At 32.8% G+C, this 72089-nt stretch overlaps 3 non-coding genes across 3 annotated transcripts; all 3 read left to right on the top strand.

The window, feature by feature from the left end:
* The first annotated feature begins 36732 nt into the window (after positions 1-36732).
* LOC149420970 (5S ribosomal RNA) lies at positions 36733-36851 on the top strand. Its single transcript, XR_016302670.1, has one exon. It is a non-coding gene; the product is annotated as a 5S ribosomal RNA (ribosomal RNA).
* A 323-nt stretch (positions 36852-37174) lies between these two features.
* On the top strand, positions 37175-37293 carry LOC149420969 (5S ribosomal RNA). The gene has a single exon (XR_016302669.1). It is a non-coding gene; the product is annotated as a 5S ribosomal RNA (ribosomal RNA).
* A 323-nt stretch (positions 37294-37616) lies between these two features.
* LOC149420968 (5S ribosomal RNA) lies at positions 37617-37735 on the top strand. Its single transcript, XR_016302668.1, has one exon. It is a non-coding gene; the product is annotated as a 5S ribosomal RNA (ribosomal RNA).
* The last annotated feature ends 34354 nt before the right edge of the window (positions 37736-72089 follow it).

Raw genomic sequence — 72089 nt, 5'->3', positions numbered from 1 at the left:
ACATAGCCAATCGAGGAATTGAACTCACGACACTGACCGGTCTATAATATACGAGTATGCATGTGATTTCATTAATCATAACTACTGGTGGTAAAAAGACTTGGTGACTAATACAAAAATCATTGAGAGAATTCTTGTGAGAACATGCATCAATGGAATGAGCAAAAATCATACGTCAATAAAAATGACCATAACATCAAAATAGATATAGGTATATATAGAGTGATATTAAAGTTAGTTTAACTTTTTTAAATAAACAGCGATTTTCTATATTTCTAAGTTATTTATTAATATATCTTTTTTTTAAATACATTCAATCACATCCATCGATTATAACATGATGCTTTTTTATTAAAATAATATAGAGAACAAAAAAAATTCCCAAAAAGTCAAGGCCTGTGCGAGGGTTTACTTGGGATTAGTTAAAGATAATTATTTACTTACTGTGGAATGTGCAATGTACATAAATATATGCATGAAATACATTTTTATTTTATCTAAAAACATACGAGTGTATAATATATTTATTCTATTTATACAAATCTAGTAAGGTTTAACAGTATTTTTAGTAACCTTTTTACGGTGATAAAGTACGTTTTTATTGAAATAAAAAGAGTAAATAATTTTATGGATACAGATATTTGAAAAATAATTTAGAATTTTTACCACGGTATTATTTTTTGTTCTATCTATTATACACCAAAATTTAATTTTATCACGAAAATACTATGAACCTATCTATACTGTTTATTGCATGTATGTATAGTATGTTTATTCACTTCAAAAGTACGTAAGTAATCACTCAGATGGCCCATTGTTTTCCGTTCAATGTTATCTTTGTGAAGGTGTTAGCACACCGTTGGTTACAGAGGGAAATCCAAGCGGGCTTACGCAGGCAAAACAAACGTTTAATTGTTCAGTGTTGTCGTAAACTAGATTGCTCCGTATAAATTTGGCTTCCATTAAGGAATCTTTGTATGCCAAAAAAGGCCCATTTGATTGTGGCCGTACATGTTTTTTAAACAAATCGATTTTAACCCACGCTTAATGTTTTTCTGTTATATAAGCATTAAAGCATATTTCGTTCAAATCTGATCACTTATTTCATTAATTAAAAAGGTCGATAGAAAATAATACAAAAAATTAAAGTCATTTCCTGTTAAATATTTAGAAAGTACTTGTCGCTTTTGAGTCGAGTCAGTTTTGCGCGGTAATTGAGGTGAAAATCTACACAAATCGAGATACAAAACTGTTTCGCTTCGGGGTGATAAATTGAAGTTTCCAGTGGAAACACAATGAACTCATGAAGGCTTTTCATTCCCGCTTCACTTCCACAGTGGAAAATAATAAAACTTGTCAAGTTTTCACTCTAATTGTCTTTTCACAGCTGAGGAAGCTTCGCCAAAGCTCCCTCGGTTCAACACGTCGTCGGGAGTAAGTGATCGACTGCTTAATGTTTGAGTTCTCTATCGATGGTCTTTTAGAACTTGAGCTTTTGTATTCCCATTTGAAAAAAGATGATCCGTGGATTTTCATTATAAAAAATATATAAATATGTTAAGGATTAAGTAAACCCAAATCTTTCATGATCACATTGTACGTATATTAAAACAATGAAAAACATAAATTAAAATAACTTACAAGTCGATTAGTCAGAAAAACCAATTTTGAGAAAATACAACACCTTTTTTAATAAATAAAAGTTACCTTAACAAAAAATCATAAAGTGTATTACATAACACAGTGGTTGTAAGGGTTTTACAAGGGCTTGAAGCTTGCAATGGAGATTTAGGTGCATGCTCGTCACGTTTTATTATATTATGCTATCACAACTAAAACTGTCATCAATGTTTGGATCATTACGAAACAAATTTCAAGAGCTCCTCAATTTTATTTGAGTTCTTATTTTTATCAAAAAAATAGCAACTTTTAACAAATATTATTATAAAATAAACAAAGCGTCAAGCAAAAATGCATTCATGCAATCATTTTCGGGAACAACAAATTAAATCATACCCAAAACATTTTCGTTCTAAAATTAGTTTCATTAGCACGAAATATTTCAAATATTTTTAATTAATAAAAGTGGTTATTAATGCAAAATTGGTGTGTTCGAATCAAATCAAATCGAAAATCAAATTTTAACGTATCAGTAATATAAAAGGTTAATTACAAAAATATTAAATGACCTACGGTTGAGTTATAAAACTCGGCAAGAATAGCGAGAAGAATAAGTCATCATTTTCACTCAACACAAAAGTTGACCAATAATTTCAAATCAACCTCCCGAAATTAAAAAAAATATTTTCTTAGTTTCCTATAATAGACCCGAGGATTGAAAAATCAGTTTAGCAGTTGAATGGATGGAGATCTATCATCGAAGTTACTGACTTTCCCCTTCTAGAACTATTTAGTAACCATGTAAGCTCTTTACATTATAATTTACATTTCCTCAATCAATATTACTTTATTGTTTCTTTCAACATAAATATCATTCAAGACATGTAACCGAGACTTTAGATCTTCAAAAAATATTGAGAAAAAAATCTTAATCAGATTAACAGAATCTCACCAGACAGAATCGTAGATCTAAATTCGAATTAAGTGGCTTGGGTACTTTCCCAGGCTATTATATAAATTTTAATAAAAGTTTTTGATACCTAGTGAAACCACGCGCCCGCTTCAGGATTGTGTATTTCGAATATTCTACCTGGAATTTTTGAACTAGAACTAATTAACTTGTTTGACATATGTAAAAATGACATGTTTGACATATGTCTCCTTGTAAAAAAAATATACTGCGTTTTTCAATTCTATTCCAGAATCACTCCTCTAATACCATAAAATAATACAACAGAGCTCTTGGTTCTTCAGTCTTTTAAGCGAAGTTTAAGTTCATTTTATTTTCGACCCCAAGCGCATTCAATTGCTGTCTATTTTATTACTACGTTAGAATTTTTGTTCGTATTTCCACGATTTCGGATGTAGGAATACACACCCCGCGACATTCGAATAAGGGTTGGATGGATTAGAGATACACTAGATAGATAGGTATAAAATAGCAATGGCGTGCAGGGAAATTTTTAAGCATTTTCTCAGATTTATTCAAAATAATCCACAGTTATTTTAGTATTATTCTCATGTATACTCGAATGTTATTAAACAAAATTGCATTTGTGAACTCAACCATTTTTTTTGCGTAAATCCCTACAGTACATTTTTCTCACTTTTCTTCTCAAACCTTTAGAAATTTTATCAAAGCGTTTTTCATTATTTGAGAATGATTTTTTTTACGGAAAAATCGTGTCTCACGCTATTAATTTTATTTTCTACGGGTACATGCAGTTAGGATTTTTTATAATATTATTCTTATGATGAAAATGCGAGAAAATGAGTATTCCGTAATACTTCGAATAATGGCAATATACGCCTCTGTTAGAAAGGTACTTTATGAAAGGTATGTAGATACCTCCCCGCGGCATATAAATCGGGGTTGAATCGAATATTTAAGATATTACGAAACATGCCTCGGTTTCGCTAGCTTGGGCATCCTCTTTACCACTCATTTAAAGTAATTTATCGGGGATCTGGGCGAGGAAAGGCGAAACCCAATCTACATAATGCCAGGGGTTGCACACAGCCAGCTAAAGGGTAGTACTCTCGTTCCTCCCATCATCCCTCTCCCCTACCCCTCAACCATCCCACAACACATGCTTCGCAGTGTGAGCATACTAGTTCCACAGCAATGAGGAGATCAGTTTAACTTGTTCGGGAAAAGGATTTAAAAGGGAAAGGTTTTAATATTTATCGTGTCTTTACACTGTATAATTTTTTTAGGTTAGAATTTTTAACCTCACTAGGACAAACCTGTGTTGAGGTTAATAATTTTACAAAATAATTAAAAAATAACACAAAGATTATAATATAATCTTTGTGTTATTTTTTAATTATTTTGTAAAATTATTAATATATTATATTAAGATAACAATATTGTTACATTGACGTTTCTACGAAATGGATACCTACATGGTACCTATCAGCCTATTCATTACAGTATAATGTTGTAAACATGTAGGGTGACCATGATATACATTGTTATTTAATTGCAAGAAAAATGTAACAAACTATTATTTTTAAAAACAGAGAAGAAAGAAAGAGAGAAAAAAATAATTAAAATTTTAAAGAGAAAAGGATGAAAAAATAAACGTATTCAAAATATTATGCCACAATTTAAAAGGACACAGATGAAAGAATATGTTGGAAATCCTCGGATGGCAGAAATAATTTAACATTCTTTTTAAATGTACACAAGCAATTTGACCATTTAATGTGATCTAGAAGGCTATTAAATAGAAGTGGAGCCTGGTACAAATAATGTCTCTGCCCAAATGAGGATTTGGGGTGAATTGCCATAAAGTTCAGACCATAGCCAATTCCTGTAGTACGAATTTGTTGCTTTCTTTTCGCAAAACTAATATTGTTAAACAATCTGCATACCGTTTTTATGATTAATAGTTGTTATAAATTCATGATATTACATTCCTTATAAAGTAACTGTGTAGGATATGCAAATTTTTTCTTGTACATAACTTTGAGAATCAGTTTTTGGGCAATATTAAGTGGTTCTATTACAGTCTTCAGGCAGGAACCCCAGCACACTATATCATATGAAAGTAGACACTGAATTATAGCAAAATACACTGTTTTTTATTTTTCCTTGTCTAGTACATATCTGAGATCTTTAAAAATATAGATAAGTCTCCTAATTTTATTTACTAACATTTCGAAATGATCATTTCACCAAAAAGCAAATAGCAATAGCAATAGCAAATATCTTTTCAAATAATTAAAGTCTAAAGAATTGGTTGGTAACCTAAATAGTTTCTTGGGTAAACACAACTGATTTTTATTTATATGAGCTACTCATTGAGTTTTTCTAAAAGTCTAAATGAATATCCATTTTTTTACTAATAATAATTATACTATAATGGTACGTAAACATTTACAAACCGAAACGGAGCCGAACGACAAATTACGGGAAAGGAACGATGCTTCGTTCCTTTTTCATACGTTGAGGTACAACTCAGTAGTTCGGCTCGCGTATGTATACGTAGCATAACATGACAGGGATTTATTTTAATCGGTTTAGTCATTGATTCCAAAACAACGTTGTATGCAAAAATAAATAAAGCTGCCACGTGCAATAAATTTAAATGAACATGATAAAAATTCTAATGGTGTATTTTTAACATGATTTACGAGCTTGAAAATACATCGAAGATCGAATTACCGCATCTACAATATCTACATTCTACATGGCAATCTCATTAATATCGGATCAACCACCGTGATACTTAAACACATAAAACGTCCATAAATCCATACATTGGGGCAATAAATTACTAAATGCATTAAAATATCTGATTTTCTACTTCCCCTCGATGTAATAATAATGCGAATGTAAACAGTGGTGCATTTTCCTCAGACTCTTCGCATCTCACGCATTATTTGTCTATTGTAAGGTTCTAAAATCTATATTTGCTATACAGGATGACGTATACATGATTTGAATAAGGCCTCCGAAGTTTATTTTTTATTTTTTTATTTATTATTTATTTATTAACTTAAAAGAAATTTACATTTCACTTTCTTAACTTAAATATATAACATTAAATAAGTAGTATTCTAATATTATTCTAATAACTTAAGATTAAAGTGTTTTTTTTAAATACATTTATACTCTCCGTTTTAAGTTTATCTGGAAGGAGATTGTATATTTGTACACCCTCGTGGCCAATGCCTCTTTTACCACTTTCAGTCCTTACAGCATGTGTGTACAATTTGTTATGTTGCCTAGTATAATGTTCGTGTACTTGTGACGTTTGTTTAAATGTTGTGTTTGTGTGTATAAGTCCATTTTTTATTTTGTAGATTAGGAGGCATATGTTGTATTCGTAAAATTTTCTTATTTTCAAAAGTTTCATTTCCTGATACAGTTTTTTTTGGGAGTGTCCGAGTTATAATTGAAGAGTTTTTAAATAACTTTGTTCTGTTTTGTTTGTAAATCATTTAGTTGAATAGTTTCAGTCCCCAGACACGAATCCGCAGGTCGCGGTTTGAATTCTCGTCATCGGTAAGTAAATTTTATTTGATTATTTTGTGTTATTTCACAATTTATTCATTCAATATAATATATTATCGTATATTATTTGAGAATCGTTCTAGAGCGGTAAATTCTGACAGAATCCTTGGTGAAAGATCATAAATCAGATTTGAAACGTTGCTTAGCTTTAGTCATTATCTGAATAGTCAAGTACTTTCTCACCTTCCTCTGCCCCATCTTCTCCTCATTTTTATTACCTCCAGGCTAACAACATACCCTAATTGAAGATACCATAGTCTATCTGACTACAGATGGTTTGGCGAACTCACATATAAAAACAAAGACGTCGTGAATTTGGAGTAGGTAGCTAGTCACATCCATTAATAAATAGTACATTTTTAAACCTTTTTCACTGTTTAAGTATACCTACTATTTAAGAACAAACGGTTATGAGAGCTGTATCAACTAATTATATAAACTTTTAAACTGATCATCACTCCATTTAACAACGGGAATAGAATCATTCACATTTAAACAAACTCTACTGCTAATCCTATTCTATTCGTGATATTATAAGTACCTATTTGATTCTATCGATTGTCCATTTTAAATTAAAATTAAAATTTATACAGCTTTGTATGAACATAAAATAATAATTCAGATAAAAAAAAATTGCCGCTGATACTTGAATCCCCCGATCGTCTGCGGTGATCGGATAACTCTTCAAAATGACAATTCAACACACTAATAAAAAGTGTTATAAAGTTATAAAAAGTTATGAGAACGGCGCAACACGTGTTGGTAAAAATTATAATATTTTGTTGCATTTCAACATTATATTTACCAGGAAAAGCACACATGAACACGTGTTCCGATGTATTCTGAATGGACTGATATTTTATCAAGATATCGATTGCAACCACGTAATAACAGGATTTCAAAAAATCAGCCATACTTATTTCTCTCCGTGTACGTAGAGTTTTCACGATTCCAATCTCCTGAGATGTGTGGGAACAACATTTGCGCTGAATTTCCATAAAAGCTTGACTTTGCATAACGGATATTGGAGGAATAATGTGATCTCCTTCTCTCTCCCCTGCCAGCCCCCCATCTTTCCCAATCAATCCATCATCACCATGATAATATGCTTTTATCTTAATTATTACCGACTTAATGTGATTATACAAATATTGCTTTGTGGTTTCAGAATAAGCTATTCGTGTTTAATCTCCTTGAGGTATTTGAACGAATTAAAATTAACTTACTCAAAACTGAACTCAAAAATATTAAGTGTGCAATTCACACACCATTTCTGCAATTTGCGACCTCATTTTTATCTCGTTGAGTCGAGGTGGTGGGTTTTAACTATCCCACAGCCAAGTGGGGAGTAGGTAGTACTTAAAATTACTATGCTCTTTATTTTAGCTTAAATATTTGACATATCATTTTATATTTCTGCGCAAATACATAAGTTACCATTAATAATTGACTTAATTATTGGGATTTCTATAGTTTAAAAGCCCATAAGAAGAAGAACGCATGGGGTCGTCGGAAGACCCACTTGGTTAGAGACGTTTTGTTTGGCATCTTGGCCTGTCAAAACTTAAACCAATTTATTAATTCGCTTCTGCTGTACAATTTTTTACCACACTTTATCCTTAGTGGTCTCACTTTTACTTCATTCCGTCTACTTTTGGTCTTCAATCGACAATTTCTGATCCTTTGACAATTTATGTTCTGTTTTTGAATAACTGTTTTAGTCCTTCATTGAATGGTGACCGGATAACTCACCAAAATGATAAGTCATCACATCTTTAAAAAGTTATATAAAGTCATGGAAAATGAAGAAAAAAAAACTTTGTTAACTGGGTTAAGTAGTTTAGATTAGTTAAGGTTAGGTTAGGTTAAAAAAATCAATTTTCAAAAATGAGTTCTTAATGACTTTATATCACTTTTTTAAAGTGTGTTGAATATTCACTGTGTTGAGTTAGAATGGAACCGGTTCTCACTTCACCTTTCAATATTCTGAGGTGTCAAAGTTTGCAAAGACGAATTACCATAAACCCTTTAACAATTTCTGATTTTGAAGTTCAGTCTTTTGTAAAGTATTTTAGTAAAATATATTTTAAAGGAAAATATTTGAATCGGATGTGGCCCTATCTTGGAATGGCTTTATGAAAATGTGGAACCTTATTTTATGCAGTGAATTATTTTACCCAAGCTGATTGTGGATGATTCTATCTGTATGTTTAGATATGTTTTAAAATGGTAAGTATATGTCATATTTTCCTTTAAAATATTTACTAAAATATATTACACAAGATTCGACCTCAAACTTAGAAATTGGTAAATAGAAATGAGAAATCGTCTTTGCAAACTTTGACACATATCTAAGAACATGGTAAAGTGAAGTTAGAACCCTGTTTAACTGAGCTAACAATAGGTAGTCACTTACTGCTAATAAAACATGGTTTGTAAACATTATTCTATTTCAAAACTTTTTTCGTCGTCCGCTAGATGTCTCTGAACTTCCGAGCTATCGATTTACTTTCACTGTCGATAGATCGCCTGCGCCTTGCAGCGCCGCAACTAGCACGGCAGTTATGCATTCAGGTTGCTTAACAGCAGGCGCAGAAGTACACCAAGCAGGCTTACGATAATATCATTGTCAGGCACCATGTTTCCATTGGTTCGCAGGCGAAAATAGATTAAATATCACGTCGAAATGCGCTAAATTTGATTTATATCTGGCGCCGTTCGGTTTAGTGGCGAATTCTCCGGGGGCGGCGGGAGTTTATCTCGATTTCGGGCGCGTAATGTATTTTTTAACTCGGCTTTCGCAATTTTTTGTGCGGCGGTGTCAAGTAGCGCGGATTTAGTCTTTGTCAAATGTGAAAAATGATTTCCCGCCCAATCTTTGCCCCGCGAAACGTGACACATTGTAAATTAGAAAAAGAAGCCGTCAAAGTAAACATTTCTGGAAACGACAGTTCGAAAATCGCGTGCATATTTTATTCGTCACTTCAACTTTAAATTTTTCTTACGCTCTTCGACATAATAATCATAGTGATCTTAACTAACACATCCGTTAAAAAATAATTTTATTGTGCGCATTCAACTAAAGAAATATTAATATTTTGAGAATACGAAGAATCACAACCAACAAAACAAAAGCGAAAATCATTTAATCAATGTTACCAATGAACGGTGATAGGTACATAATAATAATATTATGTTTTGCGTAACGGCATGAATATTATTTAATTTCAAATGAGGCAAAAGGGAGAGAAAGACATAAAATAACTAATCTCTCTTTGCGAAAGCAAATTAAAAAAAAAGTGTTTCCATAAGAATCAATGCTTTTAATAATGTGAATAAATCTCACCCATTTGACAGTTGATAAATTTTGTAAAACGGGCGCACTGAGGTGCGAAACTGATGCCCCCTACAAACAGTGGAATCGAATGGATTTATACATTTCATTTTAGCCCACGTATCTAATCTAAATTAATCACATAAAACCGCGTTTATATGATCCCGTTGGGCGGAATTAAACGTCGTTTTTGCAAAAATGGGGTACGTTTGGTTTTTGTTTTTTTGTGATTAAGTCCGGATTTATCACTCGACGAAGAGTGACAGTTATGGCACCGATAAATCACCAAATTGTTCATCAGCAGACGACCAACCAAACAACGGGGGCTTTTATTGTCCAAGTACGACAACCTCATAAAGGGGTTTGTTGAGAAATAAATAAAAATTGTTCTTTGTCCGTTTTTTCAAAAATTTTCAAAATGTAAAGTTTAAAATGAATTATAGAAAAAATTTAAAAGAACGCCCACATTTTATTCAGAAGTTCAGTATAAAATAAGTTTAAATAATTGTCCGTCGTGCTGGTCATTTTCCACTCTCGCATTTTCTTCTTAAATAACCGGACGTTTGTAACATTTATACATGTTTTTGGAGAAATACTTTTACCTTTATTATTAATGATCAGAGAAGTTATGGGTTTTCAAATAAATTGCTCAAATTATATATTTTTAATTAATAAGTTTTTTTGCGTACTAAGCAGATTCATAAATAAATTATTAATTTATTTTTTAGCAATAATTATTAGCCTGAAACAGTTACATAAATAGAAAAAAACTTCCAAGAAAAAAATTCATGCCGCCGACGGGAAATGAACCCGCAGACTTCTGACTGCCGGTCAGGTGATCTACCAATTGAGCTACATCGGCTTAATCAAAACCCGCCAAATTATTCAATATGTACTGCTATATTTCATTTAACTTTTTTCAATGAAATTTTTCATTTAACAATTATTGCTTATTAGATTTTTTTATTTTATCTGAAAATATTTTCAATTTATATTGGTGTTTCAGGCATATAATTATTACTTTAAAATAATGTGTTATTAATAATATGAAGTTCCGTTGCATTTCAGTTTTGTTAGATTTTTTAGAAGCATTTATATAAAATTTGCTTTATTGATAGTCCTGTTTGCCACTCTTATACCAACTTTTATGATTTATAATACCACAGTATTAATAATAAAATTAAAATAAAATTGAAAACAGCACTTTGAAATATGCAAATCAAAAGAATTATCGAAATGATTGGACGCATTTTTTTCCATATCCCGTTTATATCCTACGAACTTATTTATAAAAGTATAAATTGTGTATTTATTTATTTGCAACGTAGGTTAAAAATAAATGAACGTAATAATTGATTACAAAGTAAAGTTACATAATTTGGAAATGATTTGCTTTATGTTTGGTTTTGCGCTACCTCTTTATTTAGCCAACCTTTCGGACAGCGTTATAGGTTTCAGTATCGATCACTAATCACGATATTGTAATTTGGTTTTAATGCTCCGGTTAATTTACTTGTATGGCTAGTTAATTTTACGGTATTCTCATTAATATATAGCTATTATTTTATAAGCAATAATTATTAGCCTGAAACACTCATCCACATTGAAAAATCTCCTGATAAAAGATACATGACGCCAACGGGACTTGAACCCGTGTCCTTTTGATTTCCGGTCGACATCTCTGAAATCGAAAGGACACGGGTTCAAGTCCCGTTGGCGTTATGTATCTTTTATCAGGAGATTTTTCAATTTGGATGAGTGTTTTAGGCTAATAATTGCTTATAAAATAATTGTTACCCTTTGTGCTATGCATAAAAAATCTTGTCTTAAAACATTAGTTTACCAAAAAAATAATAATTAATATATAGCTAATCTAGCTGTAAAACTAAATTATTTATGTACCTGAAACCTCAGAATTGTTGCAAAATTATATATTTATGCACTTTTTTTTTTTTTAAATCATTCGTGCATAAGGTGATTCGTTGTGCACAAAAAATAGCTGATTATCACTATTAAACACAATTTTTTTACCCGTACAGGGTGATATTATGATATACCAATGCCCGGTGGCGCGTAGGATTTTATCAACAGAGATACACATTTTCATTCCCTCGTAACAATACCAACCCGTGTTTATGTGCCAACGATATTTTTCGCGTTTCGATATGGCAATATCAGATGATTTACAGAGCATTAACAGCGCAATCAGAGCGCTTGAGGGCAACTGGAAGCGCTTCTGTGCTGTACGAGATGAATTCGAGAATTTTTTGCGTAAATTTTTATCGGAACTTTTGCCATTACCGCTGATTAAATTGGCCCTGTGGCCTGAATACTGGCAATTTATTGTATTTTGTTTCAAGTTTTGGTTGCTCATCGTTGCGTTGTGACTATACTATGGTAAAATGGTTTTAGACAAATGATTTGTCGTAAAGAAGTTATAGTTTTGTAACTCTTCCAGAAGCATTACATGCAATAATTATAATAGATGGTGGATCATTTTTTCAGATACCCCTTTCAGAGAAAAAAATTTCAAGTACTTATCTTTACAAATTTCAATACATTATTTGATAATGTGGGCCTCACTGGGCGCTTTACTGGTGTGCTGAGGCCCCCATTTTACAAATGAATAATATTCATTGAAAAGGTATTACGAAATAATAAATTCAAATTAAATAAAACTGATGCCAAATAAAATAAAAATAATGGGCGATTTAAAAAAAAACGGCTAATATACGTACGGTCCAGTACAAACTTCGTAAACGAAGTACAAAGATAATAACATTTTTAGAAATTCTGTTGTTTTCTTTCCCATACAAAAATATTTTTACATGGTAGAATATTATTTTCTTCAAAGAAATAATTCAACTTTTTTACTTGAAAACTACCTTAAAACGTTGAAAATAATTTCTTATACATAAGATGTACCACGATAATAAAGCTGGGCTTGTGTGTATGGGGGATGTGTCATGGTGTTCGTTATTTATTTTAATTTATATGCATAAGTATTTAGCATACCTAATACATTTTTAGTGTATTGTTTTAACGTTTAAAATCTTTATTGTTATTTATATTTCGGATACTTTCTGATAATGAATTAAAAAAATTTATGCCAGGATATTTATGGTTAAATTGTTAAATGGTTAAGTGTTTTTTTTTTACATTTTGTACTTGAGAATTGATGATATGGTAATCTATTGTTTTTAAATGGTGCCTTTCAAATTATAAAATTACCTTTTTAAATTTGTAATGTTGCATGGTAGTAGTAGTATTTAGTTTTCTGACTTTAAATTTTTTAATAAGAAGTTCTGATTAAAATGTATATTGTTTAAATAGAATTGTTTTTAAAAGTAATTTTGGGCTTTATGTTTATTCTTTTACGTTTTTCCTTTTTTGAATCGAGTGAAAGATTGTTGAATGCTTAATTATTGCCTGGTATTTGTTATGTCTTTGTCCAAAGCTTGTGTTTACCCTCGGAGTTTTTTTATGTTTTTTTGTACGCTTGTCTAACTGGTCCATTAATGATAGTTCGTGTTTGTTTAAATTTGCTTTTTTTGCTAAAAATGTAGTTTGTATTTTTTTATGTATAATTGCTGTATATGTAGTACGTTAAACATGTTGAATTTTTAGTCTTTGTCAGTCATTCTATGTTTTTGTCAATGAAATATAGAACAACGAATACCTATTTTAAACAAACCTAACGCAAAAACATAATTATTAGATTGTACCTATTATTTTTTGTTGTTAACCTTATAAAGTAACATAATTAAAAAAATATACAATTAATAAACAATATCATTACAATACATATATATATATCTACAACCATACCTCATGTACGGTACTATAATTACCTTTTTTATTTTCATTACCGCTTTTTTATTGTATTAATTTCATCTCAGTTTTTTTTCATTAATTTTCAGTTTATTATTTCGTATCATCTTTTCATTGAATATTATCAACTTGTGAAATGGGGGCCTCAGAGCGGGCGAAGCAGTCAGTGAGACCTTAATTATCAAACCATATTTTAAAAACGTAAAGTTATGATATGAAAAATTAATAATAAAAATAAAAAAATTAAGTGTATAATTTTATTACTACAGCATTTTAAGTAATAATGTATTAATTTTTAGAGTTTTTCAAAAATGACATCTGTTGTTAAAATTCATTCAATGATTTTTTTAGCTTGTTTAATTTAATCTTATCATCAAACCACAATGGTTTACTCTTCTCAAGGTTTATTAAATTTATATACTAAATATCCAAATAACCAAACTCTTTGATCCACCGATGACTCGACCAATCAATAATGTCTTTATTCAAACAAGCACCTATCAAGAACATTCCTATCAGCATATTCTTACAATGAATCACATATTGATAAAGGTTTTCACCTCAAAATTGAGACTTATCCTTTTTTGTAAAACATCCCAATTCGACAGACTTTCATAAATTCCGTATCCAAGAAGCGTGAAGAAAAATCTTCAATTTATAAGACCATTCTCGTTCAACATAGCTCATTCCCCTAAAATATGACGTCGGCAATCTGGCATAAAGTGCCTGGTTATTCCCCATTTTTCCCCATACTACCTCCATAACCCAACCTTGCCAGGTCTTATCTTCATAATTCTTTCCAAAATTACTATAATATTATCTCTGAAAGGTCCCTCGATTCATGCCCTAGAAGCCAATAAGAGAGAGGTATCGAATAATTACTATCACGTTCACATAAAAACGATGTTAATATATATTCTGCTAAGAATTGGTGAAGGAAAAAACGTCAGTGATAGTTAAGCGATATTTTATACGATCAAGTTATTCCATTAAACTCAAACATTAAAAGTAGTAATACAATCGATTTTAATTAATATACCGGCGTATAACCAAGTTTAAACAGCCACACATTATCCAACCTTACAATACATATTAATCATACACAATCAGATATAAATATTTGTTTCAGATTGTTCAAACACGACCTGTGATTTTTTATCATCAGAGTGTATTCAAATGCAATCTAAACTTATTTTAATTAAGGTTATGGTTTTCATCCTTAATTACAAAGCTATGCGATAATAAACTATGTTCATGTGATTATTTAACTTGATTTATACACAAATTTTATACCGCTCGTTCTTCTATTCTATTCACAAATTTGTAAATGGTGTATTTAGTAAAATATTTGGTACACACTCAATTTCATCACTCTCCATGACTTTATATAACTTTTTAAAGATGTTATGAATTATCATTTTGATGATTTATCCGGTCACCGCACAATCCACATGAAAAAAACACTGTTTTTTTCTAATAATTTTGTTGACGTTTATTCAAACATTGTGATTATGACTATTTTTTTTATTTCAGCTTACTGCTAGTAAGTTATTATATACGTTTCGTTAATTATTTGTACAAAATTTGAAAAGTATGTAAAACTTTGAATGGTTTATGTATAACGTAATCGGAACAACTTTATTTCAACTGATTTAAGTGAAATCTCAACAATATGGTAGAATACGATGAGTTTAGCGATAAAATGGTCACTAGGAATCATTAATAATTATTATAATTATTGTTGCTTTAAAATATAATACGTACAAAAGTAATTCCATGTTAATAGTTGTAATTTAGGGATCCCACAAAAGACATTGTGACGATTTTCTATGCTTTTCTCGATTCGGAAAAACTTGATACAAAGCCATATAAAACGTTATAAAATTTCGAAGTACCAGAGATCTCATCTCAAGCCACCGATGCGGGGATATTTACCGTGTAGGGCCATAAAGCCAACATGTGTGCAGTTTAAATTAAGTACGTGTTACTGCCGTGTAACTGCAGACTTAAGTCGACGAAATCTCGTTTGGATATAACGTGGAAGAGTACGTATCGTACGTAGGTACTGGCAGTATGTCTTGAGCTTTTTACAACGTAATCCCTCATCTTGTGGTGATGCGTGAGGTATCAGATAAAATCGCAAGTGTGATCTTTGAAGCGGGAAAATTTAATGAAAAATTCCTAGAATTTCTCCTTAAAACTAGGACGGTATGAGTGAGGTATATTTACCTAAGATAATATTAGGTGTTAATGGAAGTCACAACCTGGATTCACCTGAAACAAACAATATTGTGTTCAATCACAGTTTTTAGAAGTTCTAGAATAGCAGAGAAAGATTTGTGATGCAGAAATCTTATCTACATATAGTCTTCCAAACTGGCTTCCAGAAAATTAGATTTCGCGTCTCTCCATTTAGCCCAGGAACGTTATAGATTAGTGAAACCTGAAGTTTTATGGTAACTGGGTTGAGAAATGAAAAACGAGAAAGAATGTGAATTATTTTTTATAAGTCGATATGGAATGCAGTTCTTGCTTGAATACTCGCTTCAGGTACATAATATGAATAGGCCATAATGTATCAAGTATCTATTTATTTATTTGATTTTTTATATATGTGGAGAAAGAAAAAGGGAGGAGTAAGTTTAAGCATAAAAAAGGAAGAATATGGAAAAGACACTACGCGATGCTCCTCAATAACACTAAAATACATTGTAAAAATACGGTCTACTCGAAGCAATTATTTAGTAAATGCATATGTACTCTAAGTGCGATGACTTTGTTATCCAAATCTATTCACAAATATACCTACCAAAGGTACTAAAATTTATCACCCGGAAATTTATCGCTTACTTTTTCTATAGATAGGAACAATAAAGGCCATAAAAATTTCGTCCAAATGATTTCATTATTTTAGGAAGGTACCACGTGTTCCATATATAATACAAATTCTGAATACTGCCTTTGTTCCTAAGAGGAAGCATGTATAAAAGAAGAGGTTATTGCAATATAACAAGCATCTGCTTTGTTCCGTGACCCGAAGGAAACGTGCCAGCATGACTCATTCATTGGAAATTAAATGGGTCAAACTACGACGCATTTCTTTCACGGGTACCAGGGGGGACATGAGTACAAAGATGTACACTGGTTTTCACTCCTCGATAGAGGATTACAGCAAATGCTTTACGCAGCATCCCGAAAAGGGTGGTGTCATTACTAAGGAAACAAAATTCTTCACTGAAACTTTACTAGACTTATTTGTTCGGTGCATCAATTTAGTCTGTTTCGTGACTGTCCGCTTTCGTGATCTGGACAAGCTTTGGTTAAGCAGGAAGTAAATCACCGAAGCGTCTGACACACCCTATCGGTACACTGCCACCCTCTTATGATCCCCTGGTAGTGAGTACTTCAATTGCGCGCATTTACAGGTTAAATGCGTAGTATCTGCAGAGTAGCTAGTACCATAGTAACAACATATTGCCACTCCGGGGGCATACTGCCACTGCCACTGCCGCAGGCGTATGCGTAATATATTGCTGGGCTTATTAGTACTATTGTCAGTGCGATCTCCACTGAAGCCGTGTTTAATTCATGGTGAATATAATATACCTACATATAGGAATGATTAAATTTTACACAACGTTCAACAATGTTTAGTGCCAAAAATACCAAGTCAAATTCAAAACTTCTTTATTACATCACTTGCTTCGTGTTAGTTATTTGCCTCGACTTCTAACAAGACGTATTGTTATTGTTCATTTTAATGAAAGTTAATTTTGTACTTCAATAGTATTTATGTCAACCATTCTCAACTAGCAAATAAATAATCAAGCGGTCAAAAGGGAAAAATAAATGATTTGGAGACCGCATCAGGTAAATTATTCACTCATGTTGGAGAGAGTTCGGAAAAAGTTTCTGAGATTTCTCTATATGAATAATATGATTACTATCCGTGGCTCAATTCTATTGACTTTCTTTAAAGATGCTTGGAATGAACCATCTACGGGTCACAAGGAATGTACTCATTACTATACATTTCTTCATATTGATTCGTGGTTGGTTTGAAAACTCGGCTAACATAGAGAAATTTATTTACATGTTCCCGATGGTTATCTCCGTCCCCGACAGCATAGACTGTTTTCCCCGCCTGGAGGACTAACTTACCAAAGTTATGCCTGTGGGGAGAGCAATCTTGCTGATGAGGAGAATCAATTCGGATCAATGAGTAAAGATCACAAGGAAATTGAAGACTTTATGAAATAGAACTTGATATTCTTTATTCTTTGCTTAAAGTACCAACTGTCTTGCATTATCACTTTATATTAATTGATTTATTTTTTATATTACCTAATTTTCTTCTTACCAACCATATTTTGTCCAAAAATGTACTTTTTTCTTGTTTTTTACACACTTCAATACTACATACTTTATAAATTCTTCTCCGTCAGTATTTATGTAAATTTAACATTTCCTAAATCCGTCAATAAGGTGGAAATAAAATATTTTTATCTGTACATTCACTTACCTCAGAATAGGTCACACCTAGTAAGGAAGTTAATGTAAAGCATACAATAAAATGAACAATTTTGTAATTTCTTTAAAATAATAAGCTAAATTGACTAGAATTTTGACTATAATAACATATTTGAGTCTTCTTATCAATGTCAAAGTTTTTTGTTCAACCATTAAAAAATCAAAGCCCAATGCCTAGTTTCTATATTATTAAGAGTTGCTGTTTTAGTAGCTAATCGTATTTATTTAATTTTTAAATCATTTTATTGAGTTCTTGGAGAGTTTGTTAGTATTTTTCAAGACATTGATTTATTGAGTTATTGACATAGATTTTATTTAAAAAAACTAATTATTTTGAGATTCTTGCACGGGAGATCATTTCAAAAAATTATTTGGGAATTGATTTTATTATGTTAAAAATATCTCAAAAAATGTTACACATATAAATTAATATTTATTTTCATCTTCATTTAGAAATTGAATACAGTGTTACTTCACTTTTCCATTCACCACTTCAGTAATAATTTCATTTTAAAACATGTTTCCAGCACTAGGGTTTTATAATCAAATCAACTTTGTTTCTTTTTGCTATTATGAGGAATAAATTACGAATTTCTATTTAGTAAAATACCAAAGCATTTGGTAATTTTCATCGATATTTCAAATCCTTTGAAGCGAAGGCACCCCACGCAAAACCAAGTACGCAGCTACTAGTTGGTAGGTGGCAAGCTGTGGGATGTGGCGAATGTGTTCTAACTCTATGGCGATAAATTTATCAGGGCTAATCGGAAAATCGCTTACTTTGCATCGGGTTCGCGTGAATACAGATTAATTACCTAATTGCTTCCCAATTCATTATCCCAAACAGGGTGCTCGACTGTTCTACCGCTCGACGAACATGCTTCAATCATTACGAGTCGTCTGTAAATGTTTCCAATACATTTGCGTATTAGAAATTGGAAAATAATTATAAATTAGTTTTTAAAAAATAATTGCAAGAGTTGAAAAATATTAACTTATAATACTTATCAAATTATTAATTGAAGATAGCTTCTAGCAGCAAATGAAAATGTTGCTGAGTTGCCTTTGAACTGACTTGCCATCATCTTATTTTCACGAAGAGGTAGAAATGGGGATGAAATGCTATACGAATCTGTCTAGGGACATATCCTTTGACTCATTCTCATCTGTAGGTACCTCGTCTCTTACTATCATTACGAAAATTGATGGAACCTAAATATTTTATTCAATTCTCAAACATAACTTATTTTGATACCTGGCTTTACATAAATATTTTCTCTCCCAGAGTATTTTATTCAATTCTCCTACTTAACTTATTTTGATACCTGGCAGATTCTTATTTTTGTTGTTTTAAGAATTAATTATACATTTGAAACATCAAAACATCAAACATTCTGAGTATCTCATTTTTTTAAATAACGATATAAATTGACATATCAACCTTCTAAGCTCACCCCTGGCAGCAAAGCATTGAAAATTTTCATGGCTCCAGAGCTCACAGTTCGACAGATTTATGCAAACCTTACCAACTAATGATTCGATTAGATATTATGTATCATAAGTTATTCATTAAAAACAACTTAATAATAAACATTTTTTGGAACAGCCTCTATAAATACTAAATTGAAATTTAGTTGCTTACCTACTTTGCATCGCCGTTCATCTGACTGAGATTATACAGTTCCAAATTGTATGGAATTTAATTCCGCAGTAACATTTTTGGAACAATTCGAGCGATAAATTGCTTTACTCGAGAAATGCCTATTGCCAAAATAGAAATACGGCGATTTTAGAAAAGCCTTAATAATTTACGTTTGAATGTTAGTTAGGTTTTTACAGAAAAATGTTAACAGTTAATAGGTATTATGTCTGGAGAAATATATCAATGAGAAACTTTACATCCAATGGAAACGGGAAAGCACAAGAAAATAAAGGTTGCGGAAAAATATTCAGCAAAGTGCAATTATTTTCATGGTCGAAAAACCTTAGGAATTTTAAGTGATGTTTCCTTTTGAGACAGATGAATTACTTGAAACGTTTTTGTCAACTTTTATAAAAGGGCAGATGTATAAAAAATATTTTTAATTACATCATTTACTATGTGTACTAGGTATAATAACTAGTCACTTTCAAACTTCTCCTAAGTGTTATAACATGATTTTATCGAATTATTGAGAACTAATATCGAATCTACAGTAAATATGTCTTTATTTTTTTTTTATTTTTTTTATTTAGGAAACAAACAGTCATTTATATATTTAGCATAAACAGCAATTATTTACAATATTAGACCAATAATTTTCCATTAATTCTAGTCATTGATTCAATATTTGCAGCTATACAATATATTAAAAAATGAGAAAGAAATATAGAGAATAAAAATTATATGAAATTACAAAATTTTATAAAAACAATTAAAGACAGTTAGTAATAATACAGTTTTCGTTTTTTATAATAAAAACAATAAAATAAACAAAGATGATAGGATTATTTCACAAAATACAAAATTAAGTTATCAGTTTAGTAAGTTGCATTTTATATGTTTTCATGTTAGACTTGAAAATGTCTACATCTCGTAAGGCATTGTGAGTTTTACAGATACGTCCTATTAAAGAGTTTTGCGCATATTTGGCTTTACAATGTAGTGTTCTAAAAAGTCGTTCGATCTGGTGTTGTGTTCAGGGCAATGAAATGTAATATTTTCTAGCAGATATGATGAATCAACAAGACTGTTAACTATTTTGTATAAGAATAGGGCATCAGAAATCTTTCTACGTTTATATAAAGCAGTAGGGTCAAACCAAAGATATTAGAAGAACGAGATGTGCTATGCGCAGTTCGTACTGAGTGGAATTGTTTTGCCGAGTGTCGCCGGTTTTGTTCACCAATACTACTGCACGCCTTCGCTTGCGCTAAGGTATCCGCACTAATACATAGAACAGATTTCTGTGCGTACACGTCCCGATACCGTTCAAAGTACCCTAATTAGGTAGTACTCCGGCTACGGTCCGACGGCCAACATAGCATATCTCGTTCTTCTAATATCTTTGGGTCAAACCGATGATCGCTAAAGCGATACGATAGGTGTTTAATAAATTTGGATTGGATATTTTCATTACGATCAATGTATGTTTGATATTGAGGATTCCAAATGACTGAGGCAAACTCGAGTTGTGACCTTACATATGTCATATATAACAGAATTAGTGTGTGTGCAATAGTGAAAGGCTTTTTAATGCGTATAATAAATCCCAATTATTTAAAAGCTTTTTCTAAAATATGTTCAATATGGTCCTTAAATAACACTTTAGAATCTAGCAGTACTCCAAGATCTCTGATTGATTCTACTCGTTGTATTATCTTATTGCCTTATTTTGTGGCAGTGTAAATTATATTAAAAGTCTCCATAGCTCAGTGTAGCAATTATCTTGAAAGCTAAACATAGTTTCATTTCATTGACATTTTGATATATTACTGTGATTCTGGACATAAAAAAACGCGTATTTCATGTTGTCATTTCTCTTTTTCGAGACTTTACTCAACAATAATAAAGGTGTTGTGCTAATTTTATTGAAAAAAATTCTTGATAATGTTCGTGAAGATTCAGATTTGCCTTTAAAACAATAATTGACGTAAAATTGCGGACTTATAAAGCTTTAAAAATTCAATAACGCCGCATTTCGCCTTTCGAGGCTATTTTGGCTGCTTGAGACAAATATAATTATGGCTTTATAGTTATGTTTACGTACCATTCTTAATGTAGAAAAAGGGAAAGTTTTATTTTTTTGTGTTGAACTGTGATTTGTCCTAGGGCAGATAATGAGATTTACCTACTCACCTCTTTCATGATTTTGTTGTATATTATACTGTTTCTCTTAAGCGCGGTGGATGGCGTGGCGATAGACAATTTGTCATTATTTTGTAGATGTCTGATGAGGAAGACGTGTGTGCTATCATTTTATATGTCAACTGTCAAGGTGAGATTTGACGAGGAAGACGTTCATGCACTTTTAACAATCGAAAAAATTATTGCATCAGGGAAAAAACACCGAACTCGGGTTCGATCGTGCCCTTTGACCTCGAAATTTTAATTTATATAAGGAATTAAAAATGTGAGACAGATTTTTTTCAGGTAATTTCATCCGCGCCTTGGAAATTGTTTTTGAAGAATAATTTTTATTTATTCGGCCAGATATTAAAAAATAAAAAAAATGTGGCGAAGTGACGTAATGTCACCAGAAATATTTTTTTAATTTTTTTATGTGAATGCCGCAAAAGAGTCCCAATTGTATAGAACCAGTGAGACGATGGCATCCCCAATTGGGGTCTTTTGTGAGGCTGAATGTGATGGGGAGTGGAAGGATATTGGGAAGATTAAGGTGAGGAAGTACCTGGCTATTGAGATCTGGTCACCAAACACGGCCAAAGCCATTTCAAAAAACGTTTCAATCCTGAATGGTGGTCTTACACCAGGGCGATACTGGGAGTATATTCCACTCAAATATAATACATATTTATTTAAATGAATAAATTATGACACAACAAATTAATCAAATAAAATTTAGTTGCTCCGGCTTGCTAGTCGAGAGTCTTACTAGCAAGGCTTACTACTAAGAGGCCGTCAAATAACACATAGTGTCAATAACATACGGTGTCACATTACGATTTCTTTCAACTGAGGATTTATATATAAGCCCGATGTACCACTTGAGAATCTCGAAACAGCAGCTGTCAAAAAGTGTTCCGATTGTTTTTGGGCCCTCTACAATAGATCTAAAATACTTTTAAAGATGAGTTCATGATAGAAAAAATCATCAAAAAATTATTTATTTATAGTTTATTAAGCTCATAAATTATCATTATTAAGCTCGTTCTCTGCATATAATCTAAAAAAAATTTACGATTCATGCTCCGTGACAGTCAAAAAATGAAATAATCCCCTCCCCTGCCTTCCCGTTTGAATGCACGGAGAAACGATCGCTAGAGACGCAGCTTTAAGGACACAAAACATAAAGATTTTGCTTTGAAAATCGAAGATCAAAAGGCACTCAATAGACTTAAATAAAAACTTATTGATAAAATACATTATATGGTTCCAATCCAATTGATTGCAAACAATCCATCTTACTTTTCAATCACTACGGTCGTCTCCCACCCGCAACCAAGAATACATCTCCGCCTGCATCTCTTCGGACTCTCAAGTTTTAGTATCTGCCAGTATCGGTCCGTCCCGGCCGGTAAACAAAGGCCACTCTGTCGCCGGTGAACAAATAGCCTGTCCTCGCGGGGAATTTGAAATCATTAATTTTATTTCTCGCTGCAACAAACCGAACTCCCGCTCCTCAATCCAGACACTCCTTATTAGTTCCCCAACCTTCACTTTCGCATTTCGATTTTTAGTCCCACAGCAACAATACTTTCTCCGGTGACGAATTAAAGAAAGTAATAATATTTTCCTATTTGGAATTCTAATAATCCAAGCTAGCGAAATAAAATAATTATAATATTGCAGTCTTCAAATAAATAATTTCACCATATTTGGATACACGCTTTTGAAGATTGCGCTGTATTTATTCCAAGTTTTAGCTTTAGCTCGGAACAAATTTCAATGTTACAATATTTTTGCTGTGCGGGTTTGAGCGGCATATTCTCTACTCATAGTTACATGCATAAATCACAACACGAATGTACAAAGGAGCTTTCAGCGAAGTTCGTATACAGAAGTATCTTGTGCATCTCGGTTGGAACATGGCTGGGAGACTGCTTTAATCGTGACGTAAACCTGGTGGGCATACTTAATATACGATTTTCGTACGTAATTTGGTAGTATAATCAACGTTTTCTTCGCCTTGCTAAGAAAGTCGCATGAATTCAACAGTGAGATTTTTCCTTGCAAATAGACGAAATAGCCCGTTTGCAATTACAAAGTAATTTCCCGCCAGCCCGCCGTAGCTCGCTCTCCGGGGACGGAGCGAAATCGGCCACGACAATTATACCCCTACCAGAATCGTATCAAAACCACCTCTACCCAGGCCAGGATACTGAATCAAACCAGCCTCTTAACGTGTACGAGATCCTTGATTTTTTTAAATTTACTAAAACATTTTTGAATGTTTTAAACAACTCGGGCCAAGTGCTAGTGCTATTTCTGTCACCAAATGACAGGTCCTCATAAAACTCGTTACATCTCCTTTTCTGCTTTTGTCAGACATGTAATATAATCATATTTAGACAGAGATGACACGTAGCTTTCTCTTTGCATTTAAAATTGTGCATTTTTAGTATCGTTGATAACAGAATTTTTTTTTTTTAATTTTGGAATATCTCATTCTAGTTAAAAGGCTGATTACATTCAGTATCCCGGCCTTGTGGTTTAGATCCTACCCGTACTACTCGTATCTGGGATATCATTCCTAGGATGGATTCATCATCGCGGGCAGCGGGCAGCGGTCAATGCCTAATGTGATTTGATGGATCCTTTGGGATAAAGAATCTACGAGAAAAACATATGTTCGTATACCCACCTTCATGTAGTACACTTTCTCTAAAACCGTAGTTTGTTAATGGAATACACAATATTTTAGTATTTGATATATTACTTCTTAATACTGTGTGAAGCGATCATCATTTGTATAATATTAATACAAGGCCATTTTCAAACTGTCAACAGTTTGAAAATGGCCTTGTAAGCCGAAACAGCTGTCACAATAATAAAAAACTAAAACACTTGCAGAACTTAATAATAATATTATCAAATTTAATCTAAATTTATAAAAAAAAATAAAATAAAATAAAATAACATAGATCACTGTAGAAATGTATTGTAAGTTTCTACAGCGCCCTTGAGGTGATTTTGCACAAAAACGGCGCTATACTAGTCATCCAATTATTATTTTTATTATTAATCTAATCAACGTAGAAGTAGGGTGTAAATTTTTGGTTTCGTTTCGCCTGGAGAAAAGTCAAGCACCCATCTAACTACGGAATTGAGAAGTTTTATTGGTAAACCACTGTTTTCGCAAGGTCAGTGTGGATAAATTCAAAACCAGTATCAGAATCAATTGTTCCAAAAAAGATAACATGATTTTGAGGATCTCGATCCATTTGGCATGTATACGGGACGTGTTTGCCTGTACAAGAAAAGACTGTAAATAATAAGCACCGGCACACATCAGCCCTCAACCTGGGTAATGATTTAAGTAAAACACCGTGAGGTGTTCTATCCAAAACATCATAAAAGAAAGAAGATTCAAATCAAAATTCACATTTTAATTAGATTTATTTTACTGGTATACAGAACGTACAAAGGGGTGTAGCTTATAGGTACTTCATATTTCTTACAGCCAACCCAATTCACAAAAAATAGTTACATGTATTTCAATACAACAGGGGTTTAATACACATATAGCAACTGAGACAATCGGAATTCTTTCAGCGATAATTTCAGATTGGAGCACATTGTGCATCATCGCGCCATACGATACGGCAAATGGCGCAGGCAACTGCTGCAGCAGTGGCCAGTTCAATTGGTAGCCAGAAAGAATCGGCCAGCCTCTAGGTTGTCAACATCAGTGGCTTATTCACTCGGTAGCCAGGAGAAATTGATCAGCCTCTAGGTTGTCAACATCAGTGTCTAATTTAGTCGGTAGCCAGGAGGAATTGGCCAGCCTCTAGGTTGTCAGCATCAATGACCAGCCTCTATGTGATCAGCAACACTGATAATTAATATTTAAGTTGTCGGCATCTGTGGCTGGTTCAGGCGGTAGCCAGGAGGAATTCACCAGCCTCCAGATTGTCAGCATCAATGCAACAGGGATTGACCAGCCTCTAGATGATCGGCGGAACTGGCTAGTTCAGTCGGTAGCCAGTAGGTATTCGTCAGCCTCTATGTTGTCAATATCTGTGGCTGGTTCAGTCGGTAGCCAAGAGGATTTCACCAGCCTCCAGTTTGTCAGCATCAATGCAGCAGGGATTGACCAGCCTCTAGGTGATCAGCGGCACTGGCTAGTTCAGTCGGTAGCTAGCAGGTATTTGTCAGCCTTTAGGTTGTCAGCATCTGTGGCTGCTTTAGTCCGTAGCATGGAGGAATTAGCCAGCCTCTAGGTTGTCAGCATCAATGACCAACAGTCGGCAGCAGCAGAGATTGGCCAGCCTCTAGGTTATCAGCAGTACTGGCTAATTCAGTCGGTAACCAGCAAGTATTCGTCAGTCTTTAGGTTGTCAGCATCAATGTAGCAGGGATTGGCCAGCCTCTAGGTTGTCAGCATCTCTGCAGCAGTGATTGGCCAGCCTCTAGGTGATCGGCGGCAGTGGGCAGTTCAGTCGGTAGCCTGCAGGTATTCGTCAGTCTTTAGGTTGTCAGCATCAATGCAGCAGGGATTGGCCAGCCTTTAGGTTGTCAGCGTCTCTGCAGCAGTGATCGGCCAGCCTCTAGGTGATCAGCGGCAGTGGGCAGTTCAGTCGGTAGCCAGCAGGAATTCAGCGGCAGCATGAGACGCCCCATTATTGTAATGATGACAGATGCGTCTGGCTCAGCTGATAGAGTGCCGGCAGTAAGCAGCTCGTTGCACATAGTTGTAATCTTTAAAATGATTGTGCCGTGGTGGAGGAACAGAAGCGAATACAGATTTCAGTTGACACTCAGAAATTGCAAGAACAGATCGCATAACGCATAACATAACGCGTTGTTATCGGCGTAATTTTAAAACTTGAATACACCAATATTTTGTATTAATGGGCTATTTATAATATCTTCTACAAGCGTTTGTGTGACGTCAGCTTAAAAAACATGTTTTCGTAATGTGGTGCGAATAATATTTCGCCCAGCAACTGCTTTTCGCTTTGTCAATATTTTAATTTCGTTTTAGAAGATAGGGTTATCGAACTGTTTCATGTTCGATCCAGTCTTTTTGCCGCCTGGTAACAGATTGATGCATTTTTCAACTGGTAAATATTATGATTTGGAAAAAGGGGTCATCAAACTTGCAGGTGTGCAACTTTAGCCGCAATTAATATTAAATGCAACAAAATCATTTTTCATGTTCTATCCAGCATGTATGATTAAGAACGAACCGAACCGGAAACTAGATTTTTTTAATAATCAATTGTCTCGATTGTAAAAACTAATTTATATTATGGTTAAAATCACTTTGGTCACGTAGCGCTATTTATGTCACCAAATGACATGTCCTCATAAAACTCATTTATATCATTTTTTCGTTATGATTTAGGAAGACAGGACAACAGGATTTATTTTTCATATAAAAGTTTACCAGACGCTCTCGAATAATTTGAAATAATTCTATATAACAGAAAACAAACGGTTCACCCGGTCAATGTCAAATAATTATTCTGATATAAAACAAAAAAAATGACAACTTAACAACCTTTATAAAATTTCTGTAACTAAATTTGTTTTTTACTTTCGTATAAAGTGGTAAATAAAGTTTACAAGAAAAAACATCGGTAAGCGATTTTTAAAAATTTACTATTTTTACGTTAAAATTTTTAATTATTTTAAATGCATAATCCGTTTGTCATATGAAAAAAATACTTTTTTTTGAAAGACTCTCACTTGCTTTCAAAAACAGTATTTGACAACAATTCATTGTTGGATACCAAAAAAAACAGCAAATCTATTTGGAATTGAATGTCAAGCGGGAATATTGATATGAATATTGATATTTTTTGTCTGGACCCGAGAGGTTAAAACACGAAAATAAAATCAACACATAAGAGGTTTGTGTAACTACTATATTTATTTTTTTATAGAAAAGAATGATTTTATAGAAAAGAATGCCGACCACATTATTACCTTTGCAGACGATACGGTCTTGTTATTTGAAGGTAAAAACTGGAATGAAGTTCACAGTAAAGCAGAAGCTGGTATAAACAGTGTTAAACAATGGCTTGATAATAATCTACTCACACTCAACACGGAGAAAACAAAATTCATCCGCTTCAGTGCAACTCAAGCGGGACAACCGAAAGAAACACAAAACATTATTATACACCACTGCAATAACCTAACTACTTGTAATTGTAACACCCTAGAATGCGTAGATACTATAAAATATCTAGGAATTATGATAGACAAATTTCTGAGATGGGACCTACATATAGACTCAATTTCCACAAAAGTCAGAAAACTTACTCATCTTTTCCTGGGCATTAGAAATATTCTCTGCATAAAAGATCTTAAATATTTATATTATGCTCTGTGTAACTCATTACTTGAATATGCATCTTTGGGATGGGGCGGATGTACCAAAACAATACTGGATCCCTTAGCAAAAGCACAGAAATCACTGCTAAGGGTCATCCTAAAAAAACCATTTAGGTACCCCAGTGATGTATTATTCAAAGAGATACGAGTTCTTGATGTCAGGCAACTATACATAAAAAAAATATATTACACACTCAAAAACAACGTCACCACTACCCTTCCATTGATCATTATCACGACACTAGACATTCAAGGAGGAATCCAGTTGTTCCACCTACTACTATGACATCCTTTGCCCAAAGACAATTCTATTACCTTGGTCCAAAATTATTCAACCTCTTACCCGATTTATGGAAATCGAAAAGCATAAGCATTCTGCGTAAATTAGTTTATTATTGGCTTCTAGACTTAGGAAGAGTCGAAAGCGAACTTATGATGACCAACAGATAAACAAAAATGTTCTGTACTCACATTTATTCATTGTTATTGGCAGTTAAATAAAAAATTCCTACCATGCATCTGATTTATACAATGCGATTGATAATTTTTGTGATTGATAATGTTTATACAATATGTTTTCATGTACCTTGTTTATATGTTTCTTGATTTATTTTTTTATTTATTTATTTATTTATTGTTTGTTTGTAAATATTACATAATACAATTAATGAACTTAAAATGTCCAACTAGGCGATTGCCCGTTTTAGGACATTCCAATATGATAATGTTTTTACATGTAAATTATAGTAAATTATAGTGTTGACTATTCTGTTGTTTAAAAAAATACATATGTATATTCATATTCTAGAATACTTTCAGTTATATCACGACATATTTTACTATTGTTTAGCTGACATAATAAACTAAAGAAATATTAATAGATAAAAACAAAAAATGAATTTGAAAATGAAACTGAATTGAAGAAATTCTGTTGGTAAAGTAATACAAATGTATATTCATAATCTAGTATACTTTCAGTTATAACACGACATTTTTTTTTTTTTTTACTATTGTTTAGCTGATATAATAAACTAAAGAAATATTAATAGATAAAACAAGGAAATGAAAAATAACAAAAAATAAAAAATGAAAGTAAAGAAGGAACTTTTCCTTTAAGGAAAAATATCGAAGAATTGAACAATTTTCGAACTTTCTTTATGTAAAAATACAGTTCCTGTAATGCTAATATAATACCAATATAAGTTAAAATGTAAATAAGAATGTAAAGAAAAACAAAATTTACAATTTAATTACTGTTTTTTAGCATATTCTCGCATTCAGCTCTCCCCAAGACCAGAAGCCAATTGTTTACCTGCGTACGCAGAATATTAGTACTCTTTGCCTTCCATGCATCAGGTATGAGATTGAGCAGTTTAGGGCCTAAGTATGAGAATTGTCTCTGTGCTAAAGATGAGGAAGTGGTGGGCGGAACTGTTGGGTTTTTTTTTGCATGTCTTGTATTATGACAGTGGTTTACGGAAGCTAAGTAGTGCCTCTGTTTTTGAGTATGTAATATGATTTTCCTCATATATAATTGTCTTACATCAAGAACACGAAACTCTGCGAACAATGAATCGCTGGGGTACCTGAAAGGTTTTTTCTGTATGATTATGTATATTATATTATATGTACCTTGATTATGTAAATTAATACACAGCACAGTAACAGCGATCAAATTAAGAAACCCACCTAATATTTTTCTTATATTGTAACTATAAATTGAATTAATCCAATATGTTATCATGTACCCTGATACAGTGTTCCTTAATTGCATATTATTACATGAACCTTGATAAAATTTATCAGGTGTTTTAATAAAAAAAACTAATATTCGGGTGTACAAATATGCCTGAAAAAGTTTTTATTTTGATTACTTTGATAAATATATATGTATATAGACTATATTACTAGCGTAACTATTAATGTAAAGTATGGAAATATAATTCATAACAGCAGCGTGTACAAATGTTAACTAAACCAGGCAATTTGGCTGTCCTAAAACAGGAAAATTTCCTAGTTGGACAGCCAAAGCTTCCTTAATATGTATGTTATTATTTGTGTCTAATAAATAAATAAATAAATAAATAAATATAAAAATGTTCTGTAAAACTTTACCTATACAAATAAAGCAAGTAGATTTTTTGGCGAGGTCAAAGATAGGTAAATATCCACTCGGCGAAACCAAAATCCTTTGAAATCCAATCTGATTGCTTTCAGTCTATTCCCGACGGATTTATGTTTTAAAGCAAACTCGTGGCAGCTGTTTTATTTTCCCATTATTATCCGTGATATAAGTCAGTAATAATGATGATCCAATGTAATTTGATCAGAAGGCTACTAGAAATGTATTTTAACATTGGTGGGTATTGGTTGCTTTCGGGAGAATTTTCATAAGACATACTACATATATGTACTTATCTTTTAAATCTCTGACATTATGACACAAGCTGCTACGAGTGACCTTTTTGGCCATAGGTATTGCGTTTTGTTATCACCGTTTATTAAAAAAAATAACTTTTTTATTTGCGGGAAAGATTTGGATGGTTACTTGTTTTTTCATAAATGTTAAATGGTCTCAACAAATTTTATGCTAATGTGTGGTGGTTTTCCTAAATGTCTTTAAGTTTTTTTACATAAGTACTTATATTTTAGTGATCAATTCAAATTAACAAACTACACCTTGCTTTTTTCCACCAGATCTCATCAATTTGGACAGTACCTTCTTTAGGTAAGTTTTTGAATATATTTTGTTGTTACTGCAGTCTTAAAGAAATAAGATTTACCACTTAATATCAACAGTCTTTTGTTTTATCTCGCACTTTTTTAGTTTTTTTTTTGTTGTGTTGATTTGTTTATTTATTAGAGGAAGCAATTATACAAATACTCTTCTAACAATTAAATTGTATAAAATTAAACTTCAGTATGAACTTCACTAAGATTTATAAAAATATTTTTTGCATTGGGCATCATTTAGATTAATCTTACATAAATAGTTATTGCTTCTTAACATTTGCATGTTTTGATTCTTAGATGAATTTTAGTTTTTTTCATTCCTTGGTACAGGCTCAGCCTAGTGAGATGTTTTATACCAATAAAAATGTATTTAACAAGTTAAATACAGTTAAACCAAGGTTTATAAAAAAATATGTATAATAGTTTTGCGTGACTTCACTGTTACCTGTGGGACATCAACGATGAAAAGGCATAGATAATTTTATTTCTAAGCCATCAGAAAAGTTATATACGTCAAAAAAAATCGTTTTAATCATTTAGCGCAAGCGATTTTGGCACTGTCTTTCATACACTCAATTTATACATAAGGGTTAATATCGCATTAAAAAAATGATTTTAGTAGAAGCACACTGGTATCCCAAATAGTTGACAAGTTTCCCAATTTTACTGACTTGGATTTGACATAGTTAAATTGTTCATGTTTTATTTTATAATACCTCCGTGGGAAGTAATGGAGTTTTAATCGAGAATAGCGTTCCTATCGCTAAATGTATTACCTAATATAATTTTTTTGTCAATATTTGTTTAATATTGAAAGGTGTTTAAAAGAGAAAAAAATGCAATTGTCATAAACACCTCGAAAGGTGATTTCACAACCTGCGATTTTTTCAATACAGATGCGCTGTAATTTCGTACTTCAGGTAAACGGTTTCAATTATTTTCTGAAGCGCAGACTGCATACATAACGGTCTCCATTTCATTTGGCCTTCGCATCGGTGGAGCTGCGGTGCCCGCCTTCACGCCATCTGGCTGATTGGTAATTAGATATTAGCCCGGGACCGCCGCACCTCGATGGCATTCATGAAGTCTTCATGCTCTCTGCTCTTTGCTCTCTCCTCTCTTGTCTCGTGCTGCCCTGGTAGCCGTTTTATAGCGAATTGACGATTTGCTAGTTTAAATTAAATCTGGAAAATCAAATTTGCACGGTTAGATTTTTCAAATACCAATTATGGCTTTTTAATTATACAGAGCAAAAAATATAAATTTTCTTATAAATTCGGTGCAAAAATTAAAGTTTCTGCAATTCGCATGGTGTAAAATCTAAATCATTTTTCCCTTTTCATTTCTTTATTGCAGTTTATAAACAGGGATAGCGTTAAACATTTGGTATGTGATTGCACAAAAATAATCAAAAATACTAATTTCGGTTGTTTATCTGTCCTGCGTAACTCTGGTTCAATGAACTCAAGAATTTTTCATAATTCGAACTGTGTGTTTGAGTAATTTACACAAACGAAAACAACATTTTGAAAAGAAAAATATTTTAAATGTAATTTTGAAATTTGGAATTATAATATGCCGCGATTTTTCACGGGTCTTCGAATTCTTTAATAATTACCTACATTTCTAAATTACATTATATTTTAGATACGTTGTCTCAAAAACACTCTGACAGACTATAAATATATTTAAATACTACAAAAATTTAATTTCAATTCTTTCAATAATTTGTCTCACAAAATTGTAAAATGTGGGCCTCGGCATAGGTGAGGCTCACATTACTAAATAGTATTTTATAAAAACAAATACTTCTAATAAAAATAATAAAAAAATATTGAAAAACTTACGAGAGTGAATTAATAAAATAAGCATTAAATATAAATGTAATTTGACTATAAACAAGTTTTTAGAGTCATATTACATCACGCATTATAAACATTTAACATGGTGAAATGAATAATCTAACACAGAATAAAACAATATATAAGTAAAGTCAATTGATTATTAATCTTGCTTTAGGTTCAAATGAAGTGATGATATCGAGTAGATTATTTTTTTATCTGGAAGCTTAGAACTATGTAAATTTGAATATATTATGTTGGCACTTCTGGCGTGCAGTGTTAAGGTGGTCCCAGCGGCTTTCATCTCCATCACTCTCAAAGTATTCTGAATTTCATTCAGTCTTCATTATATCGCCAGAAAGATTAAACGTAATAGATGAAATGACTCTAAATACCTCAGAAACCAGATTACTCACGGTGGCGTTGGCATTAATGGGAATCCCCTTACCTGGGATAAAAAACCTCTCTTACAACGAAAGAGAAATAATTTGGCCAATAATATCTGGTACCTATAAATACTGAAATAGAAATTACAAGGTGGGCCTTTTAAAAGTACGTATTAATAATTTAAAACAAATTGATTCTTATCAATTAAATAGAATCAATCTCACTTCATTAACTCCGATTGCACTCTTCTCTCCCAGTACGAATTATTATTTTTTTTTTAATTTTAAAATTTATTTAATAAACGGATTCTTGAGTACACTAAGCGTTATTTTTCTAAAAAACATACGTCGTCCTAGTAATAATACCTGAATTATTATTAATTTCTTAGTAGAACAACTCTTTAATGTGATACACCATTGAAAAAGAAGATAGTATTAACAACTCTAAGCAAATCGTGGAACAGAACGAGACACAGATTTTTATTTATTTATTAGTTATCTTTTTATTCTGTTCTGTTTCGTGTTTTGTTTTGATTTGTTAGTATTCTCTTCTTCGTTGAATTATTAAACCCTCATCGGGAAACCCGTCAGACTAGTTTACAACAAGAATGCTGAAATTAGATACCCTTTGTCACAAAAATCTACTAAACAATTATGTAATTATAACCATAATCATTTAATCTTTAATCATAACTGATCTATTTTGTTAATAAATGTGTATCGGCACTACATAGAATACGAGTTATCAAATATCATAAAGAGTAAAGAGTGAAGCAGCCTTGTGAACCAATGAAAATTGAGTGTGAGCCTATACCCAATCATCAGCAAGTCACGATCCTCGATAGTGAGAAAACGACCAAATAAGATGACTTGAGATGTATGGGATTTCACCATCCTCACCAAATCCAGAAATTAACCCTTATTTTGTTGCGAAATTTTAAAATTATTTTATTAATTTGTTTGTTATTATCTCACACATGTCAATGTAGGCTTACTGTCCTTTCATTGCTTTGAAGACCAATTTCAAACATCTTTCATTCTAAAACTACGTATCGTGTAATGACACGAGGTTATTTTTTGAACCTAGAAACCAGTCTTTTGAATTCATTATCAATGATCAAAAGATGAATACGAAGGGGAATCATTGCAAAGAAGGTGGGAAGGAGGTCCGTTTTATTTCATGTTATGAAAGAGGGACCCAAGTTCAGCCTGAATCACTCGTTGTATTATATAGCGTATGGAGTACGGGTGAGGAGAAAAATTCGCGTAAGAAGTGTTTTGGTTACGCTGGAGCAACACTAAATTCATTATTTCTAAATAATATCGATATGATACAGATCGTTCCACTAATTTAATCTGATTCTTAAAATGTTGTAATTCGGTACCACATTTTAATATTATAATACATTATTGGTTTGCCCAGCTTCTTAGCTATAGCAGTTTTGTTTTTATTATATATATTTTTTTTTGAAGTGAAACTTCTTTAGGCGCGTAATTCGGGGACGGAGTAAAACCGAGTCAGGATCGACACGAAAATGCGGGTACCCCCACCACCGCTCACCGTTCACTGTCCCTCTCTCACCATATGCGCTTGTTGAGGTGGGGGAGCCGCTCACGAACGTTTTGCTTTGAGTTACGAGCGAGATACGAGTTCGGTTTAGCAGGTCGGCCGGTAGCGCACTTGCGCGGCCACGCCCACCACGGCCAGTGAATCAGTTAGCAGCGTGCTCCCGCTGTGATAAGTTGTGTTCGCGTTTTGTGTTGCGTTTACATTTACATTTATAGTTGTAGTTCATTTAATTAATTCATTTAATTTTTGATGAAATGAAAATAGAGAGAGAGGAATACTAGAAGTTTCACTTCTGTCTTGCGTAGGCTTGACACACCCACTTTTTTCGTTATATTTATAATGCATTGACTATCCTATAATTTACTTAAAAAACGCCATCAAACAATGTAAATTTGTGTATAAAAGCGCCTTTCTTATTCCGTGTATTATCTTCCCCTGTGTTTTTTTTGTATTTTTCGTAATACATACTGTGAATTTGAATAGATGGATACGAATCATTAATCATACCTACGTATTATATAAAGCACTGTAAACAAAACTTCTTATTTTTAGTAAGGTCAATTAAGCACCTATCTAACGAATTATCATTAGTTGCCTGGGAACCATTTATCGAATTACCAACACCTCTGCCATATGTCAAACCAAGTTATTCACCACGTTTGGTGACTTAGGTCATAGGTCTTGGCGGCGGATGTTTCTGCCCACCGACTGAGCGGCAGGCTGACAGAAGGAGACACTGGTTGAAGGAGACCCTTTTCAGCATAACTATATCGACTCATCGCCCTGTATCGCAGTGGAATAAACGGATTCATATGTCCGTCACTCCAGAACACACTGACCCCCGAGATTCCTACCTACCCCTCATACATGTTTCCTTCCCAGAACTTCCTCTATTTCCTTAAAAAGACCCTTTAATTAGAGAAATTATTTTCCTCAGGGCCTCCTCTTTGAAGCTAATGAAAATAAAACATAATAAAAAACACATTCTTGCTTCTCACTTGAATCATAAAAAGAAAATACGTATGATACCAATAAATGTTCAGTAATTTGTCGACGCTTAATAAACAAATAATACTAACTACCAAACATAGTATTATAGTAGTAACAGCAATCATAATTCAGAATTTCAAATTGATCACGTTTTCAGAGAAATCTTGTATCCAGAATCCTCGCAAGCAGTCCTCCACCGACGTAAAACATTGAGTAGAGAAGAGGAGAGCTCTAGCGAGAGCTTAGCGTAATTGGTGAGAGAGCAAAACTAAGCCTGTTAGCGGATGAGAGGATGAAGCCGAACCGGCGCACATACGTAGATTTTAATGATTTAGACGGCCAAAAGTATTTTTTTTTAAATCAATATAATGGTAAGGTATCTATTTAATTGGCGAGTCAACAGTTCTATGTACAATATAACATCCTCTTCCCCCTCCTTGGAAGCGCGGGAGTCGACTTTGATCAATCGGAATTCGATAGTGAACAAGTGTGTACGTGTCGGGTCTAGGCGCTCTCCTAAACTTATAACTTTCCAAAGTGCATTATTCATTTCAAGCTAATATTACCGTTTTAACTGTGATGGATTGCGATAATACAGGTAAGAACAATTTGTTTTCGTTACAGAAAAATTTAATTAACATTCTCTGTCATTCATTTTTAAAACGACAAACATCACTCTGTCAAAAAAATTTTTTTTAATATATTTAAATTCGAGTGCCTTTTTAGTGTACTTATGAGTCCGTCCCTGTATTAATTTTCATTATACTATATAGTGCATATATGTAACTAACTAATTCCATAAGAAATAGCCGCGCAAAATCGCGCTTTTTTGAGCTAAGCCCTTTTGAAAGGCTCTTTGTCAAATATAGGAAATATTGAGTGTGCGATATTTTGTATTAAAATTGTTTTTTTATTTGTTTCAGGTCTACCTACTACCTCGGGTACTAAAGTAGTGACTCGTCAATACATATTTGACCAACTACAGAGTCAAAATTTACCAACTTTAAATGAAAAAAAGTGGGTGTGTCAAGCCTACGCAAGACAGAAGTGAAACTTCTAGTATTCTTCTCTCTTATTATTAGGGCTTTTTTATACTAATTTTCATATATTTATTGGCAGGTAGAGTAGAAATTAATATTGTTTAGCGTTTGCCAACGACCATACCATGTTGAACACACCGGTTCTCGTCCGATCACCGAAGTTAAGCAACATTGGGCGCGGTCAGTACTTGGATGGGTGACCGCTTGGGAACACCGCGTGCCGTTGGCCCATTTTTTATGGTAATTTCATGTTTTTTTTTATTTTTTTATCGTTACTATCATTAATAATATCATAAAATTCTTTAACTTTTCAAGTATGCTACAGGCCTAAAATATTACTTAGTGGATTGATATTATGGTCAACCATTGAAAAAAAAAATTCCTGCAAAGTTATGGATGTAATTACGATCTTTTTCAAGCGCGTATGTAATGATTATTTTTATCAACGTCGCACACACCTTGCTAATGTTTTCAGTATTATTAGGGCTTTTTTATACTAATTTTCATATATTTATTGGCAGGTAGAGTAGAAATTAATATTGTTTAGCGTTTGCCAACGACCATACCATGTTGAACACACCGGTTCTCGTCCGATCACCGAAGTTAAGCAACATTGGGCGCGGTCAGTACTTGGATGGGTGACCGCTTGGGAACACCGCGTGCCGTTGGCCCATTTTTTATGGTAATTTCATGTTTTTTTTTATTTTTTTATCGTTACTATCATTAATAATATCATAAAATTCTTTAACTTTTCAAGTATGCTACAGGCCTAAAATATTACTTAGTGGATTGATATTATGGTCAACCATTGAAAAAAAAAATTCCTGCAAAGTTATGGATGTAATTACGATCTTTTTCAAGCGCGTATGTAATGATTATTTTTATCAACGTCGCACACACCTTGCTAATGTTTTCAGTATTATTAGGGCTTTTTTATACTAATTTTCATATATTTATTGGCAGGTAGAATAGAAATTAATATTGTTTAGCGTTTGCCAACGACCATACCATGTTGAACACACCGGTTCTCGTCCGATCACCGAAGTTAAGCAACATTGGGCGCGGTCAGTACTTGGATGGGTGACCGCTTGGGAACACCGCGTGCCGTTGGCCCATTTTTTATGGTAATTTTATGTTTTTTTTTATTTTTTTATCGTTAACATCATAAAAAATTTTATATCATTCTTTAACTTTTCAAGTATGCTACAGGCCTAAAATATTACTTAGTGGATTGATATTATGGTCAACCATTGAAAAAAAAAAAGGCGTTAAAAACAAAAAAATTATGTGCGATGGCCGAGAATCGAACTCGGATCAACTGCTTGGAAAGCAACTACGCTGACCATTACACCACCAACGCCAGTTGTCGAGATGAGCTAAGAAGCATTTATATTTTACTTCAAAACTTTGACTAGATCAAATGAACTTTAATCGGTCCCGCATTTTCGTTTCGGTCATGAGTTGGTTTTACTCCGGTACTCGAAATTGCATGACGCGGGTAAAGAAGTTTCACTTCAAAACTTGACTATTATGAGAATTTTCTCCTTATGCGCTATGGGCACTACAAAGAGGCTAAAGAAGACTTTAAAAAAAGATTTTCTTATGTAAAATCACAAATTAAGCAACGATGGGTAAAGGCAAATAAACACCAAGATGTTTTCCTGAAAATAAACCAATCATGGTTAGAGGGAACATTCGAGATTCCCGTTGAATCAGCCTCCTCGCAAGGTCGACCACCCAAGTCTTTTGGAGAACTAAGTGAGCGTAGTAAAAGAAGAAAAACGGAAGAAATAAGGGCCTCCGCAGGTGATGAAGTTATTGTTCACGCTGCTACATCTGTGTTGCAGACAACGGGACATAGGACCGCCTCGAAAGTGCTTAAAGATATTACGAACTCCCCAACACGGGCTAGTAAATATAGAAAAGCCTACAGTAGAGTTACCAACAACGATGAGGTACCTCAATTGACGCCTCTGCAAGCACTTAAGATGTTCGTTGAAGCTGATTTTACGAGACGACAGTATGAGATAGTAAGGGCAACAAATCCACAACATTTTCCTTGCTATGATCTTGTTTTGAAAGCAAAACAAGAGTGCTATCCGCCGAAAGAATCCCTAAGAATTACGGCTACTTGCGCGGAAAGTAATCTACAGTGCCTAATGGATCTAACCGTAACACGATTATCAAAATACCTAGAAGATGTGATAATCCAGCTTAACGAGCAAGAAAGGAAGTCGTTAATGATAATCTGCAAATGGGGTTGTGACGGTTCTCAGCAATCCAAATTTAAACAAATTTACGATAATGAGACTGATTCCGATGCCAAAATTTTTATGAGTTCCTTTGTGCCTTTGCGCATTGTTTGTGGAAAAGAAGGCAGTAAAATTGTTTGGCAGAATCCAACTCCTTCTTCGTCAAGGTTTTGCCGTCCGATTCGATTCCGATTTGTAAAAGAAACAACGGACATAACTAAAGAAGAGATAAAATATGTGCAGGAGTCCATTAAGCAACTAAACAAAACAGTTGTTACGTTGAATGAAGAGGAGTTTTCGTTCGGGCACCAACTCAAAATGACTATGATTGACGGAAAGGTGTGTAACGCAGCCACAGACACAAAGTCAACATCCCAGTGCTACATCTGTGGAGCTACTTCGAAAACCTTTAATGATCTATCGAAGAAAAATAGTGTAAACCCTCAAGCTTTGGAATTCGGCTTGTCAGTATTACACGCCCGGATCCGCATTTTCGAAAGCATTATACACCTTTCGTATAAACTGCCAGTAAAAAAATACAGGGAAAGAAAAACCGAAAAAGACAAGGCATTAGAAGCCCAAAAGAAGTTGGAAATTCAGGAGAGGTTTCGAAATGAAACCGATTTGCTTATTGACATGCCAAAGGCCAACTTTGGCAACACCAATGATGGCAACACAAGCTGGAGGTTTTTTGAAAACCCCGAATTGGCTTCAGCCATCACAGGTATTAACTTTGAACTGATTTACAGATTCAAGGTTATTTGAGAAACTATTTCTAGTGGCCATAAAATTGATGCTGAAAAATATGATAAGTATGCGTACGACACAGCAAAATTGTACGTAGAACAGTATGGTTGGCACCCAATGACGCCAACTATACACAAGATATTGGTACATGGAAGCCAAATCATAAAAAGTTCGGGGCTCCTTCCAATTGGACAGCTATCGGAAGAAGCTGCAGAAGCCCGGAACAAGCATTTCCAATCGTACCGGCTAAACTTTGCCAAAAAGTTTTCTAGGGAAGAATGTAACTTAGATGTATATTATAGGCTTTTGTTAAGTTCAGATCCCTTCATTAGTTGCTTGAGACAAATAAGAAAACCTTCACGTAACGCATTTCTACCTGAAACGGTTAAACTTTTATTACCTGGTGACCCAAACACAGAGTCAGTAGAGACATCTGGACCTGAAGATACCGATTTTAATGTAATTTTATATTTAAAGAAAACTTGTTAAATTCTGTTTCCATTCATTTGTATTTTTTAGTGAATTTAGCTCTGTTATATATTACTGTTCTTTGTAACCTGACAAATATATGTATGTTTTTATAAATATATACCTTTTCTTTATTTTAATTGAACTTAGAACTAAAATAACCCCAAAAATAATTTTGGCCGCCTAAATCATTAAAATCTATCTATGTGCGGCGCTTACTGCGAACTGCAAATTTGAGGAAAACATATTTCTCAGAATGCTAGTGGATTAGGATACGTCCTCTGGGCCCTTTGGCTCGGGGAGATGATTTGTATGATGACTGAGAAGGGAAGCGAGAATATTTTTCATTTATTCAAATATATATTTTTTTAACTAAGAAAGTACACGGAGAAAACTTTTTGATAAAAAAAATCTGATCAAATTCCTTAGTTTTCCTGTTACGGGACTGCAGGCTTTCAACGAATAAATTGAGGTTTCCAAACAATGTATCGGTTCGAACCGAATGTTTTATGAAGATGGCGGAACAATTGTTCATCCAAATATTGATATGTCATATGTCTATCATGATATTTACTAGGAAAATAACACGCATTCTCGATAAATTCTGAATGACTAATATTTTATCAGAAAATTGACATGCTATCACTTTTTTAACAGGATTATTTTTCTCCGTGTACCTATGCTCAACATGCATCAAAATTACGACACATCGAAAAAAAAACATTTGATTTTATTGATATATCTTTTCATGGTGCTTCTTTTGCTTAGTGATAAACCATTAATTAACTAACTAACTAACCATAGGTAGAGGTAACAGGGGTAGGCAGAGAGGACGGATCGCCAAACAACTCGGTCTTGGCACACACTTCTTGACTCATTCACATTCATACATCGTCTCATACATACTCTTCTATTATTCTGACTCTTGGCATGGCCCGACTCAAATATCTGATTCACTTGATCAGATATTCGAGTTTCACAAAAAAAAAATCTCGGTCATTTCAGAGCCGATGCTTCTCCGGAGGACGGGAATTAGTACCAACTAGAAGTTCATAATGAAATATTTATTAGTATTATAATGTTTCATTGTCCCCATTATATTAAATTGTATATCACCTAACGTACTAAGGTATTTCATAATGAACACTTCGCAAGTGCAAAAATCACCGTCACTCGACTTGATTAAACCGTACATTTTGTTGGTTTAATAGGCCGTAATATTCTCGCAAGGTTTTCAATGACTTTACGACACTTGACCATTAGTTACATGGACCAGGGACGCGGTATTTGTATTTACCCCCCTCCCCCTCCCGCAATCATACTCTCCACCCATCTCCTCAATTCCCTCCATTGCCAACCACTTCATTCTTTTCTATGACTTGTAGTTAATGGATATTTACTCTGATCTACAGGAAAAACGCTACTGTTTGCTGTATTTCGTAGAGGTTGGGTTTATTCTGCTTAAGAAAATTGAGCCGTGGGTTTATTTTGGATTTATGTCAGTAATAACAATGTCGACTCATGTGATGTGACTATGCAGGTAGCAACATTAAATATGTTTAGCTAGAATGTTAGTAGGTAGGTACCATATAATTTAACTTCGTGGTCGAGGGGTAAGGATTTCAACTAGCAAGGCAGAGATCGCGGGTTCGAATCCCGGCCTACGCAAGTAGATTTTATTTAAAATAATATAAAGTATATTTGCGGCACGCTCAGGAGTAGAAGATACTCTCAGCATCCCTCTGGTGTCCGGATTTAATGGTTGCTTGAAATGGCTTTGGTCGTGTTTGATAACCAGATCTGAATAGCCAGGTACTTCCCTCACCTTCCTCTTACCCATATCCTTCCCCTCCCCATCACCTTCAGCCTTAGAACATACCCCAATCGGCGATGCCATAGTCTCTCTGACTCCAGACGATTGGGAGCAATTGTGACAAGAGTACGTACAATTCAGAACAGAGCTATACGTATACAGTGGACATAAAAAATACTCACTGCATCATAACAACCACCTTAAGCGCCCCCGAGGGTATTTTCTTTCAACACGTGACAGCTTATATTTATCTAATTAATATAAGAGAAACGAATATGTCGGCAATGAAACCTTAAGCAACATGCTAGACCTAGTCCTCCATCAATAACTGAAACTTGTCATCAAAAAACGTTTACAAAACAAACATATAATTTCTCAGATCCTATAAGTTCAGTGAAATAGCCCCTAAAATAAGTATGCAAATACGTTCGGGTCAAACGCATCTCATCTCCGGTTCACGATGCATGAACTGCGATAAAGCTAGAAAGGAACATGGTCGGTACTCAATAAACAAGTATGACTGATTGCCCATTAGTTCTCCAGTCTATTTCACGGTTGATGTCATGTAACAATACAATAATAATAATTGATACTTGAAATCGGAAACATGAGATATTTGGGTTGCTAGTTCTAAGTGGGTAAGTTGGATTTACGGGGGGTTTTGAAGATTACCCTTTACAATTTAATGATCTGTGTTGAAGGATGAAATTGAAATATGTTTTCTTAAATTCGCTTTTAAAATGGTAAGAAATTTTCAAGAATTTTCAATTTGTTAAAAAACATTTTTCATTTCCTTACCTCAAAATCTTCTGACGAATTTACACGACCTTCCTTAAACTTAAAATGCTTGATAGACACTCATAGAGCAGTAGATATACAGCAAATTACGATGATGATGTTTACTATTCATAAATATATTTTTTTTTAAATGATAATTAATAAATAATAAATAATTAAAATTGAAATGGTAAATGAATACGTTTATTTAGGAGTGACTGTTGATTGCAACTTTAAATAGGACATTCAAATAAACAAAATTTGTAAAAGACTAAGCGATAGTGGGTAGATCATATAAACTGAAGTGTTTCTTTCCTGTAAATATTTTTATAAATATTTACTTGTCACTCGCAGAATCCACTTCAAGATATGGAATAACCTCTTGGGGACATTCTTGCAAAAAAAAAAAAATTATCTACAATAAGTTACTTACTCTACGACAGCTTACTCTAAGGTCAGCAGATCTAGATGTTAGTAATCGTCTAATCGAACTTTCTAGGTCAAATCGAGCTGTTTACTATGATCGTTCTTTTGGTGTAACAGGCCCTCTCATCTGGAATAGACTTCCTTCAGCTCTTACTAATCTCCAGAATTTGGCTGAATTTAAACGAGCTTTAAAAACAAAATTCTTTAAAAAATCTTACCATTTATAAATTTTCAATATTTTACAATAAGCCATATTCTAAAACTTCCGGTAATTGTTTGGTTTCGGTTGTCTCCTTATTGTACCTTTTTAAAGTGTCTGCTCAGAAAATTGTCATTTCTGAGCACAAACTGCCTCCTGTTTTATGTTATGTTTTAGTTTTAATATTCGTGTTTTGTTCTGTCCTGCTGTTATTGTTATTCTAAGTTTTGTCATCACTTTGTAGAAACAGTGTATTTAGTGTTATAATATTAGATCTGTATTGGGTAAGGCACACTGTAGGAATAATTTTAAGAACCATTAATACTGAATTACCATTTTTATTTTTTTTAAAGTTTGTTATACGAGTAGTTAAGCGCACTTGAAGTGAAATGACACTAAACTGCGCTATATAAATTCCATGTTATTATTATTATTATTACAAAATTCAATGGTTAAATTACTAGTTTCGAAAAATATTTTTTCACAATAGAAGAAATATTTCAAACTTAAATAGCTTGCCTGTGCAGGCCTTACTTTGGGATAAAATATTGATAAGCATATATCTGACTCTGAATGCAAAAGGTAAGTGGAACATGAGCACAATACTAGGTTCATAAATAATTAAAGCATACTTGTTACAAAATATATCAATCAATACGGACAGCAAACCATAGAATATAACGTGCCCAAAATGTTCAATATGTTACCAAGTATTTTTAAAAATTGCTAATTTCCAAATGGATTAAGTTTATGCTGAAAGTATGGCTCATAAGTAGAAATACATTTTATACTAATCATTACTATCTTCAATAGTTGTTATTCATTAGCATTCAGATTTAGTGTTATTTTAGATTGTGAGTGCCATTAATAATAATTATCGGAATATTTTACAATTAGTAATATTATTATGTATACATATTTACATCATGAATGAAGATGTACATGTTGTTGACAAACTGCTTAGTTGTAGTTCAACGGGACAATACTTAGTAAATAAAACTACCGAGAAATCAGAGAAATCATGCACAAGCGCACACGGTGTTACCTAGCTTAAAACATGATAACATTTTATTCGCAGTTACAATAAATAAAAAGTGGGTGTGTCAAGCCTACGCAAGACAGAAGTGAAACTTCTAGTTTCAGCTGATGCTTGGCGTGGCGCAGTTCGCTGGTGTCTGAGAGAGAGGAAAGAAGAGAAGAGAGAGAACGTTCGTGAGCGGCTCCCCCACCTCAACAAGGTTTCACTTCAAAAATGCCACAGCCGAGAATCGAACCTCGCTTAACTGATTGAAAGCCAACCACGCTGAGCACCAACTGTAAGCAAAGCCGCATAAATTGATTATATTATGTAGGTTCTGAAAATATGAGAGCTTGTTATGTTTTATAATGTTACCTACATCACACCCAAAATATAATATATTTTTAAAAATAATGTACAATGTACAGAAATAGAATCCCACACAAGATCGCGTAGTGCGCTCTAGCGAACGGATATTTTATCAGATAGTTTTAATTTTTTTTTCTGTAAATTATTACATATTATCAAAATAAATAAATTAATTAAATAAATGTAATACAATTATCATAATATACGGATTAGATAATAATTTTAATCCAACACAATAACGCAAAGCGCGCTCTAGCGGAGTAATGTTTTATCACAGTGAGATAAGTGTTTTTATTATTTTGCAATATTATTTTCTTTTAAAAAATGTTCTGACCTACTAAAAAATAAGATATTGAATGAAAAAGGCGTTAAAAACAAAAAAATAATGTGCGATGGCCGAGAATCGAACTCGGATCAACTGCTTGGAAGGCAACTATGCTGACCATTACACCACCAACGCCAGTTGTCGGGATGAGCTAAGAAGCATTTATATGTTACTTCAAAACTTTGACTAGATCAAATGAACTTTAATCGGTGGTGGGGGTACCCGCATTTTCGTTTCGGTCATGAGTCGGTTTTACTCCGGTCCTCGAAATTGCATGACGCGCGTAAAGAAGTTTCACTTCAAAAAATATTATTTAAATGTTTAGGTGATATAGTTTATATCTATGTTTATATATATTATATGTTCTATATTTATTTGTAATGGTGGAGATATTAAACTGTCATGTAAAAAAGGAAACGGTATTTTAATTGTTATAAGTAGGTACCTAAGGTCTTAATTTGTCATAAACATTACTCGATGAAAATGCAACATAAAATAATGACTTCTGCCATGGGAGTCAACATGTGCAATATGTCTACAAATTACTTGAATGTTGGGCGTTTTACATTAATATATATAAATATAGAAGTTTCTAGTAGCACGTGTTAAAAAAGTAACATTTTAAGACACTGCGGGTATTATGGGTTGCCATCAAATCAAATAAGAACTTTTATAAAGTTACTTACAATTTTATTTACAATCAGTTTAATTTCGCGGTGCTGGAGACATAAAGCCAATCTTCACGTCCGCCATTGGTAGAATAGCCGCCAATAGGAGCCGTCATATTGTCGCTACTGTATTTGCTTCCCACAATATATTTTTAATCATTTTTGGTCTATCACGAAATATTGTCAAGAAAAATCAAAAAAAAAGAGTAACGCATATTATTAAGAGAAAATCATTATTACATTGACGTGAAATACCATACTTTAAACGTGTGTACAGTTAACGTTGTTAGCTTTTGAATCCCGCGCCTAATTCGCCATATTAGGGGTGGGTTGTTACCAGGAGGGTAGTGCGTAGAGGGGATGGTTGGAAATCACCCCGGGGCACTTCGGACGGTCATTACGGATTACGTCTTCAGATCAAACAAGCACAATAAACGCAAATTTGGGACAGCGAACTTAATGTCTTTGTGTCGGGGCAGGATCGACAGTAAGGCTTCCCAAAATTTGAATGAGAATAGAATTGAATTATTGGAGTTCATTTCGGTAATATCATTGAATATTATGCACGTAGTACGCACATTACTACACGAGCAGGAACTATATGTAAAAACGAATATTTTTTACGTCATGTTCAGAACTTACATAATAAATATTATTGTTATTGTTACTTTTATTCCAGAATGTTTAAAAATACATGAAAAATTCTGTCAATTTTAGTATACAATCTATAATTTAGATATTTTTTTGTCAATTTAAAACCTTATGGTTTAAAATTAAAATAACGTCATGAAATTTTGAATTGTTTTTTTACTGGCTTGTAATCATTTATAATAAGATTTTGAGAAAACTTCATTCCATTTATTTATTTGGAACTAGTTCAGTTATGATTCTACCGATTGAAAATTTCAGAACAATTTGAAATATATATATATATATATTTTATTAAATTAGCTCCACACAGGAGGTCCTGAGGAAAATAATTTATCAAGAGCCAATTATTAAGAGCCTATGTCATCTTTGTGGTTGCTGTGTGGAGGGTTTTTTTACGGAAAGAGAGGAGTAGGAGTGGAAGATATGGTAAGGAAAAAGGTTTGAGGGGTAGGTAGGAATCTGGGGGTCGAGAGTCCTACTGGGAAGGTACAAAAACTCCCTAAACCAGTCCCTCCAAATCCGGCCCGCCACGCATCGGGTGGGCAGACGCATCCACCGTCAAGACCTTGACAATTCTCACCCTTTGAACCCGGGCAACCCTTCTAAGTCGCCAAACACAGCGAACCACTTATGTTGACCTATGGTAGAGGTTTTGGTTATCCAAAGAATGTTTCCCGGGGTGACGGTACCCATACCCACTTCCCAAATACAAAAAGTTGACTGTTTAAAAAGGAAAAGTATTCAGTTATTATTAAAAGTTACTAAGAACAGTTCTTTTACGATTATTTTTATTTTTTTGAAAAATGTAAGATATGTAACAAATGGTGACCGGATAAATCATCAAAATGATAATTCATCACATTTTTAAAAAGTTATATATGAAAAGTGATTAAACAAAAACTTTATTAACTGGGTTAAGTAAGTTAGGTTAGGTTAGGTTTAAATTTTATTTTTTTCATCGTTTCTAATGACTTTACATCACTTTTTAAGGATGTTTTGAATTGTCACTGTGTGGAGTTATCATAGAACGGTAGCAAATATATCCATCGGGTATATGTGTCAACGTATCTTCCAGTGAAACAAATTTCAAATACCAAATTATTGGGAGATTTTCTAGTTTTTAGTCATCTGATATTCCATTTTTTCTTCGATGTTTGATATTATTTTCACTAGATGTATTTAATAATTGCAAATATTAAGTATTTAATCATTTGAGAATGCCCTGTAGCCTCTAGTCCTAATACGTAAATTAGGCCCACCGCACATAATGTCTTTGTATCCAAGGTAACCACCGAGTACCGGGAGAGTTGAAGTCTGGGGGAGGCAGGGGGCATTATTTGCCTAATCTCTTTCAAGAATCGAAATGGGATGCCCCAGCGTCTTATCGAGTTCGATTCCAGTCCCCGTAATAGGCTGATCTTTTGTAACATGACTGCATTTGATGTCAAATTGTTATTGAATATTGATTGGCGTTTGCTTTTGTTGGCTTATTATTTGATGTAATATGAGTATTTTTCAGTCATGAATAGATTTTTTAAATGAAAGGGATTCCCCTTTTCTAATCCATTCATTTTTTAACATCGGTTTTGTATGTTGCCTGTCATTTTTTTGAGAGGAATAATATGAAATTTCCATTGGATTTAATAAAATAATGATGCAAATATGATCTTCAACAAAAATGATTTATTCACAAGTACTAGTACCTAGGTAGTTAAGTTCATATTCGAAGAGGTCTAAGCTGTACATACGGGGCTATTTTATAATAGAAAGACTCGAATAACCCACTAACTACAAGCTGCCGACATCGACTCTGAACGAGTGGTCTGCTCTTGTTCGCGAGTTTCTTGTTGGAGTTCTGGTTGCATAGAAGTGATCTTATAAGATTATTATAACGTAATTACGTATGATAGGCGATTTTTTAAATTTAAATCCTTCAATAATGTGGCATCATTTTAATTAAATGAAAATAATATACTTTATTCTAACCACCATTAAATAAAAAATATAAATTGGTTTCAGAACCAAAAAGTCCTTTATCGGCATACAAATCACATCTAGTGATATTTTCAGAATACTTTGTATCTTGGTTGTCAAAATTTTGGTTCCGAAACATGCTGATATATTTTTATTAAATAGTGGTTTAAACAAAGTTTAGTATATTAATTCAACACACATTTTCTTCACTTTGCCAATCAATTTTAATCTGGAAGGTATTAGAACATTAAACGTCGAACAAACATAACCACAAAGACAGATACGAGCCCAATCGTAAGAGACTATTACAATATTATATCGTTTACTCGTCAGAACCAATTATTATAATCTTTGTAACCATTTTTCAGAATAACCGAATTTAAACATCATTAAAAATATCTCAATTATAATTTTCAGATTAGTCTGGTGTACATTTATACCAAATTGATTTAAATCCTTAGAATTATTAGGAAGAGAAAGGGTTAAGTCGCCCTCGGCCAGTAGGAATCGACATCAGAAAATCATAACTCATTATTTCCAAAAGTGACCGTAGCTTAATGTAAGTAGTAAGTAGCCACCCTTCACAAAAATACCGTACAAAGCCAAACACAAAGAAACCATACGAAATGATATCATATTTCATTTCTTTATTTGTATTACATACCCCGCTCGTTTCGCCGACATGTCCTAGACTAAGTTTCCGAAGAAAAGAAACGTCACTGGGTTTTGTTGTTATTTTTTCATTTACGACACAATAATACTTCCGAATGGCCGAACCCTTTGTGGACACGAGAGACCCTATCGTGAATATGTCCCAATGAATGTAATTATTACGTTTATTTGATATCAAAGGAATGGTTTGTTGGGAACTTTCTCATGATTGAAACATAATATCTCCGGTCCAGTACATGGCCTAATTATGCGTTTAGATCTGAATCCTATTTCAATAACCGGAATTATTGTTAATTTGTAATGTTCAACACCGGAATGGATAGGTACGTAACCTACCTATCGGGAATGTGACAATTATGATTATCTATTGAGTCAACTCAATTTACTAAACTTATCAGAATTATAATTAATGACTTAACTTGTTTATATAAATCATAAATTTAATTATTGTACTTAAATTATTTACATACACCTCACAAGCCAACGTAAATACATTATCTACCGTATTATTGTGACAACTAAAACACGGAATCAAAATTTTTTTATTTTTATTTTTTTATTAATATCAATAGCAAAATTTGTACATTATGTAGGTTTAAAGTATAATATAAGTATATTTTTGTATTTTTTTCACAGTCCTCCTCACTAGGGTTTCCTGTTCTGATTGTATACTCCTATTGTATACTCCTATTAGCAGAATTTGGTGAAGGATGTTATTGACATATTTAACATATCAATCACAAAATATAAATAGGTCTACTAATAGAATTCATTTCGGCAAACAGAATAAAAAATGTAGATAAAGAAACCCCCTAGTTCAGCTTCGACTAATATAATTTATTTACTATGCGACTGCTACATAATATGTACATACACTGAAGTATTTTATACACGATCTAGTACACTGAGGATTTTCTTCCGACTTGTTCCTTTAATGGTGTTTCCAGTAATGTTTCAGAATATAAGATATTATTTACTATTTTTCCATCTAGTGTTGTAAAGTATTTGGTTTTTATATTGTTGTGCATTAGATGTTCTTTGTATTAAAAAACACGTAGAAGTCCAGCTGAGAGTGAAAAACAAATAAATATCGTAATTTTTATAGTAAAGATACTTAGTACTTGAAAAAAACAAAAATTCTAAGTCAACTTAACTGTATTTAGTTCACAAAGTCATTACCTATCATTACTAAAAAAATATGCACAAAACTGCATACCGATCGTTGGTTCCATTTTATTTAGTTGTTCAATAAGGAAATGTAGAGATTCGTGTGAAGTCGGGTAGTACTTTTTTATTTAATAATTATTTCAATGTAAAGTGGATAATAGGTGTGTTTCCTACCCACGTCCTGTACGTTTATCGTTTATTGTTTGGTGAGGTGTGCAATTTTTATTTTACTCTTACATCCAAAGCTGTACATCGTCTAGGTAATCTTTTATCTGTATTAAAGGATAATTCAAATATTTAAAGAGCCCAATGTGTATTTGCTTTCCGCATCTACGAAAACGCGAATCTTTTAAAGTGGCCGTTATGTTTGTTCGGTGATAGGCTGTGGGTGGTGGGCGGTGGGTGATGGGTGGGTACTGGTAGTATATTTACAAACACACGGTCGGGCGATCGTAGGGGAAGCCCGGGTCTAATAGGTTTCATGAAACAAAAGCCTTGTCCCTTAATAGGATAGTGTAAAGGGCCACTGCCAATGGCCCCCGTTGCCAAGGCTGTAATTGAATTATTACTTGAAAGCTAATTCTCTAAATTGACCATGCAGCTCTTTGAGAGTAGCTGTCAAAACATGGAGCATCATTGATTCCACAAACCACCCACTCCCAACGGTACATTGTCCCTATGTTGTATATAAATAACCTGTGATCCATTACGGTGAGCTGATTGGCTTTTGACAATATCATGTATACCCGTATGACACAAAAATTACATTAGATAAATGAGTATTTATATTTTTGTTAGTTATGTCAAACCAAATGATTTCTATATAAACATATTCTAACTACTAGCTTTGCAATTAGGTAAGGTTAAAAAAACTTATTATTTCACGTTCTCAGATCTTACTGACCATATATTCAGGCTATGCATTTTTAATGTTTTAGGTAGTCGTGTTTCAGATTGTGTTCTAACACACTAAAACCACAGTAAAAAAACCACAGTAAGATTACCAATCTAATAAATTAGTCATATTTATTAGATTGGTAATCTTACTGTGGTCTAGTTCGGTCTAGTGCCCTCTCACGTACATTATTTATTCTAAATTATTGGAACTTACATGAAAACGTTTTAGATAATAAAAAATAATACTTTTTTTTCGATTCACGAATTTCTGCAAAAAAAAAGAGAAAGAAACATTTTAAGACTAAAATCTTAAACAAGAAAACTTCATTTTTGTTATTTGTTTTTAGGATGTTATGCCGTGTTGCGCAATTTACTTTACTTAACTCAACTCTTTTTTATTAAAAATAACACATTTTCCCTGATGATGGACACTGCAATGCTGTCCGAAACGTTGGCTTAAGAAGGAGTTAGCGCAACACGGCATAACACCCCAAAAACCAATAACAAAAATACTTTTGGCCGTGAAAATCTTAAATCATATTTTTAAGAAAACTTCAAATTAATCATCAAGTATCGAGTATGCATCTATGTAATACGAGTATTTTATAAGATATTGCGAAGGGAGTTCAAATAATTAAAATTAAGGAATGTTTGTGATCGAGTTAAAAACATGGTATTTATTATCAAACATCAATATATTGTATATTTCAAAAATATGTCCTATTTATTGTGTTACGAACTTGCATTTGTATGTGCGCTTCAGCCAAAAATAATAAATTATCGCAACACCAATAGAACGCCAAAGCACAATATATAAATCACACTTTCCCTCCCATAAACTATCTGACCATACAAAACTGATATGAATTAGTGCCCAAAGCTTCATTATCCAGAGTGTTGGACATTTCTTTATGAGCGGAGGAGTTGAAATCAATTAATTTCAATTGTAAAACGAATCCCAGCAACCCCAATTACTTTCTCACTGTCAAACTATAATTATAGTTTTCCCTTTCCCTTTCATTCGAATCTTTTGAAGAGCTGGAGTGACCCCAAGTTATAAATTAAAATGAATATCAATTCACAGCGGTCAAACGAATTTTCCCAACGGAGCGTGTTGGGTAAACAAATAATTTTCACGCTTCAGTGTGAAGTTAGCGAACACTACTATTATAGATATCTTGGTTTCTGATGATTGGAAGGAAGACCGTTTCGTAATCGAAATTCAGAATAAAAAATGATTGTTATTAATATTTGTTTATTTATTTTTAAATTCACAGTTTATTTTGATACAAGTTTTAGTATTTTGAATATTATAAATGTACCTATTTTGAATATTGAAAAATGTACCTATTTTGTATATTTTAAATGTACCTATTACGTACGTCCTTAAAATTTCTTGGTATGAAAAATTTTGTTCATAATCCTTACTAATGATGTGTGTATGATTAATAATAACAAGAAATACTAAATAGGAAGAATGTGTGTGGAGATGTGAAGAGAAATATATATAATACGTATACTAATTGATTTAAAAAAAAATTAAATCAATTAGTATAGGAAACTCATCAATTGTGTTCGACTATTAATAAAAGTTTAATAGTAGAGAGTGATATATTTTTTTCAGGATTTTGAAGAAAATACAGTGATTACTCGATACTTCTTTAGGTCTTGAGTTATATTATATATGACTAGTCCAAGTCACTTTTGTGAACAATAGACTTTCTTCTTCAAAAAGTATGTTCCTAATTTTATATTATTTTAATTAAATACCAAAATTTCCTCTGAAATCATAAAAGTTGTTATTAGGTACCTACTTAAATACCTTCTTATAATTAATTAGCACGACGATTTTACATTTGAAAAAAGTTTTGTTACTGAAATATTGAAACGGCCACCATCTTGAAATCAGAAAGTTCCTTTCAAATAAAATAAATATTTGAAAATTACTTTTACAAATAAAAACATAAAAAAGCCAAATTGTCGAGTTTAAACATAACTTCGCTACGGTCACTCAAAAAAATGTATTGATAATTGCATGTTTATCGGTCACATTTCAAATACCGACTATTTTACTTAACTTTGCATTTAATTCGTTATATTATCATTATTTGTAAGTACTTTGAGTATAAATGTCTATTGAATCATTTTCTTTGCCTACTGGGGAATACCCTTAATTTTAAAGCGCCCTTAAGATGATCTTCCCACCAAAACGGTGCTTTATAAATGATCCAATATTTATTATCATTATAATTATATCGCCGATAGCTCCATTTAAATCTTTCCATTTTTCTCATAATATATAATAGAAATACTCAGATATTAGAACGGGGGTCTTAGTAGTACGTGAAAAAAAAAGTTGTCAATTATTATAAAACCTACGCAGTTGATCGTCTGAAGGATAGATAAATAATAATGAACATTTTTTACTTTTCTCACAAAAATATATTTTATAATTTCTGCTTACGTCTTTTTTCGTTAATTGGTATGCTTTTTTTTAAATCTTATGTTTCTTTTAATCTGTTATATTATAATTGATTTTATCTAAACACACCAGATTTTGATGGTATAAAGGAGAGTGAAGCAATTTTTGTCAGTCCGGGTGTCGGAGGTCACGCCGGCAGGAAAGGTGAAGGTGTTCCGAGGGACTTCACAAGGCACGGGGCACAGGGGCGCGGAGTCCCAGGGGCAGACCGGGGTGGGGGTGTCGAGGGCTACAGCGGTGGAGGTCTTTGATCTGTGAAGGGCTATTCGTGCATAAACTATTCAGTGAAATAGGGTATTCCTGGAATGATTGGTCGGTAAATAAACTTATAAAAACGTAAAGTTAATCTTTAACATGTTTTTGGAAAACAAAGAATTAATAGTTACTGAAATATTAACTTTCACGAGTAAATGACATATTTGGAGCAAGTTATATTTTCTAAAGTCGAATAGATTTTATTTATAAAATATCCTTTACTTGAATTCAAATATGTTGTGGTATTCAGATGAACTACGAAATGTATGTTTTTTTAGGTACGCTTAAATATTTTTGCGAAAAAAAATTTTTGTGATTTTTTTTCTCCGCTGCTTATCTAACTAAGGAATTCCTGTGTCGAGATGAGCAGCTTTACAATTATATTCAGTCGAATAAGTACATCAATAAATATGGGCTCCTAAGATGAGTTATGAAAGAGGCCACGACATGGCCAATTATTCATTTTTGAGATATTATGCCGTGTTGTTTTACCTACTTTTTTAGCCAGTGATTCGGAAGGCATTCATGCTGTATCGCTGACCGAAAAGTTGCCCCAAGAAGAAGGTAGCGCAAAATTTAACAAAAATACCTCACTATAATACCTTTGGCCGTGAAAATCTCAAATGATATATTGCGAAAACCTCTTAAAATTCAGATTGATATTTTTTTCAACGGATTAAAATATACCTAAGTATTGGTATGTCATTGTTATATTCCCACCATAAACACTGCTTTCCTTACACTTACTGTACCTTCTGCTTGTGTTATTTAAAGGTATATTCTATTTATTTTATCGTTTTATCATATCGTGACTTTCAAGAGCTTAAATATAAAATGTTATGCATTATGTATGCTTCGTGATTATTCATTTGAAAAATATATATCTGAACGTATGTTCAGTTAAAGTTATAATAGATTAACACGTGTTAGACAAGGGTAGTAGAGTGTATGTGCTCAATTTGTTATATAACTGGTTTATTGTGTGATCCACACATATCATACTCGTAAATCAAATAATAATAGAGAAATCAAAACTCGAAGCACACCCAGTGCGTTGGAGCTTATTCAATTCAAGTCCTTCCAAGGATTTACAAATGATTATCCGCTGTGAAAATAATTCGACTGGACTGAGAAACTAAATTTAAAAAAAAACTACTAACCATAACGCAGTTTCCGGCAGTGGTAGGCAGAGATAGGCAATAGGCGGCACAACTCTGTCTCGGCGTATACTTCTTGCTTTATTCGCATTCGTATATAGTCCCGAATTATTGTTACCCGACTCAATATTCGATTCACCTAATCGTACCATGTCTTCCTAGGGCTAGGATCCTATTTATTTACCTCTGGTAAAATATAATACAAATTATTTTCCAATATCTGTCTTTATGGGAAATTCCTCAGTCGAGAGATGCGTATTAAACTAATTGAGGAATAAGATGATTCTTTTCATTCCGCTTCTAGAAATATAAATTACTAAGGTCTCGCATATCTTTGAAAACGTAAATACCTACTTCAGAAAAAGTTAATACATTTTTCTTCAACGAGAAGAAAGGGTTTAGTTTTAATCGATTTATAATCATTAGACTTTAAGTAAATGTGACGAGCACGTAGCTATGTTTTAACACTTCCTTCTTTTTGGTATATATATTTCTTAAAATAATATAGATTATGGATAATTATAAATTTCGGTTTTGATTTGAAAATTAAATGAAGTATTTGTTCTTTAAAATTAGCATAATTGGATTAAAATATACTAGCTTTTTATTCTCTTCACTGTACATTTTTCCAGCAATTGGAATAAATAGTTTTTTTTGTATTTATTGTTTTTGTGTTTAATTTGTAGAACTACATTTTCTTAAATTTAATGCAAATCAAATTTAATAGTATTATTTTTAAGTTCTGCAAGTATTTTTTTGGTTTTTGTTATTTTTACAGCTGTTCGGCTTTCAAGGCTTCAAGGCCATTTTCAAACTGTAGAAACTGCAAAAAAAAGAACGAATAAAAAGCACCTACTTTTAATGTAAAAAAATATTATTTTATTTACAGATATCCTAATTAATATAATTGAACTAATTTTATCACCGAACTGATACTTATGCAAAGTATAGTGTATTTTTAACATTTTTCAGTGAGTTTTAGGAAAATTCATTTTTTTATGAAAGATCGTCGTTGAAAATAAACACAGAACATGTAGGTATCTTAAAAAATTTCGAAAGCCGGTTTTGCCGTAACAATAAATACCGTCAAAGTAAGATTACATTTTTTACCCAAGAGAATTGTCCCACCACTTTAAAAATACAATTTTTTTTCTGCTGATCTGAAATCTCTTCCACGAAAAAACATCCATGCTCGCAGTTACACGTTCTCAATTTTTGTGAGGGTTAATAAGTTTCCCGAATCTCTGATAATTATAATAATACAGTTTTCGGTACGGGTTCTGTATTTCAAAGGCTGAACTTGGTTCTGCTATATATATATATTCAGTGGTAAGGGTAGATGGCAATGGCGTAGCTCGTTATTTCGGATTTTGGCTTTTGTCTGCAATAAGTATGAGAAGCCTTTCATTTGCAAATTCGACCCGTTCTAATAGCGCCAGTGAATGAACCCCAATTGAAGGTGAGAGGTCATTGGGAATTAATTTACAGGAAGAATGCTGCTTTTGATCATAAAGTCAAATCAGTAATGGGCGATAATTCATTATATTAGACATAACACATTACACATAACTTCCCACCTTGTTGTATTTTTTTTTTAATTTGAAATTTATATTTTTTTTAACTGCAACCATTAAGATTTATAAAATGGAGCGTACATTCATATTCTAAAAAAATGATTAAGTTAGTCAGTGAGTAAACGGAGAAAACTTGGTAATTTATTAAAATATATCTTCAAATTATTTGTATTCTCCTGCCCGAATGAATTGATAGGTTTCATGTTAAAAATTTTATTAAAAAAGAAGGTATTAACGTGACGTCAAAACACGTGTTCTTAAAAATCGTTATATTTTCGCATTTGGTCTGGGCAACAGGGCAAATGCAGGTGGTTAAACGCTTATTCCTATATACATATTTGGAAAGTACTAATATTTTATTAGAAAGCTTATTAGATATTTTATCCTTTAGATCGACGGTTAACATTGCACACACCACCTAACGTTTGGTAGCTACCTTATTATAAGTTTTCGTAAAAAAAAGTGCATTTACTGTACCTACCTACTAATGTCACAATAAGAATTTTCCGTTCAGATAAATTTACTGACTAAAATGAACGATTTAAGCTATTTCTTTATATTTGGAATTTCATTATACAATAGGTTTACTTACTCCTAGTAGTACTGATAAAATTAACCAATAAAAATAAAGTTTACTGAACAAACAAATAATATAAACTTCTTTACTCTCAGGCAATAACTCAATAAATTTTTAATAAAAACGTCTATTTCGATAAAGACTTCTATTTACGGCCTTTGACATGTCGATATATCCTGCCCTGACGTTGAGACCGCCACAAAAGCCTAAATGTTATTAGTTAATACCCGTAGAAAAAAATATTTGTTGCCCTTTCATGTTGGCGTAATTCATGAGAAGTGTTTCCTAAGAGAGCTTTGTGTTTAGTTCGACAGGGCGGTGAAAGTTAAGGCACAAAGGGCGGAGGTTACGCGGGATATTTCCGGTCCTCTGAGATCAGGCTTCGCTAAAGAAGTTCGCTGGACTATAACCAATGGCGAAACTTGCTCTCAGATTACGTACAATGTAGTGATTTGTTTTACTTATCTACCCCTTCGTATTGCTTTTGTCATATTAACTTGAATTTATATCAAAATTACATACACCGAGGAAAATTATGTATAATGTTGGGGTTTTAAATAAAACGTTAAAATACGAGTACATTTATATTATGGATCTTTCATATTACTTTGCATTAACAATACAAAAATACTTCGGCTGTGACTCCGTCTATCTATCTGTAACTCAATTTCAATGCAGTTTAGAATTGAAGTGTCATTTTCATTATTATGAGTGTTAGCTTGGAGAATTCAGACAATTGATAAGAAGGAATAACTATTGTGGTGATTTGGATATGTATAAATAATATACGTTAAAACGAACCTGTCACCAGGAACAAAATACGAGGAGCACAGAAATGCCATGGGGTGATTAATTTGTGTTAATTTCCGCAATGGCCACAAAATAATAACAAACGTCAAAACGTTAACCTGCCGACAAGAACAAAATACCAGGAGCACATAAATATGATTGTTTATTTCTGAAGGTTATTATTTAATATATTATATAGACAGTCGTTATAAATTTTATAGCTAGGAAACCATATTTATATATTAAAAATACGTTTATTAACTTTTTTCCGTGATTTTAAAAATCTTCGCCTTCGCTAATGGGTACAAAGAATAATAATAAAGTCTGGGTAATTTTTTTAACTCCGCTTTTTTTGTGTAAAGCACCTCACACGTGCTCTTCTGTACTACATTGTGTTTGTGTTGACGGCCTCCACGGTTGAGGGGTAAGGCTCTCAACGGGCAAGCCGAAATCTGAATCGATTAATTTGTGTTATTTCTCAATTTATAATTTATATTTTTATTCGATTAAAGATATATAGTATATTAACTTGCGGCGCGTTCCAGAGTGCAAGATACGCTCATTATTGTTATGGTTTAAGACCACCATTCAGAACTGAAACGTTGACGAATTGAAAAAATGGCTTCAGCCGTTTTTGGTGACCTGAATAGCAAGGTACTCCCCCACCTTCGTCTTACCCATTATCTTTCCCTCCACACTACCCTTTATCCTCACAACACACACACACACCCTAGTTGGGGATGCCATAGTCTCACTGGCTTCTGACGATTGATAACAGTTGGGACTCTTGTGCTGTTATTCACATTTAAAAATAAATAAATAAAATAGTTAAATTAATCAAAAATAGAAATGTTAAACGCACTATCGATTTTTTCACAGAACCGCGTAAAAAAGTGACAGTAATTAGGTTAATGGACGTTTTGTATATTTAGAATGGTTTATTTGTGTATTATGATATTTGGAATCTCGGTTGATGAAATTCGTTTGAAAATGACTGTTTGCATGACGACAATATATCTTCATAGCGTATAGATTAGGTATGTCAGTAAAAAAATACTGAATGTACGCATGACGGCAATATATCTCTATAACGTATAGGTAAGGTATGTCAGTAACAAATAACTGTATGTACGCATCATAGCAATATATCTCCATACCGTATAGATTAGGTATGCCAGTAACAAAGAAATGACATTTTTTATAGGGGTTATTGACATGTCTTTCAAAAGATATAACGATAGCCGTAACATAATACCAATTGATTATTTTCCAGACATAGAGTCCATATAATGTGATAATCATTCCATGACGGTAACGGAGATGGATCGGTATTCAATTTGAGACATTCAATTTCTTCGGCGAAATTGAAAGTATTCTACACATAACGTATTGGCCAATGGCCATTGAAGGACACAATGTGCTTTACGCGGGGTTTCTTGTACAACTTAATTGAAAAAAGCTTTACTATTTGGAGGAACGAGGAGTTCGTTAGAAGAAAACAATACCATAACTAACAATATTAAAATATGCAGTATTGTAAATTTAACAAGAACGTTTGTTTTAGAATACCAACCAGTTATGTATACAGTTACTTTGTAGTTAGTGACCAATGCAAACATCACACGAAGAGTATCCGTAAATAGAGAAACTAACAATACATGGTTTTAAAAACTGTAAGGTCCGTCACATGAAGAACATTTTATATGGATCTAGGCGTCAACCTATGTATCGGAACTATATGTCCGACAAAACTTAAGAGGAAGCTAGAAGTAAAAATGTGTATATTCTTGGTATACCTTATACTGTAGGTAATAGGCATTAACATTAACAAAGTCTAGAAACGTTAGGGTTTTTAGGTAACAAATTTTTTCCCTACCGAGAAAATACAAGGCCTCTAAGTCTATAAAAGCCAGGTAATATTTAAATAAACCCATATAAGGTAAAAATTGTGAGGCGCATATGACGCCGTTCTATTTGTACAAAGAACATTTACTTTAAATTCAGTAAATTTAAATGATTCACCACTTCATGGAATATAAGAATCTAGAAAATGAAAAAAAAAGTCTAGAAACGTTCGATTTCAAGCACAAAACTGGTTTTTATTTATTTTGTAAATAATTTTATAAGAAAGCAAAAAGTTAATCAAAAACTGTCACAGATAATCTTAGCTATAATACCGTCTTAAAAGTTGTTTCTTTTATGCGTTTATAAATCTCTATTGAAAAAAAAATTGTATTTTACTTTTATATTTTTATTGAGTAATTTATTCTTTATTTGTATTGAAAATATGCTTTTGATAAATTGAAAACCTTCAATTTCTCTAAAGCATATTTTTGGTATTCATAATGTACACCAATGTGTTATAAAGATTAATCAAAATAGTGATTTGGCATTAAGCTTTGCCTTAAGGGGACAGCTTACTCTAAGGTCAGTAGATCTAGATGTTAGTAATCGCCAAATCGATCCGTTTACTTTGATCGCTATGTTTGTATAACAGGCCCGCTCATTTGGAATGAACTTCCCTCAGCTCTTACTAATCTCCCGAATTTGGCTGAATTTAAACGGGCTTTAAAAGCATAATTATTTAAAAAATATTACCATTCATACATCGTAACTTCTTTTCAATATTTTATAATAAGCCATTTTCTCAAGCTTCCAGTATTTTTTTGGTTTCGGATGCATCCTTATTGTACCCTTTTAAATGTCTGCTCAGAAGATTATCATTTTTGAGCACAAACTGTCTCCTGTTTATATTATTTGTTTTAATGTTCTTGTTTTGTCCTGTACTACTGTTATTTTTATTCTTTGCTTTGTCATCGCTGTGTATAAACTGTATATTTAGTGTTATATTGTTCGAACTGTATTGGGTAAGGCACACTGTAGGAATAATTTTAAGAACATGACAACTAATAGTGAAGCGCACAAGTGAAATAACACTAAACAATAATATAAATGCGATGTTATTATTCTTATTATAGATAAATAATTAGGCCCAGCTGAAGTATTAGCAGAATACAAAATTTTTGTTTGGCCACAATTGTTTATTTATTTTACTATGTTTATTTCTTGCTAGAAAATTATAAGTTTTACATACAAAATAGTACAAAAATAGAATAATGAGGTTAAGCAGAACAAACCAGAAAAAAAAAACAAAAAAGGATACAGACAGGGATATACACATAAGCACAAAGCTAAGGTAGGAATTTACAAAAAGGTAATTACTTGCTAATACATCGGTAAAAATAGACCATACTCGATTACAAATACAGGGGATAGAAATGGAGAAAAAAAGAAGCAAGACAAAATACAACACGACAAAAATTACGTATTATCGTTCTTATATGTACCTACTTAAAAAATATTCTTTAAAGCATTACTTTGATTCTTTTTAATATGCTGGCTGTTTTTTTTTATATATATATCTGGAAGAGAGTTATATCATATAGAGTATATGGGCAATATAGTTAAGAGATTTTATCACATATTTTGTAGTATGTGTTATGAGGAATGCGGATTTTTTTTGTTATTACAAGTATTGTGGCTGTGGATGTCGGGATTGTAAAGCTGTGATAGCTTGATGTTAGTGTACGTTGTTTGTTGGGTAATCTGTAGGATGGTGCTCGTGATTTCATGTTTGTGAAGGACTGTGATTGGAAGGATACTTGAAACGGAATAGATATCCTTGACACGCTTGTCCCATGGAAGACCAAGAACATTTCTGAGAGATCATTTTTTGACACTACAGGTCAGGATCAGTTTCTTTGTGTCTTGACTATTGTAACTGCATCTATGCAAGTCTTCCTAAATGCCAAACTGATAAACTACAATCAGTGTTCAACGCCGCAGCAAGGCTAATCACCGGGGTACCCAAGTTTTCGCACATTTCGGAACACCTCCGAAATCTTCACTGGCTGAAGTGTCCTGAAAGGATCCAGTACAAGCTATGCTGGATGGTGTTTAATGCTATCAACGAAATGGCGCCACACCATATTTCTGAGCTATACATTCCGGAAAATACTGGTCTGAGGCTTTCGACTCAGATCAGCGACACCATCTGCATTTGAAAGGTTGAAAAAGCCTAAGCGAAATCTGAACACTAAGTTTGGTGATCGTGCATTCGGAGTATCTGGCTCTAAGGCTTGTAATAAACTTGCTATGGAATTGAGGTGTATAACCAGCCCAACAAAATTTAGATCCAAACTAAAAACTCACTCTTTCAGATACTCTTTTCCATAAATCCGTCATTCTATCCAAATATTGCTTTTTTTCCCTTTTGTCATACCCTAATTTTTGATGCATACATATAAATTCTCTACCGATTCCGTTCAACTACTTATGATAAAGTCAAAACGCTATTGACTTACCTACCATTGGAAAATGGACAATATCAGTGGGAACAGAATACGTTAATCGGTTTAATTGTTGGCAGATGATCATCTAAATGCGGTAAAGATCGATTATTAATTTAATTTATTCATTTGATTTATCTAAGAAATATATTCATTAAACCAATTGGCCGCATTTTGCACCCGTGTTCTAAAAATAATTATAAAAACACCCTAATTTCATAGAACTTCCTTTTTCTTCTGGCGCTAATAAAATTAAATTGTTAATGTTAGTTGTATGTTGCTACATTTGTAAATACATATATGTCAATAAGATAGTAGTTATAGGTCATAGTCGTAAGTAACTAGATATAAGTCACAAGTTTTAAATCAGCAATTCTAGTAGGTATTAATTATTTAATAGATATATATTTGTACATCGCCCTTGCGGTGATTTTTCACGAAAACGGCGCCATATAATTTAGTCAAATATTATTATTATTAAAGCTCCAGATACAGCATAGATGGGATAGGTGTCAATGTACAATGGCATAATACACCAAAGTTAGTAGTTTAATGGGTAGTAATCCTCAAAGCCTATATAGTACACCAGTTGTAATTTTATCCTTCACGTGATTTATGTGGGCATCCTACGATAGCTTGGAATCTAAAATCAGGCCCAAATATTTTGTGTTCGTTTTCTTCTCTCGACATTACAACTAATTAAAAGCATGTAATGCATTTTTTTACGTCAAGGGTTAGTTTGTTTATTTTCAACCAGCTTGTGAGACGGGAAACATAAAAAAATATTATTATAACTATTCTAGACTGCAAAGCCCGGCTGCCATCCGAATCTCATTGATGCTCTCTTATCTCCTTCAAGAGCTGGAAACTTGTTTTTGTCTAATAAAGATATTTATGAAAAGACAACGTAAATAAATAAAAAAATCATAAATATATGCAGTTGGTTTATTATATTTTCTTTATATAGATATATATTCTGCTTAATAAAATTGGGAATTTATAGGAAAGAACAAAACAACCCTTTACAGAAAAAATCTGCGTTTTTTCCACGTTAAATCCGTCGTCGCAGACTAAATGAAAAAAACATTTTAAAACGACAGATTTTATTTTTTGTCACCGTTACCAGGCGCGCAGCAGAGAGCGGAGGTGGGGCAGCTCCCACTGGGCTTACTAAGTACCGCGCGGTCCGGCGTAGGATAACGCAAAACCAAATAAACGAACGCAAAGCCGTCCAAATTAGCTAATGTATGCGATACACCCAGGTACTTGGCTATCGGTTACTTGCCTAGGGGGTGAAAAAAATGTATAGGTAACTGAGTCTGGACCCACGCCCCGGAGGGTACTCTGTTTACGTTTGGTACTCGGGCTTAACTTTTACGATAATGTACCCTGTACAGTGTCTATGATTACAGTCAAAGTTGTGAATTGATGCGGACTGAGAGGCATTTAAAATATATCAGTAGGCACTCTAAGAGATTTTTATACATTATTTCTAGCTTGTTATATGTTATGTGCTTTTGTCGTAGGTTTGTAAATATGTAGGTTATTATTTTGTAAGTAGGTACATCAAAACATCTCAGACTCAATAACGATAATGGTTAATTCTTGTGTAAAATATCACCTATAATCTAGAAAAGAATATAATATAATCAGAAAAAGTAAAGTGAAAATCCATTCTGGTAAATCTTAGAAAGTTTTTTCTAAAAAAACAACACATGATAATAATGTGTCGGTTCACATTATTTGTATCTTCCTGACGAAGAAAACTACTTTCAGTGTTTTTAAAATAAAGCTGCAAGTTATTTAATTTTCTTTTTTTAGTCGTGTTTTGATAAATGTGGACAACACCTTTATGAAATTCCGTAGACAATTTAATAAAGCGTTAAATGGCTAGAAAATAAATCACTCTTAGCATTATTAATAAAGGAACAGCAGAGGAGCCAAGTTATATGCTTACCACACGGTATTAACAGAACTGATATACAAACAACATTTATAAGAATTACTTTCATTTGGTTTTATTTCGTTTTCTTCTTTCCCCCGAGCGGCATTTTCGTATAATTTTTACCGCGTAGTAATTTGCCGAAAATGTTTTATATCCCCTTGGCCGGGGAATAGGTGTATTTTTATTCGACCTTTTTCTGAAATAAACTTTTTCACTAGCTAATGAATTCGGCCTCGTAATTTATTATCCGGTCGCGAAGTTAAATTACATTTCTAAGGTGTTGGCCGTATTGCAATAAGGCTTCAGGGGTAAGCACTAGGACCATACATAAAATGTGTCGTTAGTCATTATCAGATGAAAGGTTTTTTTCGGGCTGTATTGAAAAGAATGGCTATTCACAAACAAGTATTTACTTTACATTTTAAGAAAAATTTTAAGAGTTTTGTATACTGAGTTACCTATTAAATTATCACAGTACTAAAAGCCCGATGGAAATCGACAAAATTGACAAGATTGTATGTAAGTTCTCGGTAATCCGTCTCAATTTATATTCGATTTTAAGCTGTAAGATTAAGTATTCAAAATATATTCTCGTGTTTTTTTTAATTGACTTCGAGCAATATATAATTAAAATTCCTGTCCTTTTCATAATTTTCTTGAATAATACATTATTCAATACTGAAAAATCAAACATAGGTACACTAAAATATTTTGTAAGGCAAAAAAACTTTGTGTTGAGTCAACGAAAACTCTCCGATAGTGAGCTTTGCCATCATGAAAATTACAGAGCAGTTGTGGTTCAGAAATTCAGAAAAACAGTCAGTCAAAATGCTCACTACGAGTGAAACTGGGAAGTAAATTTTATTACGCGAGACAAGACAACACTGTTTATTATTTATAGAAATCCTTTCTGTTATTAAATTCTTTTGTAGGAAAAAAAACTCTTCATCCATATTCATAGAATTTTCACCTTTATTAAAAAAATTACGCAGCGTGTAGGTAGGTAGCTACCAACTTTTATTAAATTGGGAAAATACTTCCCATATATTATAATTTCATCTTGTTTTGCTGGGAGAATTCGCGGTTATTTGAAATATGTGTAAAAATATTCATAACCCTGGCCAAGCCGGACTTAGCCAGGATTATAGGGGTAGTAATTCCCACCTTGGGTACCTACCCTCTTTACGGGCTATGGGCCCTCACCCCCAGAGCCGGTAGCGGACGCTTGTCTTCGTTAATTGAAGGTTATTATTTTGAATGGGTAGGTACAATGCGTGAATTATTTTTTTAAATGTTGAATTTTACTTAAAACACACATCTTACACAGATTTTGGCGTTTCTACCAATATTTATTTATTTATGGTACGAGTGCCTTTAAGAATAAAATATTTTATACAAAAAAGGGTAACAAAACAATTATACAGTGTAAACGTTGTAATATGATTTTAAAAAAAAAACTACAATTGGGATGCATTAAAAATTTTTTTAACTACAACTGTTTTTAAAAATTTGTGAAATTTGTCCTTTCGGTTATATTTCAAATATCTGCTAATTCAGCCTATTGGACCCTAAGCTGCGAATGAGTGGAGTTCATAAACAAATTACTTTTGAAATGAATATGTTTAATAACAGACAAAAAAACATCGATTTTTCAATTTTAACCATTTATTTTCGGTGGGATATTGGGTATATTCAGAAATAGTCTCCATAGCTTAATAAAGAATTTAGCTTTTGCTAGAAGGTTACAAATAAGATTCCCGTAGCAATGCAAAAAATATTGAAACATGCAAAGATATTTTTCATACGGTAGAAAGTAAAGACTACAATCCTTGGCGTTGTGATGTTGAAATTAAATCAGCTGTCTATCTACGTAATGATTTCAAAGTCAATCGGTCGGTGGATGAGTTAGTTGTTGCGTCGTGTTCATACCCAGGCGTCTTAGATTTAATTAATCGGCTGGCATTTAATTCATTCTCCATCATTTCACAAGCAACTTCCAACATCCGCTTATTATGGTGGTGTTAGAAATTTTTCGAATATTGACAAGTTATTTGTAAACAGGATGTAACATTGGTTATAGCAACTTGACTTGTTTTACATTTGTCAAGAGTTAATTAAATTAATAAGTACTTTATAATACCCTACCGCTTTATATTGGCGCAGAAAAATATCTGGAAAAGAGGACTTATTCTTATAAAAAATCGTGAACAATCTTGATGATTCATCATATCTACTAGAAAATATTGCATTTCGTTGCCCTGAACACAACACCAGATCGAACGTCTTAATTAGAACACTACACTGTAAAGCCAAATATGCGTCAAACTCTTTAATAGGGCCTATCTGTAAAACTTACAATGCGTTACGAGATGTAGACATTTTCAACTGTAACTTGAAAATATATAAAATTCAATTTACTTAACTGATGTGAAATAATCTTATTATCCAAGTTAATTTTATTGTTTTTATTATAATCATGCGAAAACTGTATTTCTACTAACTGTCTTTAATTGTTTCTTAACATTTTGTAGTTCCTTGCAATGTTTATTTTTTTTTTATTTCTTTTCCATTTATAAATATATTGTAAAGGTGCAAATATTAAATCAACGTCTAGAATTAATGGAACATTCTCGGTCTAATATTGTAAATAATTGCTGTTTATGCTAAATATATAAATTACTGTTTGTTTCCTAAATAAAATTTTTAAAAATTAAAAAAAATGATATTTTGGCCTCCTAACTATTTGGCTTTCGAAAGCATAAAATCATTTTTACTTTATCATTGGTTAGCCATAAGTTTCTGTACATAAGTATAATGTTTCATTGCAGAAATAATCATATTAACGATAGGTACAATTATTGCCTACGTTAAAAACAAATTTACCAGTTTAACGTCTACTTTCAAATTGCTGAATTCGATGAACGTACCATCGCAGCAAATAGCTTAAAACCTCCACAAAACCATAAAGCTTTATCAGCTAATGAACAGAACAAACTTTTGATCAGATTTATAAAAAATAACTGAAGCTGCTTTAATGAATAACTACTTTGGTAAACGAAACAGACAATTTCGTTGCGGGAAAACTCTTTCCATGAAACTTTGCAGACTGTGCGAAATCTCTTGCTGTAATCCGGTGGCAGATAAAATTTATGCATATTTTTTGCATTTTTAAAGTCTCTTATCTTCCAATATTTATGACCAGATAAACGCACAAATCTGCCCCAAGGTGGGGGGGGGGCGCACCCTGCTAATGCAGATATGCTAATTGCGCAGGATTAAACAATAAAACCGCAATTAGCAATACTTAAACTTTATCTTAATTATATGGTCCTGTGTGACGGGAAAGTATCCACGTCATATTTGCTGGCCTTATTTTTAATTGCCAAATTTGTATGAGGTAAATATTTTATCTCTATGAGTTATGTATTGTAATAATAAAAATGTAAGGGTTAAATTTTATTTCATGGATCTGATTTGGCCTACGTAAAGTCAAAAGTCGGGAATTCCACCGGGAGAGTCTGGATGAATATAAATTGAAATAATAATAAAACGAATGTTGTATTAGCTTTCTTTTTTATAACATTATTAAAATTGAAAATAATATTAAAATTTAGTAGTATGAATTAGTAATAATAAATATTTCACATAGAGTTTTTTTTAAATAATTTGTAAATGTATTAATTACACTGTGCAGTTGAGTGGTTTTGGTTTCAGTCTCTATTTGGTGTCAGTTTATTTTCTATATCTGATCTTCCTGTGATTTGTCTTCAGCTTTTAATATGAAATTTAATTTTTATAATATCGTTGTGATTTTGGAATGAGAGTGGGATTTTGTAGTATATTTAAGTGCAATAGTACAAGAAGCTTTTTTGCCCAAATTTTGTATTTGTAGTTGCTAGTTGGATATTTTTTGACCCTGAGATCTTGTGTTTCTAATTAAAGAGTTTGTTGTTATTTTTGTGTTCCGTGTTTGTAGGAGTATTTTAAAACAGCGTTGTTTAATTGACACGATTTTCGTATTATTGAAAATTTCGTCAGTGTTAGTTCTAAATAACATAAAGGTTTTATTATAGTATTTTATTATAGATGGAGCAAAGAGTGTTCACCGAGATAGAATTACGTGGAGTTCCATCATTTGTAACACAATCATCTTTATTCATCAGGCGGTAATATCCAGTATCCTTCATCGTACACATTCTTCCTAACTGATAAACCAATAATAAAGTTTATTTTAATAAAACTGGTTTCTCTACCGCCCAAGCACGTATTCATCAGCTCTGAATGGGTTAGTGATGCTATTTCTTCAAAGTATTTTCTATGTAAATACCAATACAACAGACATTCCACTTCCGTAAAACGAAATAGAATGGAGACTTAAGTGAAGGTTCCATTATTATGAACGTTTACTCTTATTATTCATTGTCTTCTTATTTCAAAATGAGATGCGAAAATTGTAAATTTCCAACAATATCATCTCTTTGTGTAGAGAAGCAATCATTATAAATTTGATGGTGCCATAACATCGAGGCATTGAAGAGAGGCATTTATAATACCATAAAGCCCTGGGCGCATTTTAACTATCAAACTTAGACTATCAATTTAACATCGGCGGCGTGAACCTTCCTCCCCTTCTCCGCCCTTTGGGCATCTCCGCCACATCCCTGTTCCGTAGAGAGATGAGTATTCTCGCCCCTTATTTGAAGGGAGGAGATTTTCAAACTAAGGGGCGCGTTCAAAGTTCATATCGACGGCATGGGAATACATCTCTGATTACATCATCATTTTCAATTTGTTATGTTTTTGTTTTTGTTTTGGAAACAAATGGTATGTGGATTATGTTTCCTTGCACACGTCTTTCTTATACGTTTTGCAGTGTCTCTTCATGACCTGAATACAAAAATTATTCGGAACCTTACCTAACTTGCTTCAAAACAATCGATCCGGTGACGAGCGACGATATAGTTACCTAGCTTTATAACATCATTATCTACATTCATATTGAAAAATCCATGCAAATCATTAAGGCGAATACGTTTTCAGTATACAAATGTATTCACTTTTACATTTATTTGCGTTTACTTTTGAATAGTTTAATAATGAAACTGTCTTTTTAATGTGAAACTTCAAAATAGTCTCAACTGCTCCCAACCATTTAGAGCCAGTAAGATTATGACATCCCCAATTGTGGTATGTAGTGAGGCTGAAGGTAGTGGGGAAAAAATGAGATGGGAAGAGGAATGTGGGGAAGTACCTAGATATTCAGACCTGGTCACCAATCAAGTTCACAGAAAGAATGGTGGTCTTACACCAAGGCGATAATGAGAGTATTTTCCACTCTGGAACGTTCCGCAACTATAATAGATATATATTATTTTTATGAGTGATTGATGAAATAATCAAATAAAAATTAACTGCGCACACCTGGATTGGAACCCGCGATCTCCGGCTTGCAAGTCGAGAGCCTTACCTCTCGACCACGGAAGCTATCAAAACATGTTATAGTCACATAGTATTTCAGAAATATATGTCATTATTTTTTATGAAACTTTTGAGTTTGAGAACCAGCGAAACGTTTTCTCGTCATCACTCACATTTCCAATAATGCGCCTTTAATCATCTCCAACTTTGGTGCTAGCTGTAAATTAGAACACAATTTATTTCATAATATGGCGGCAGGGGACTTAAAGATATTTGTAATTAGTAACATATTTTTAGGATTAAATTAAGAATTAAAAAATATTTATAACACATTAGCAAATACCGTGCCTTGAACATGCCTTGAACTTAAGTGAAAAGTTTTTACTCCTATTCGGTATTTTTCCTATTCCTATAGAATGAAAACTTACTTAGACCGTTCATAGAATCATTATAACATTGAGGATCTCACTAAATATTAACTTCTTCAAGAGGTTCGTATTTTATTCCGTATCTGTTTAGTTTTAATGAAAATAAGAGTTAGGAGAGCGCAAAAACTTTTAAGGCGGATTACATAAATATGAGTGTTTATGTATATTATGAAACTTCCAAAGTGGCTCCACACGGCAAGATTATTAGCGGAAGAGTTTATTTTTTTAGTCGTCTACGGCTACGGTATAATATGAATTATGTTTTTAGTGTTATTGAAATCTATTGTGTAACAATTCACTTGATGCATGTGTTGTGTATTTCACATCTGAACCAATCGTCTCTGAAACTCAATGCTAGTTGAAATGTCCGTACTGCCGATTTAGCCATGTCATAAATCCGTATTAAACCTTCTGTTACAGTGTTAAAAAAATCCTCATACACCGGTGCTGTACACTAGGTAAATATTTATATATTGTAATTATTTCATTCAATATATAAAAGTATTACATTTAATAGTTATGATCAAGAAATTTAAAAATTTCAAGCAAATAGACTGAGGAAAAATGTAAAGATAATGTATTGCATAATACCTATGCATGTTGATAATAGATAAGTCGTAGGTCGTAAGCGTCCTAGAAATGCTGGGCAAGGTTTGAATGATGGAGAATATACGATACAGCAAAACAAATAATTAAGTGAAGCAGTTCAAGTATTAGAACAAAGAAGAGTATTGCACAAAAGTCCCAACTAACTGTTCCCAACCCTCAGAAGCCAGTAAGTCTATGGCATCCCCAATCGTGAATTGTTGTGAGTCTGAAGGTAATAGGGAGAAAGGAGATGGGGAAAAGGAAGATGGAGACGTACCTGGCTATTCAGATCTGGTATTAATGAGACGGTGAACACATTTAATGCAATTGAAACCTGGAGTGTCTTGCCATGATATATGTGTATCCCTGCGGTAAAATGTAAAGATGCTTAGTTGGAAAGAAGGAATAGTATCAAAAATCTACATACACCTATAGCCCCAAATCTCTTGAGACTAACTCCTTAGTCGATACTGGTAGGTACCTTCCTACTGATACATATAACAATTATTAAATAAGCTATTGGAATATTTTCGTACAAGAAACGGTTGGTAGATCACAAAGCATGCAAGATACAAAAGCAGTTTACAGAATTTTCAAATATAACGTTAAATTTTTACACAATGTGTTCAGTTAAAAAGAAAAATTCTTGCTTGCAGACAATATCAGGAAACCTTATTATAAACGGAACCTACCTTCAAGATAGTAATACTGCATATTGCAAGGGACTTAGGAAAGTGCCTGTAAAAAGTACGTAAGACAGAGGCAAGACAAAGTTTGCAAACAGAATTATGAATAAAAAATGGACCACCTTAAAAATTGCTTTCCGGCTGCGGAGAGTATTATTATGATCAGGAACTTTATGGACATAATTTGATTAGTTTATAGGTAGGAATTAAGTTTCATTAAAAAACACATAGCTTCATAAGGACTGATTGATATCATTAGAAATTTGGACAATACACAAAATATCTATAAAAAAACGTTGTGGTAGGGCTTTTGGATGTGGTACAAAAGCAAATATCAAATACAATTATTATTTTTTATCGTTTTCGGGATTTTAATGACCTTATCCGCTTTAGGCAAATTCATATTAAAATTACAAAAATATGTGATTAATTTACGCTTGAAAAAAAGTTTGTTTGAATATGTGTACATGTAAAAGGATTGTATTAGGACAAATGTCACTTTTTATCTATTTAAAAAAATCTTGCAACAACAATATTTTAATTTCATTCATTATTTGTTCGTTATAGGCCAGCAACTTAGTGTATTTATTTGCAAAGGAACGTGCTTACACCAACATGGCAATTATATTATAACGTAGCCATGGAAGCTATTCAGTGACGAAAGGATCTGCTCACTGTAGATCCTATAGGTACGCTGAATAGCAAGGACCCATATGAACATTTTTCGGACCATGAAATTTAAATATTAGTGGTAAATGGTTTTAGAGACGTGATAAGCCCAGGCACAGATACCCGA

This window comes from Hesperophylax consimilis, chromosome 9 (genome assembly GCF_061612785.1).
Source record: "Hesperophylax consimilis isolate HC1 chromosome 9, BYU_Hcon_1.0, whole genome shotgun sequence".
In the NCBI taxonomy this organism is placed as follows: Eukaryota; Metazoa; Arthropoda; class Insecta; order Trichoptera; family Limnephilidae; genus Hesperophylax; species Hesperophylax consimilis.
The sequence above is the reverse complement of the archived record's forward strand: the minus strand, read 5'-3'. Positions and strand labels throughout refer to the sequence as shown.